Raw genomic sequence first — 72,089 nt, forward strand, 5'->3', positions numbered from 1 at the left:
GGCAATTTGCAGTGGGGAGGCGGTGTAGGCGAGCTGGGGAATCCACCGGGCTTGGAGAGGGGGCTGCCCCAGGTCTGCAGGGTGGAAAGGCCCGTGGACCCCTTAAGTACTAATGGTCCTGGTCCTCGGAGAGGCCGGGCTCTCCTGATTTGCAAACGTGAGGCCTGCTCATCAAGGTGCGTTTTACATTTCAACAGGAAGCACTTACCTTGTGACTGACCGGCTAGTTCACCGATGCCTAGGGTTTGAATTTCGTGGAGGGCTGGGGGAGTCTGAAAGTTCTGCCGTTTTTTGTCCTAAATTTGCACTCGATTCCATTAGAAGCAGAAAAGCAGGGAGACGTGCAACCCCATGGCCCCTGGCCCATGTCCCTGAGGAGGGAGGAACTTGAGGCCTCGCACACCCCCCAGCAGGTGTCATAGGACCCTTGCCCTGCTGTGGGTTAAATGGGTGGGGACATCCCCATGGAAAGGGCGGAGAATCTGGCACTTCTTCCCTCGTGGAAAACCCAGTCATGTGGGCTCTGAGAACACAAAGGGGCTGCGGGGAGTGGGGCAGGGCCCGGAATGGGGGATTCGTAGCAGGGGTTTGTGACACACACATTGATACACAGGGCATACATGTGTCTGTGCACCCACACGCTTGTACATACATGTGCACACACGAATGCTCTCCTGTACGTGCATCCACGCACCCATGCACACACCTTTAAACACATCCATACACTTATGCCCATCTGCACCCCCACGCATATGCACACACATTAATACGCTCATACACTTAAATCCTTATGCTTGTGCATGCATGTGTGCACATGAACACAGTACACTCACCACACACTGTAACCTATGCCTGTACATACATGTGTACATGTGAACATGCTATACATACATCCCCACACTTTTATGTATGTGCATGCACACGCATACACCCACCCACACACTCCCTGAGCACAATACCCAATGAGGATCTCACCCCTGAAGCCTGCCTACAGACGGGTGATCATTGTCCCCTGTGCCCTCTGACCAGCGGCACCCCCCCCAGGGCTGGCACTAGGCATCCAAGGCACCCCCCTCCCAGGGCTGGCTGGTTGCGTCCCTTGGCCCAGCCAGTCAATGCCTGGAGGTGGTGCTTGAGTGGTCAGACAGGGGTGCTACCCCTCTGACCATGTGTTGGGTCGGGTGGCCTGAATGGGCTTCTGAGTGCAGGTGAGAAGGGGCCTCTGAAGGGTGGTGGCCCCTGGCGGGCTGGGTCCCAGCTCCCGGAGCTGCTGCATCCCCCAGGCTGGGTCTCCTGGCTCCCCCCTACCCAGAGCTGTCTCCATTTTGCTCACGTTCCTGTGCAGATTCCGGCCAGGCCACCAGGTGCCCAAGGGGACCTCCACACAGCTCTCGTTGTTGCAGATTTGAGGCCCCCTTTGGTTGGTATGACTCAAACTCTGGTCCTCGGAATCCCCAGCAGGACTTCCTTCCCCAGAGGCAGCTGAGCCTGACCCCCAACTTGGGCCCAGGACTGGACTCCCGTCTCCACCCTCCAGATTTCAGCCAGGGTCACAGACGGGATGGGGGAGGCCCCCACCTACACTCACATAACCACCTGTGCTTCTGAGCGCCACCCTCCCAGGACACACACCAGGTCCTGGCAGGTCTGCATCCCTTACCTTCCTGGTTGGAGTCAGGTGGCCATAGGCAAGCAGGTGGACGCTGCCCTCGCCCACCAGCATCTGTGCCACCTCCAGCCAGTGGCGTCTCCCTCTCCTGGTCCCTGTGCAAATGTGCATCAGTGAGGGGCTCCACCACCCTGTGGCCTTCTGCAGACATGATCCTAGGAGTCAGGTCCCAGTCAGGTTTGGCCTTGTGTCCACCCTCATATAGGCTCTGCCCAGTGCCCACATCTCTGTGCCAGGCTGCATCTCCATGGCAGCCTGGTGTCCCCATCTCTGCGCCGGGCTGCATGTGCATGGCTGTCAGCTGAGTCCTGGATGGTGGCTCCCCTGCTTCCACCAGCTCAGAGCCGACAGGTCAGGGCCAGCGATGCTTGCTACGCAGTGAAGTCAGGGCGGTCGTTTCCTGGCGCACACCCTCCATGGCTTTCTGTGCCTTTCACAATAACTCGGAAACTCCTGGCATGGGCTGACGACTCCTGGTCCAGCCTGGCCGGCTCTCCCGCCTGCTGACTGCACCGCCCTCGGCCCCCAGCTTGCCCAGCTGCTCCAGTTTCCCTGGCTCCAGAGCGCCCATCCTTGTTTCCCCTTAGGGTCTTGTACTGGCTGGTCCATCTCCCTCACACTTGCACAGCCTCCCTGTTCACTGCAGGCTCCCAGGTCTCAGCTTACTGGGCATACCTCCTGGGGCTTTCTGCAATGTCAGCATGGGCAAGTCCTTGGGAGCCCCCCATGGCAGCCTCGGGGCCCCAGCACCCTCGGGGTGCCTGTCTTTCTGGCCCCTGGTTCCCACCCCAAATCACTTTGTCCATGTGGCTCAAAGCCCCCACCCTGGATCATACTGTCGTCATCTGCCTGGCTGTGGCCTCGGGTAAAGAAAGACATTCCTACTGGGCAGGGCTTTCCGAGGTCCTGGAGGTGCCCTTCCAGGAGCTAAGGGCAAAGGTCAGACCTGTTTTTGGGTGAGGCTGAGTTCTTTACCAGGTCCAACGTGGCCCCTACCTGCAGAACCTCCGTGGGGTGACCCTGAAGCCCTCTCCTTTGCAAAGGCTGCCTGCCCGCCCCCATCAGGTGGCTGATATCTGTGTACAGAGTCACCTGCCAGGCTTGCCATGTCCATCCTGACCTGTGCCTGTCCAATGGGCCTGCACCCTGGGTCCAGGCAGAACGGGATGTGACTCCATGCTGGCAGGTACCGCTGTCCCTGGTGTTTATTTCTCGGATCACAGGAAAACCTGTTCCTCCAACTGGTAATGTAATTTCCCCAATGTGATTAGCAACGTGCATATTGCATGTACGAGTCTCTTATCATATTTGCAGGGTCTGTCACCACTAATGTGGTCCAGCAGGGGCCCTGAGGGATGGGGGTGTGGCTAACATGATAATCCAAACACTTGGGGCCATCGGGGCCTCCCCGTACCCTCTGACACCTTAGCCAAGAGAACTCCTGAACACCAGAATGAGGACAGCAGAGAAACCTGATGGAATGTGGGGGACCCAGGACTCTGCTTGCTGAGCATGCTGGGTAGAAATGTGTCCCCATCCCATAAAAAAAAAATTAGTCCACATCCTAACCCCTGGAGCCTGGGAATGGGACCTTATTGGGAAACAGTGACTTTGCAGATGGGATGAAGTGCAGGGTCTGAAATGAGGTCGTCCTGGATGAGGGTGGTCCTAAACCCAGGGACAGGTGTCCTCGTAAGAGACAGGAGAGGAGACACAGACATGGGAGAGTCCATGTGGAGATGGAGGCAGAGACGGGAGGGACGTGGCCACATGCCCAGGGCTGCCTGTAGTCCCCAGAAGCTGGAAGAGGCAGGAAGGAGCCTCCCCTGAGGCTTGGAGGGAGTGTGATCCTGCCCTGCCTAGACCTCAGCGCCTGGTCTGCAGAGCTGAAGGAGGGTGATTCCTTTGGTTGTAAGTCACCCAGTTGGTGTGATTTATTACAGCAGCTCTAGGAAATGTATACACTTGGTTGACCTCTCATTCTATGCAAGAAATTCCCCGGGGAGACTCTTTGCTGAGCATCGTAAGCTGTGATCTCTGTTCTCTGCATCCCAGGAGGACAGAACCAGGCAGGCAGTGTCCACCTGCTGCCCATGGACATGTTGTTGCTGCCCCTCCTGGGGTGCACGGGGGCCATGGACGGTCTAGTAACTAAAGGCTTCTCTGTTTCCTTGTGTCCTCCTTGCAGAGCCTCAGGCCCCAGTGAGGCCTAGCATGGTGCCTTCAGTTCCACCCACTGCTGTGATGGAGAAGTGTCTCCTCCAATCAGCTGGGACATGGTTGCCTGGTAACCTAATTCCTGTGAGACCCTCCCAGGAATTCTGGCATCTTGGCCAAGCCATCCACGAATGAGTGAATGAATGCATTCATCTTCCATTTGCAAAATTGACTTTTCAGCTCCCCACAACCCAGGGAGCCTGCACCGTCTACTGGCCATGGTCGCCGGATGGCCTGATGGATGACCAAGGGGGTCTTGGAATGGTCTCCAGAGAGCTGAGGCTCAGCCCCTGGGCTGCCCGCCTCAGGCCCTTTCTCTGAGAGTGCCCTGGGTTCTCGATACCTGGATCCCGGCCCCCAGACCTTAGTTCCATCGCCTCCACCTTGCAGGGTCCCTTCTGTAGACCACAATCTTACAAACCAGAATCTTGCATCCTTAGGGTGCAGAGAGAGTGTTGATTCTTGTCACTTATCAACAAGCCTGGGGTCCCTCTTGGCTCTGAAATCTGGCCGCCCTTGTGTGCAGCCCAGCACAGCCCTGGGAATAGTCAGTGTGCCAGGACCTCCTCACTGATGCCGCAGCTTCTCCGAGTTGGGGGACTCATCTTGTGAATCCCTCCTAGACTGGGAGGGGGGTCTCTACCTGCGTTTCCTTTGTGGGAAGCTGCTTTGTCGCCATGAGAGTTCCCAGCAAGCAGGAAATGGTGGTTGATGTTAGGTGTTAATGCGGCAGGGCTGTGGGGTGCCCACATATGGGGTCAGACCTGATTCTGGGTGTTTCTCTGGGGGTGTTTGTAGATGAGTTCAGCATTGCAATGGAGAGACTGCATAGAGCAGGGGGCCCTCCCTAAGGTGGGTGGGCCTCGTCTACTCAGTTGAAGGTCTTTGAAAGGTCGATCCTCCTCTGAAGAAGGGGGATTCCTTGTGCCTTCCTGCCTTGGAGCTGGTATATTGCCTTTATTCTGCCTCTGGACTCTTGCTGCGTCTCAAGCCTGCAGGTGTTCAGACTGGAACGGACACCCTCTGTCTCCTGGGCTTCCAGCTTGCCAAGCACAGGTCTGGGGACCTGTCAGCCTTCATAATCAAATAAGCCAATTTCCTGCAATAAGTATGTATCTATGATCTGTCTGTCATATATCTGTGTTATCTATCACCTATATCTATCCTATCTATATCTATCTATCATCTATCTGTCTGTCTGTATCATCTATCCATCTTTCTATCATATTGGTTCTGTTACTCTGGGGAACCTTGACTAACACACAGGACATGAGGGTTTGAACCATTTCTAACTCCGTGATTACGCTGGGGAAGGTTCTAGACAGTGAGGACATGCTCTGTCCACTAGCACATGATGGCACATTCTATATGTGCTGAGTTTGATACGGACTTGAAATGGGACTTGTGCCACAGAGAAGTAGAGTTTCTGTTTTTTAGTCTACCACGTATGTGCTTATTTCTCTGACTCTGGTATTCATTTAGTTTCAGTGTTGTTCACTCTGTGCCTGAAAGGGACCAGTTGCAGACCAGAGTGCACTGTTTATATAGCTTTCCTTTCTATCTCTGTTCTCACACGTTCTATTCGAAACACCATTTCTCACAGTGAATGGGTCAGCACCCTGTTTCCCCACTCCCTTCAGTGAGGTTATGTCTGATGTTTGCAAAAGTTAGATTCATTTGCCACAGACCGCACTGTATCCTGGGATCCCCTGACATCCTAGCTGATTTTTTAAAAGATTTGCATCACTTAAAATGCGTTCCTTGTGATGTAAGGTCCTGTGAGATTTGACACATGCATAGAGTCACGTCTCCACCACCCGAGTACATACAGAGCAGCCCCATCCCTCCGGAGGGTCCTCATACCTTCCGTTGTTAGCCAAACACTCCTACCCCAGCACCTGCAAAGCACACATCTGTTTTCCATCCCTATCATCTTGCTTTTTTCCAGAAGGTCACAGAGTCCAACAATCTGTAGCCGTTTGAGTCTGGTTTCTTTCACTTACAAAAGTGTGTGTAATTTTGATCCGTGTTGTGGCACAGGTGAAGAACTCATTCCTTTTTGTCTCTGCAGGCTATTTCGTAGATATACCACAGGTCGTTTATCCACTCCCCTGCTGAAGGACACCTTTGTTCTTCCAGTTTTTGGCAATTATGAATAAAGCTGCTACAGACTTTTGTGCAAATAGAAGCTTTGGACTACCTTGGAGTGAATATATGCTTACAGTACCTGGGACTGGATTGGGTGGGTCATCTGGTAAGTCAATTTCTAACTTGATAAGAAACAGCCAGGCCGTCCTCCAAACTGAGCTGTGTGGCATTCACACCATCAATGAGAGTTTCTGTTGCTCACATATTCAGCAGCATTTGGTATTGTGGGTGTCTTGGATTTTAGCTATTTTAATAGATGCATCATGAGATCTGGTTGTCTTACAATTTGCTTTTGAGTATGTATCTGTTCATATGCCTGTCTGACATTTGTGCATCTTCTTTGGCAGTGTCCAGATATTTTGTTCCTTTTCAATGACATTTTTTTCTTATGGTTGAGTTTTAAGAGTTATATATATTTTTTGTAATATTCTAGATCCATACTCTACTAAACGTGTGATTTGCAGCTATGTTCTTCTAGTCTGTCTTGTGTTTTTATTCTCTTAACAATGGTGTTTTCAGAGAAGTTTTTAAATTTTGAGAAAGTTCGATGTACCAGTTTTTTTCTTTTAGTTCTTCATAGTGTATGTGAGTACTTACTGTCACCATAAGTTGGGTTGTTGTCTGTCCTATCTGGGGACTGACTCTGGTTCCAGTCCCTCCTTCATCTGTATTTAAGGACCTTTGTGAATATATTGGGCCCACCTGCATAATCTGAGATAATGTTAGGAATGCCCAGAGAGCTGGGAAACATGATTCCGGGTGTGTCTGTGAGGGTGTCTCCTGAGGGGATGGGCATCTGAATGGGTGGACTGAGTAGAAAAGATGACCCTCTCCGAATGTGGGTTAGCCTCGTCCTATCAGTTGAAGGTCCGCACAGCACAAAAGCAGAGGAAGGGTGATTTTGCCATCTTTCTGCTGGAGCTGGGGTGTGCCCACCTTTTCTGCCCTGAGACTTTGGTGACTCTGGATCTCAGAGCTCCAGGCTCCGACTGGAATTGGTCCCATGCTCTCCTGGGCTCCAAGTTGCAGATGCCGATCAGGGGATGTCTCAACCTGCTATTCTAGCCAATTCCTCCTAATCTCTTTCTGGAAGTCTACACATATTTTACCTATTTCTATGAAGAACCCTGACTAACACAGTCCACACTTACCATTGGATATGATTTCAGGAATGTTCTTTCCATGTGTACCAAAAATTCCCCTTAGCCGTGCAAGGTCACATATCCCCAGGTTCTGGCAATTAGGACATGGACGTGTCTGGGCAGCACTATTCTGTCTTCCACATCACCTCATGGGAGAATGAGATTTGGGTGGTGGGTGCCCATAGCTTGCTGACCAGGTACCACTCTATGGGCTGCGTCCCGTCAGGAACAAGGGAAGTTGTACAGATTGGCTTGTATGGAAGAGCTGAGTGTGCCCAGCTGATGTGCCGACCTCTCACCTGGGACTCAGACCCTGGCTGGGGGCTGCCCAAGGCCTCTCTGGTGGGTCTAGTCATCCACTGACCACAGGTTCCTGGGGGGAAGCAGCTCGGACTTTCAGGTGTGTTCATGGGAAGTGGAGAAGGCCAGAGGCAGGTTGTGGGTAAGAGGGTCCCCTTCCAAGTCCAGCCCCCAGCCAATGATGGCAAACGACTGTTTCTGCTAATCCCCCCAGAAGGGTGGCCTTTAACTGGTCCCTCTTGTCACTCCATGTCAGGGCGGTAACAAAAAGCAGCCATGGTGAGGCATGACCGTTGTATGGGGGTGCAGGAAGCCATGGTAAATGACCACAGCAGGGGTCATTCTCTAGCAGCTCTGGGGACCAGAGTTGAGGTCCAGGTGGGGCTCTGAGGTCCAGGCGGGGCAGGTCCACACTCCCACTCCCTCCCCAGGCCCCAGGGGAGGCTCCTTCCTGCCTCCTCCAGCTTCTGGGGACTCCAGGTGGCCCTGGCCATGTGGCTGGGTCCCTCCCATCTCTGTGTCTATTTCCATGTGGCTTCTCTTCTGTGTCTCTGCCTCTTCTCTTCTCTTCTGTCTCTTATGATTGGATTTTGTCTCTTCTGCCATTGGATTTAGGGCCACGCCCATCCAGGACAACCTCATCTCAGACCCTTCCATGAATCTCATCTGTAAAGACCCTGTTTCCAAATAAGTCCACATGCCCAGGTTCCCGGGGACATGAGTGTTTTGAAGACACCTTTCAACACAAAGAACCATGATTTCTAGGTTCCTCGGTCCCAGAAATACCTAACAGCTCAGCTGGTTCTTGACCGGGAGAATTTCATCCCATCTCATGAGTAAATCATATGACACGAAAAGCTCGGGCCACTTGATGTAAAACCTTAATATACATCCAATTCACAGAGTTCATTAAGCCAGGATTTAAATTTTACTTTAAAGAACTTACTGCCTGTTTTCAGGCACTTACAGCGGGTATTCAATATCGCACTGAATCTGTCTTTTAAAAGCGTGATAGTTTAGGCAAGAGCTCTCCAGGAAGCAGCCAAGTGAGCTCTGTGTTGTTGCTTTGAGGACCGGGTGGGTGTCCTCATAAGAGGAGGGGTGACATAGATACAGAAGGGAAGCCACGTGGAGACAGAGGCAGAGACGGGAGGGACGTCGCCACATGCCCAGGGCTACCTGCAGCCCCCAGACGCTGGAAGAAGAGGAAGGAGCCTCCCCTGGAGCCTGTCTGTGGAGGGAGCACCGCCCCTGCCCCGCCTGGACCTCAGACGTCTGGTCTCCAGGGCTGGGAGAGGATTGAGGTTCATTTACTGCAGCCACCCTAGGACACTCACATAACAGGGCTGAGTGGGTGATGTCCCTGGAAATGCTGAATCTGGACCCTCGTGCAGGAAAACAGGGCTTTACTGGGCACCTCTGAGGGGCCCCCACATGCCCAGTTCCTTCTGGGTCAGGATGGCCTGCACGTGGACGGCAGCCACCCTGAGCAGAAAACCAGCAAGGGTCAGTCACCGGGCTGCCCAGACTTGTCCACAAGAGAAGCCCCGTCTCCCCCACCCAGGGGTCACAGTGAACGCGCTTTGTTAACGTAAGCGAATCCACGCGTCTCCACCCAGCCTTGTGGGAACAGGGTCATTTCAGTTCAATGCCGACCCATTTCCTCTCTTTTCCAGGGTCTGGGAACAAGCCCAGCATGAGGCTCCCAGCTCTGGGACACAAATGGTCTGGTCCCCCCTGGAAAAAAAAAAGAAAAAAAAGCCTGAACTGCTTTTTTTGTGTTAGATAAAAAAAAGTGCTTATTCACATCGATGTGGGGGAACATGGTGATTATCACACCTATATTTTGGGCCCAGAGTAAGCTGAGAACGTCTCCTCAGAATCAATAAATCCCAGCCAGGAGGATGAATTCCTCAAAAATGAAATTGGGGACTCAGCTGCTTTTCATTACGGGTTTTCAAAAAATAAATAGTGTTTCCATTGGTTATTTATGCGCTCTTGGAGTGTAATGGTTGTAATGATTAATACTGAATTTCTGAATTTATTCTAAAAAGGCACTTCATAAATATTGAACAGTGCTATTATCTGCAGGTATATCCACTTATTTTATTAAAATGGAAATTCAGAAATCATCCATAAAACGATATTGTGCGCTTCGAGATGGACCCGGAGGGGGAGAAGGAACTTCATTTTTTTTAACCCAACCTCCCCAACGGATGTCTGTCCATCAGCTGGATTTGACCCAGCCCCGTGCGGCTGTTGGGGTCTGGGGAGTGCCTGCCTCTAACCTGTGGTGTGTGTGGACCAGTGAGCCGTCAGTTAGCACGTGGATTCCCACAGTCACCTTCAGACTGGGTCCTGTCTGGGCTCCGGTTTTGCACGGGGCAGGCAGATGCGCAAGTATTGATAACAGACCTTCCCAATCAGACCTGATTTGTAGGTGATCATTTTGAGAACATCCCCAGAAGGAGGTCGGAGGCCCTGACACATGAAGTCCTGCTAATCTTCTGAGCAGCGCAGAGAAGTGGGCCGAGTGCCTGGAGGAACGTTCCGGAAGGCTGGGGGCGCAAGCGGTTTTCAGGGTAGACGCGGTGGGGAGGTGGAGGGTCTGACCTGGTTGACGTGCGGGGTGTCTGAGGACAGCCCCCAGGCTGCTGCCCTGCAGACCCAGACCCCATGGATTTTGAAGGAGAAGCGGACAGCACAAGTCTGGGCTCTGGGAAGGTTCTCACTTATGCAGATATTGACCACCAACTGGTACCCCTCTCTCGAGGTTAGACCTGGGGTTTCAGTGAAAGCCGTTGGCCACCCTCTGGGAACTGAACTTCGTCTTGTCAAGAAAAGAAGCTGATAACAGACTCTTTAGGGGGGTCTTTCTGTCCCTTCCTGATCCTTCAGCCCAAGATAGGGGAGATGCAATGGGGTGGGGGCCCTGTCCTTCAGCTCAACATTCAAGGTCCCTCCCGGATGGTCCCAGGACACGGAGGCCAGTCTGGAGTCCATCCCACGTGGTTATTCACAGCGACACCAGACAAAAGGCCATGGTGTGGAGGTTTCCGGGAAGCAGGTAGGACTGGAGTGCTACGGCTCCAGGCAGGTCGGGACTGGGAAGGAAGAAGCTAGCAGAACACAGAGACTTCAGTGAAGTGCATCCTTGCAGCAGTCAACCTGGGACGACGCTGGCCGACAAGGGCATCCATCCATGCAGTGCTGGGCACCTGGCCAAGGGGAGAAAGCAGAGAGTGGCTCCAGGGGCAGGTGGGAATGTTCAGTGCCATGTATGTGAAGTCAGTCAACACTGCATAGAAACAGCACAGTCAGAAGAAGTAAAGGATTTCTCACATGGGCGGAATTGGGGGGCCTCTTCCTGCCCACTGTGGGCACCACAGCCTGGGAGGCACCGGGGAAAGTCATGGATTAGTAACAGGCACAGACACATTTTATCTTCTGCCTGTCTTGTAACTGTAACAGCAAGAATCCAGCTTTAAGGTTTGTGAAAAATTGAAACAGAATCTCCATAAGTGGGAATATTACTCAGCCCTGAAGAGGATGGGGAGCCCTGACATGCACATAGTGTGGATGGGCCTGAACCCACAGTGCTCAGGGAGAGACACAGACACACAGGGACACACGGGGTGGGATCTGTCCACAGGAAATGCCCAGAACAGGTAGATCCACAGACATAATGTGGATTTGTGGCTGTCAGGGTCTGGGAGGGGTGGGGAGGCCTGCTCATAGGGACACGTCTCCTTTGTGAAGTGGAATGTTCTGGAACCAAACAGAGAGGTTTGTTGCATGACCTTGTGAATGCACTAAAGAACCCCTGAATTTTTACTCAAAATAGCTGATTTTGTTATGTGACTTTCACGGCAGTAATTTTTAAAAGTATATTGGGAAAAAAGTGCATGTGAAAAAACAGCTTTCTCTCTATTTAAAAAAGATTCTCTCTATAAGAAGAGGGGTTGGGGTCCTCTAGCAGCATACAACCTTGAGGAAGAAGTTAATAACCGTGACTGTTCAGGAAGCAGAGGTGCAGGGCCACCTGCATACGTGACCTTCTGTGCACACCCCCAGAGGGCAGACGAGACACCAGTGTCCAGGGGGCCACTCGGTTACAATCCCATTTCTGAATCTGGGAGGCTATGCACAGATCACCTCCATGGTATTCTAGTAACTCATCCAGGCTCCAGCCCAGACCCCTCAGGGATTGATTTTCTGACACCATCCCCACCCTCATATCTGTGACCATGACTAATTCTCCCCATGTCCCCCACGATATGTTTTTAAAAAGTAAGTCACTTTTGGCTGGAACATTAAAACTGTTGTTACCTGCTGTCATGCGTGGAAAAACTTATTTTCAAGGGAACAATGTCTTCTCTCCAGTTTCTCGCCAATGCCCGCTGGCCCCGTCCCACATGACGCGGGGGCTTCATTCCTAAGTTATGTCGAGTGCCTGCTGTGTATCCCGGCCATACTTTGCAAAGGTCGCCCTGAGAGGTAACTTGTGCTCTGGGCACAGAACCTTCCCCTTCTCTGACTTTCTGTGTAAAATCAGAAGGCAAAGTATTTAGGTGTATTAGACCGTCCTCGGCCCCATTCAGCTGCCATGCACAGTCCCTTCTGTCTGCTGCGATTTCCGCCTGCTTGGCCCGCACATGTGCCCTTTGTCCCCTGGGATCTGCAGCCACCAAGTTCAGATCTCATCATTGCTTTTAGAACCACACAGGCATAATTCTAAGCCCATGGGCTCTGGAAACCCTCCATCTGCCATGAAGATGCACCCCTGCATTGTTTTAAATCAGAATGGATTCACTGGGAGCCCCTGGCTCCCTCTGTAGGTCCCGGCTTCCAGACCCAGAGGATGGGTGCCAGCACCTGCCTCCACGGTGGCGGGGACATTGCGATCATGAGTCAGAGCATCTGGTCACAGGGAGAAGCTCCACGTCTAAACTGAAGTGGCCTCATAGAAGCTCTCTGCCTCTGAAAGTCATGCCTCTATGTTGATACACAATATGATGCAGTGGGTCAGAGTTTACGTTGGCTCCATTTTGTTGTTTAATGGAATATATGTTTGCAACGCCTCTTATTGGTTCAAACAACATCACCGCAGAGAACAGTGCCCGGGAAGGGGTATCTCCACAGACCTGACAAGGACTGGCCTATGATTACCATCCTGTCATGCCTGGAATTTATGATGCACCGTGAGTTGCTGGTGATGCATATTTCCTTATGACCATCTTTCCACATTAAACATCTAAAAGACCACTGTTCACACATGTGAGCACATTGGGGCCACCACCTCTCATGGGAATGCTATGAAATTGCTTACCCGCCGTGACGCAAGCTTAGATTCCATAGCTGTGGCTTTCTGTCATGCTGCCTACCACCAGCATCCGAGGACGCAGCCCCACCTGTCACACTGCCCCTATCACGCCTGCGAGGGCTTCTGCTTAAAGCTCGAAAGAATCGTGTCAATGAGCTCTGAGGTCGACTCACGCCTACAAGGCCGTGTTAATCAACGGATTTGTCTCCTTGAGCCCAGACAAGACCAGGAAAGGAGTGGAGGCGCAGAGTGGAAATGTGGTTTTCAAGTGTGTTCTTTTCCTGAGCTGCCAATTAAACGTGCCAGCCTCACGGCCAGGAAAGGAACTTTCAGAGAAGAAAACTGGGAAGGCGCTGTCTTTCGCTGATGGTGGTGTATCAGAACGTGAGACCAATGGAAACAAATCATGCTGTCATGCTCTCTCAGAACGAGTTTTATGGGGGGACATTCAGGCCTCTTGTGATCCAGATAATACTGCATTCAGAGTACACTGAACACCATGTTTCTGGAGCCCCAAACAAAGAAAACCTTTTACAAACCCCCTGTGTCTAATTTCGTTTTAGAAAATTAGATACTCAGAATTTTGCATAAGATAACTGTATTACCGGGATGCAATTTGGTCCGGGTTCCTGGCGTTAGTGCATGCGGCTCCTTAATAAAAAGTGTCAGTTAAAATGAAAATACAGCTTGGGTAATTAAATTTAATTGGATCTTGTCACTTTAAATCCTCTTGTTTTCGTGGGTTTGTACAGAATTACAGCTTCTGGTTTGCTAATTTCTTTATTGCAAGCTGATGGCGAACCTGACCCCCCCGCTAATAAACTGAGACCTTCTTTTTCCGGGGTCTCTGAACTGCAATGGCAAGAGTGAACACAGGACCCTGGCTGACTTGGCTGGGAGGGAGGGGAGGGAGGGCCGGTGCGAGGCAGACAGAGTTACCTGCAGGTTGTGGACTTTCACTCCCAAGTGTGTGTGTGGGGGGGTGTAGTGGCTCCTACTAGAGTGTGAATCTCTGTTCTGCCAATAGGCACTGTGGTTTTAGAATAGGAGTGATTTCCGTGCTGCAGGCAACATAATATCCACAGAGGTACACACTGTAGACCCCTGGAGAAGAGACACATGCTCGGAGCTACGTACACGGCCGTGTATGAGCTTCCTAAAGCTGCTATAACAAGTAACCACAAAGTGGGCAGCTAGAAACAATGTGGATTTATTATGTTATGGTGCTGGAGACCAGAACGCCCCAATCAGTGTCCCTGGGCTAAGCAGGTGTGGGCAAGGCTGTTTCCTTCTGTAGGCTCCAGGGAGAATCTGCTCCTTGCCTTTTCCAGGGTCTAGAGCTACCTGCTTTTAGCCCTGAATTGCTTCAGTCTCTGCCTCTGATGCCACACCTCTTAGTTTTGCCGCCCTCTTATAAGGACCTTTGTGATGACACTGGGCCACGTGGATAATATGGGATAATCTCCTCACTGTGAGATCTTCAAAGCCCCCTTCTGCCACATATTTACGGGCTCTGGGGATTGGAACCTGGATATCTTTGGGGGCTGCTATTCAATTGACCATATGCAGTATAGACAGACATTACAGCAAATACAGGTAAACTGGTAAGTGCTGTGAGCAAGGGGCTGCACACTGAAGTCTACATCCAGCGCAGCCAGACAAGCGCAGCTTCCGCTTTGCACCCATGTGTGATGTCAGTTATTTGAGGACTGGGATTTTAGTAAATCCCTTCTGTCCCCCTTTACTTCTGTTTGCTTTATGTAGAGTTCAGAGTAGGCAGCTGCTCATCACATGGGTTTGAAGAAATTTTTATGTATGTCATGAAAGTTTGGCAGATTCCCAAAATGCCCGTTTCCATTTCCATTGGTGCTGCTATTTCCATTGCAAGGGTGGATTCAGGGTGACTCAAGGCACAGGATTTGAGGTCAGTGTTTAGATGCAGGGCTTATATGCTGGGCAAGCAGAAGATCTTCAACCAAGTGCTTTTGTGGGGCTCAGGGAGACCCCAGCCAAGGATGAGCAGGCAGACCGCCGCATGCATACCTTGGGCTAGAGGCGGGCTGGAGTGGCCCTGAGGTATGTCTAGTCTGAAGACACATTGGGGTGGGATAACCCCGAGTTATTTCTTATCTGAAGATGAGGGCACGGTGGCCCCGAGTTATTTCTTGTCTGGGGGTCATGTTGAAGTGACCCCAAGTTATCTCTGGTGTGAGGATAGGGTATGGTGGCCCTGAGTTATCTCTGCTTTAGGGTCATTGTAGGGTGTCTCTGGTCTCTAGTTTGAGGGTCAGTGCAGGGGGTTCTATTTCCCCTAGTGTTATGAGTCGTCATGAGCATTTTCCAGACTTCATCTCAATGAACTGCAGTGGTCTCCACCGACGGGGAGCTCTAGCACGTGTTGGAAACCCCACCTCTCTTGCTGAGGGTCTGTCTCGGCAGAAGAGACAGAGAGCTGGAAGATGGAGAAATCCCTCCGAGGAGCATCGTGCCTTTGTGGCCACGGTGTTCCTTGAATCAGGAGCCCAGAGGGACCTCTGGAGAGTGCCATGAGTGGGAGCTTCGTGAGCAGAGGCAGTGGCGTGACTTTTTGGTGGGTACCTGCACTTAGCTCTCCTAGAGACGAAAAAGAAGTTAGATCTGGATTGAAACTCCTTCTGGACCTGTGATGAAGACAGAGGGTCTCATCCCGGTGCGCTCCTGGCCCTTTCTGAGAGTCACCATTTGTGAAGACACAGCGATATGTCATTGCTAGTGATGGCGACCCCTGGTTTACTGCTCACATTTTGCCTGCCCACCCTGTCTCCCTTTTCCAGTAGGTTCCCAGCGGTGCAGGGAGGTGTTTTTGACAGCCTTACACAGTGTGGTCCATGGAAACCCCTCTAATTTATAGAGGGTCTCAGGTTTAATCTTGCATGTTCTCCTCCTGTGTGCCCAACTATCAATCATTTTAATGACACATAGAAAAAATAATGAGCAAATCTTATATGACATTCTTATCACCTATGTTAATACAATTTCCTAAATCAAACACCTGATGAAAGCCCATAAAAAACATATGCCTAGTAAGAAATTAAGGAAATATTCTCAGGATAGTGAATGTGATACAGGTAAGCTTATCACATCTTTAATTTTGTACAAATGACTTTCTCTCCCTGTTAAAACATGTAGCTGGCTTTTGAATCTGGGTCCATGTAATTGGAGATGTCTTTGGAACTGGAAATGATACTCACAACGCCGTTGCATTAAATTTCAGGACCGGAGTTGCTGTTTCCTTGGGTCTTTTGTCTTTTTATGGGGTTCAACACGCTGACCCTCCTGAGTTGATCCCTTGTTGAAAGAGGTGTTATGTATAGACCTGTGTCCCCTTACAATATGTGCTTCAGTCTTAACTCTGGGTTCTTCCTGGAGCAGATGCTGGCTGCTGAGTAGGTGCGGGCAGCAGAAAGAACCTTGGTTTCAGCCATTGGGATAGAATCTGTTGGTTACAGCAGTTAACCCACAGCGGACCAGGATCCAGGGTCTACCAACAACTGTGAATTAATGAGAGGGAGGGAGAGAGGAGAAGGGGTCAGAGTAGAAGAGATGGAGACATCACTGATTGCCTGGATCTCATCTTCTGTATAACACACCCTTTTACAGATGAGAGGCTTCCTGGGGACAGACCTTAAGAGGCCCCATTAGGATTTCACCTGTTGGAGATACTGGGGCCTAAGCAAGGACCCGGGTCATCAATCAAGCAGTGAGTGTTTTCCTGGGAGGGTTGTGTCTGCAGATAATGGGGAGGAAAGAATGAATTTTATCCCCCCTCCACCACTGTGGAGGCCTCTGCAAAATGTTCTTGGAGAAGAAAGTTTTGTTCTTTATCTTTGGTTAATATCTTCATCCCAAGGAAATATGTGTGTCAATAATGAGCCTCCCTTGGATGACAATTCTCAAAGAGGGCATTTCTGTCACATTTGGTCACTGGGGATAGACACGAAGGCTGGAGATGCAGGTGGGGAATAAGGCCCCCAGGGGAATGTGACCGCAGGGCACAGCCAGCATTGAAGTATGGTCCTGGTTTGCTAATGGAGCATTTAGCAATTCAACATGGTAGGCTGAAGAATACTGACTCTATTTCAATGAGCTGTCTTGGATTTAGGGCCCCTTCTACAGATCCTTGCAAATCGTGAGACCCGGATGCAGCAAATATAAGTGGTAGAAAGTGACCAAGAAGGGAAACACAGCAAAAAAATCCATTGGGTTGAACCTAGATGGAAACAAAATGCACTTTAATACTTCCTTGCTGATCTTGATAAGAACATTAGTTCTGACCATGACAGAAATCCACGGGAATTTGTGAAGGCTGCAGATGATTGGTGCATGCACGCACTTCTTACTAGGTCAATGTTCAAGCATCTACAGTGCTTATGACTCAACCAACAGCTCTTCTGGGTCAAGCTGCTCAAGAAAGGAGACTGGTGACAAGATGAAAATATGTTGAAGTTGTGATATTCAGTAAGTGAAATGCTTTAGATTCGTGCACCTGAAATTTCTCTTGTGTCCAGTTAATTGTTGTTTTATAAGAAACCCCCGGCCCCACCTTCCGCTTTGTTGAGACAGCAGAAGGCCAACTGGATTCACCTTCTGGTTTTTGCTGGCGCCATGAATGATGACGTTCTCATGCTGGAGCGAGGGAGTCTCTCACTGTATGGCTGTGACCCGGCTCTCAGAGCTGAGATGCACCCTGAGATGTCTTAGAGGCCAGATGGATGGGTAAACAAAGGAGCAGGGGGAGGATCTGTTTTGTTACATCAAATAATAAACATTTTCTGTGGAAACACTGCCCTGCTTCAGAGGTGCCTCCCTCCATGCTCTTCTCCTTCCACAGGGTCACTGATTCCAGGTTAATCATGTATTTCATATAAAACAGATACTAAAAACCAAGTTCTAAGACTTGGGAACACTGACATACCATCTTCTGGGGGAACCTAGAAAAAAAAATGGCAAGAAAATTAATCAAAGGGGTCCCTGTTTTACTTTGGATGTTTGTTTCAGGCATTGTCTACCTTTTTGCCAGCCCAGGAAGGGTCTTGGGAGAGTTCAGAGTCCAAGGAGATTGGGCCAAAGGGGGGGCTAGTACTCAACAGTCCAGGGAGAGAAGGTTTTGGTTGCTTTAGGGATGATAATAAATATGTTTGTAAAGGTGTGAGTTTCCAGTGAAAACAGAAAGCAGTGGAGATTTCGGTTAAGGTGAGGACCATGCCGTCCAGTCTGAAGGCTACTAAACAGATGCCCGGGTTAGTCAGTCACCGTTTGGGGGTCTCAGGTTCCCCCTCTGTGAAATGGGGCAATGCAGATGAGGGTGCTGTGAGGTGGAAATTAAACCAGGCATCTGGCAAGACTGAGGCCAGTGTCAGCCACAGGTGAAGGCACAAGAAGTGTGCATGAGTTTGCCAGGGGTGGCTGTCACAAATGACCCCAAACTGGGGGCTTAAGCCTCAGGAATCACTCTCTCCAGCTCCGAAGACCAGACGCCTGAGATGCAGGTGGGGCAGGGCTGCACTGCCTCCACAGGCTCCAGTAGATGGGAGGCTCCTTCCTGCCTCCTCCTGCGTCTTCTGGAGGCTCCCTCCCATCTCTGATCTTGTGGTCCATCCATCCCATCTCTGCGTCCATCCTCACCTGGCTGTTCCACATCTATGTCTCTCCTCTTCTGTCTCTTATGAGGACACTGCCTCTTGGAGGCCAGGAGAACCTCATCTCATATCCTGCACTCATTCACATCTGCAAAAAAGACACTGTTTCCAAGTAATGTCCCATTGTGAGATTTTGTAAGGATGTGAATTTTGGGGACACTTTGCAGCCCAGGAGGGCCATGCATGCTGCCTCTTGTTGCACAGAGGGGATTGTGTATTTGCTTTATGAGGGCAAACACGTGTCCTTCTGCACTGACGGTGTGTGTGTGGCTCTGTGGCCACCCAGGATGGGTTGTGGTGCCTTCAGGGGTTTAGTGTCCTGAAATGGGGGAGTTTGGCACAAACCTCCAAGGTACTTCCAGCCCTAGAATTCTATGAACTTCCCAGAGCTTTTCCCTTTTTGATACAGACTGAAGAGTCTAAGGTAAAAGAAACACAGTCTTCCATGAACTAAGAGAATTACTTTAAAAGGTCAAAGCTAAGCTTTTAAAAGGTCTGTTGTAAAGTCAATGACAAGAAGACAAACACCCCAATTAAAACATGGGCAGAGACCTTGAATAGATGTTTCTCTGCTGGAGATACATAAATGGCCAAAACACACACAAAAAGCCGCTCCCCATCAGTAGCCATTAGGGAAAAGCAAATGAAAACCACACTGAGATAGTTCACGTCCACTAGAATAATGATGAAATAATTAATACTAATGACAATGATAAGTGTAGGCGAGGATGTAGAGAGATGAGGCCCCTCTTGCATAACTGGCAGGGATGTAAAGTGCTGAAGCTGCTGTGGATATGGGATGGCGGTTCTTCAAAAAGTTGAACAGAATTCCCACATGACTCAGAAACTTTTCTCCTAGGTATTCACCCAAAGTAATTGAAAAACCCAGACTCAAAGAGATACTCGTCTATCAGTGTTCACAGCAGCCTTATTCACAAAAGACAAAATATGAAAGTAACCCAGCAACCCAGCACACAGTGTGGTCCATGTGCACAGGGGAATATTACATGGCCCTGAAGAGGAGGGGGGCCCTGACATGCACACAGCATGGATGGGCCTGACCGCACAGTGCTCAGGGAGAGACGCAGACACGCAGGGTCATGTGGGGTGGGATCCATTCGCAGGAAACGCCCAGAACAGGCAGGTCCACAGGCAGATGTGGATTCATGGCTGTCAGGGGCTGGGAGGGTTGGGGACGCCTGCTTGTGGGGACAGGGTCTCCTTTGTGGGGGGTGAAATATTCTGGAACCAGACAGAATTGACAGTTGCAAAGTATTGTGAATACACTAAATGTCACTTGTGGTAAATGGTATGTTATGCAAATTTTACCACCATAAACCAAAGGCCAAGTTAGGAAGCCTGCACAACAGTGGGAACACCGAAAATCCCCCAGGAGGAGGAGTCGGAGGCAGGAGCTCACAGCCATTCTCACACACAGTCAGGGTCTCCAAGATCTGCTGGGTCTGACTTCCCCTCCTTCTGCAGGCACATTCATCCGGCTGCAGGCTGCTGGGAGGTCCCTGTCCCTCTGCTGAGCTTCCCCAGCAGAACAGTGCATGGTGCCTAGCCCGCCACAGTCAGCGTCTCACACCTCTCGGCTTGGGGTGACTCCTACATACTTTGGGGAGACTTTGGGCTCTGTGACTTGGCATTTTGGGGAGACTTTGGGCTCTGTGACTTGGCTGCAGAATGTTTTTGAAAGGTGTCATATTTCATCTTTGATCACTGCTGAATTATATTCACAAGGCGGTGTGTGTGTTTTGCTGGATGCAATCGCAGTGCCTGTGTGGACGGATGGAATACAAGGTCCTCTCCCCACAGTGTGGGGTGGGCACAGGGGCTTGGCCTGGGGACAGTATCACTGTGCCTACCTCTCTACACTGTGGAGGTTGCCTGTCCCCTGGGCTGGATGCCGTTGTGTGCGTTGGGTTTCCTTATCTAAAACACGGTGGCATGTCCAAAACCTTTCAGGACAGATGTCATGGGACATGCATTGGTCTTTGCCCTTTTAAATGGCCCCACAAGACTTTTGATTGTGCATTTGTGTTTGGTGCCATTATCCCGGCTGTTGGCTGGGTGTGGAGGTGAGGCATGACAGTTTTACTTTAAAATGCAATCAAATGTACCCCCATCCCTTTTTAAATACCTAGAGGGAGGGGTTTGTCCCTTCTTGATCTAAATGCATAAATCACCCCGGTGCAGATTTCCTACCGTATTTTATGCCATGCCTGGACGCAGCGCATACACGCATGCATTTTGGATGCTGGTGGCCGCCCGTGTTCCTTACATGTGGAATGGAAGCCCCCCGCCCCCGTCTGAACTCCGTGGTGATCTAGGTGCAGGAAATCTGCTGCTCCACCACATTCCCATTCAATCCATTATACTGCTGGCTTCTACGCGTCCCATCACGCTGACTTCTAATTTCACAATGACAAAGAGCTCCTCGGCGATTTTAAATTTCATAATTTTAATCTGTCAAACCTGACATTTAATTAGTGCCCTTTCTAACCTGTAGCCACGGGCACGGAGGGCTGCCGTTGGTTTTCCTTCAGAAAATTCCCCCCCCACTCCCCCTCCTCCGTGGAACAGTGGATTAATAAGTATGTGCATAACTGTCAGGTGTAAGACAATGTGCTCACGATGGGTCTATTAGCTCCGAATCCGGACAGATGAGGTTAATAATATTTTAAACTGCGGCTTTATCGTATTAGGAGTGATTAAGCTTGGGTGCGGCCCCCAAGTGCTGTGTTTATCAGAAACATGAAATAGGAGGTCTGGGGCACAGAATCTCGTGTGAATGGTTATCTAAACAAACATCTTGGTTGCAGGCACCCTCCAGGCTCCGGTGACTTTGGGTTATCGTTTCTGGGGTTTGCGAACAAGGCAGGTGAGGAACCTTAAGTGGCCAGCTGACAATGGGCAGTCAGCAGGGTAGCTGGGGGTTTGCTGGGCCATTGCTCCGGCATCCGGGGGGTGACTCAGGAGTCTGTGGGAGGCAAGTCCTTTCCCAGGGCTTCTGTGCTGGTGCCATCTCAGGAAGGGCTTGCTGGGCCTGACCCCATTCCTCGGACTGAGGGTGCCCCGTTGATTTCGGTCCAATTCCACTTCTGTTTTCTTCCAGGACTAAGCCATTTGTTTCTGGCACCTTTTAAGCAGGATGCATTTCTGGAATTACCACTCTACCTAATGCTCTTCTCAGTGTAGAAAAAGTAGGATCTTTTTGTTTTTTGCAAAGACTGTCCCATGACTATAGTCAATAGGATGTCTTTGGGGGGGGGGCCCGCTGGCTGAGACTCCATGGGGAACCTTTGCAGGGCTGGTGCAGGATCCTCATGTCGTTTGCGGACACTGTGTGGTGTATTCTCTTCACCCTCACTGTGCCCATACCCACAGGACTGCGTTTCAGAGGACGTGGCATCGGACCTTCCTTCCCAAAGGCAGTGGCTTTGAGATGTTTGTCCTCCACACATGGTCTGAGTGCAGCAGGCGGCAGAAGTCTGGAAGTTCTAGGGACTGGAATGGATCCTCCTAAACCTCAGCTTCTGTTCATTCATTCCACAAGTCGGGCAATTCCAGGGCCATTTTGGGAAGTGCAGGGGAGGGCAATCCACCTCCCTGCACTTCTTTGCAGACCTGGGACCAGGCAGGTAAGTGGTGAGCACAGCAAGGGCTTTAGTGCCAGGTCTGCATGAAGCTTGCAGGGAGCCCTGGGTGGTGTGGGGCCAAGGAAGGCAGCATCGGGGCTGAGGTGGGAGAGGCAGGGGCCGTCTGCCCGGGAAGAGGAAAGTGCAGGTATTTCCCAAGACGTGTCTTCCCAAAACATGAAGAACCGGGTCTTGGGAGCAGAAGCCAGTGTTTGGTTGGGGAAGGGGGCTAATGCCGGTGGCTGCTGCCTGTCCCCCAACCTATTCCCCACCCTTCCTTCCTCAGAGATTTTGGGAACGACTTTAATCAGAGGCTCGGCTGTGCCTCTGGGATGGCTGTGTTAGATCCCATTCCATCTGTTCATCCCTCCCCGTTCTTCCCAGGATTGGTTCAGAGAGGGGCACGCCGCCATCATTCTGGCTAATGAGACACCGGCGGAGGGTTCAGGAGAGTTTCCATTTGGGGGTGATGAGCACGTTCTGGAATTCAATACAGCTAGTGAATGGGTGAATGTCTCTGTGAATGAGCTAAATGCACCCGAATCGCACGCTTTAGATGCTTAAAAATGGTCATTTCTATGGCATGTGTATTTCACCATCATTTTAAAAAAGGGGACTCTTACTCTGATTCTCAGTAGCCCATATTAACTCATCAACCGTCTCCTCAACCCCCCTGACCTTATACACTCTGAGGTCGCAAGATTTGTGGGACCTCAAACGGTCATGTGGTCCACCCCAGTACCCCAGCTTTCAGCTTGGGGAAATGATCCCTCTTTTCAGGGCTGTCTTGCCTTCAGGGCTTCGGAGCGGTGTGATTCTGGGTGGACACCATGACTCTCTGGACACGAGCTCTTATGTAAAGATAGTTGGTTATCTTCATGGTTTCCACACTGTGCTTTGAGGCACCACACATCCTCTCTCTTGAGACAGAGAGGGCTGCACTTTGATCTGTTTATGGATGGATCCTTCAAGTTCATAAAGTTCATGTTAAGAGTTAAAAAAATATATATATATAGACCACTCCACAGGTTGATCTGTAAAGTCCTTCCCACCACTGAAAAGTTCTGTGGGGGTGGGGCCCACAGCAAGTCTACACCACGCCACTGAGCCCTCTCGAAGGAGAGGCTTTGTGCTGTGTCTAACCTAACGCCTCCTACTCAGGTCCACGGTTCCCATTTCCTCTCATTTCTTTTATATAGGTTGCCACGGGCCCATGGACTCTTGTGCGTAAATCCCTGCAGAAACAATTTGATTTGTAGCTAGAAAGAAAGATAGAAATGTGGTCGATACGTCAACTGTAACGTGGAACGATGCAGACATACCTGGGCATGAATTGGTTTGTTGAAGTTCACCTGACTAGTTCTACGACTTTGGGCATATCATGAACTGTGCTGAGCATCAGTTGTGAAATTGGAATGATCATATCCATCTAGGCTGCAAATACTATTTGAACGAGAAGATGAAGGTAAGCAGTTCAGGATGGGGCTTCGGCCAAGGTGGGCCTGCCATGCTGTAATTCTTGGATCTCTTTAACATTTGCTGGAGTGAAATGAAGCATCTTCATATACTGATAGATTTATGTAGCAGATCCCTCTAAGCCTTGATGATTGGTGTCTCTGCAACACAGAGCTAGCTACTGTAGGTGCAAAATGTGCATTTCAGAATGCCATTAAATACCATCAGGATGAGAACAGGTGTGCACCGGGAGACTGCAAAAGCAAATTCCTCAGTGTCCGCTACTGGGAAACATTCACAAAATCAGAAAACTGTGGAAACACACATAATAAGAGGAAATACATTACAAGAGTATCTCTCATGCGAACCACAACTATGACTTCCTCTTATTGAAATTATTTTACAATCTGCTCCCCTCTGCACCCCCATCGACCTCCCCGCTGTGTCGATGAACCCTAATAAGTTTGGATTTTGAACGAGTGGAGAGATTATCTTGGACCCTGAAGAATGGTACAGGGTGGCCCAGATGTCATTGTCAGATTTGTCTGTCACTTGTGAAAGGCACGGGCACCACCAAGTCCTGCTTTTTTGTTTAAGCCCATTGTGAAGCCACCGATGAAGCCCGGGGCTTTAACGGCACTGTAAAATGAAGATGGTTTTGCAAACTTTGGGATTTGTCCCAAAGTTTAATGCTGTGCGTGGAGAGGCATTTAGTAAATCTTATTTGATGGTGATGATTTTCTAAGGCAGGAGGTTCACTTCCCCAGTGATCGGTACAGGTGACTTAATTGCTACTTAGCAGGGACACATTATGCATATTGCATGGCCAGGCTCTGTGGCTCCAGGGTGCGCTGCCAATAGCAAACACACGCACTGTTCTGTGGCACGAATCCTCTGCAGGACTGCCCCCACATTAGGTACTCACAGCTGTTCCATTAGCAGAATCTCAACACATCCCTTATTTAATTTTTTAGGGTGAGTTATTCTAAGGCAAAGAAAACAGGAACAATGACACCATCATTTACAAAATCAGAAAACTTTTCTTTTGGTTGAAGGTAAATCATGTGTTTCCTGAAAAGGGTCATTTGCAAAAGTGAGGAGCAGGTGGCCCCCAAAAAGCTGTACCACCTCTTTCTTCTTGTTTCCAGAGATCTAAAGGGACTGTGATTCTAGACTGGCATAGTCACGATGACCACATGCACATTAAACAAAGTAATGGCTGTTAACCCGGGAATGGGTCACTTGTGTTATCTGTGGCTCAACCAAATTATCAAATCATTTTGGTCTCCTGTGACTTTTAAAAAGCATATATTTCAAAGTATAGGATGCCTCCCACAGAGTATACACCGTGTATCAAGAATTATGCCTGTTTCTCCATCAGGCCGTGTTTTCATCGATCTCCAGGAGTTCCTTCGTTTTGATGCAACTGTAGACCAGTTACAAATTTTGCAAATATCTTCTCCCTTTCTGGAACTTGCCTTTCATGCTTTTAAAAAATGTCTTTTGATAAACAGGCATTGCTCATTTTAATGTATCTATTTAACATGTCCATGTTCCTTTTTCGATGTCACAAAACCACAATCTGCCTCCTGCTTTAAAAATCCTTGTCTCTAAGTCCTCCACCAAATCAGGAAGATATCCTGCTATGTCATTATCTAAAAAAGAAGACTGTAAGTCTGCTCTAACTGTCCTAAGAAAGCACCATTGATCGGGTGGCACGAACAACAGAAATTTATCTTCTCACAGCTCTTGGGGCTGGAAATGCAGGATCGAAGTGCCAGCATGGGTGGCTTCTGGTGAGGACTTTCTTCATGGCCTGTGGATGACCTGGTGGAGGTGCTGTCTCACATGGTGGAGACAGCAAGGTGTCTGGTGTCTTTTCTTATAAGGGCACTAATCCCATCTTGGGGACCCCACCCTCACAACCTCATCTCAACCTAATTAACCCCCAAAGGCTCCGCCTCCCAAAACCATCTAAGTGGAGGTTAAGACTTCAACATAAGAATCTGGGGGGATGGACACAAACATTTAATCCATACACAGCACTTTCATACTTAGATTGATAAACCACCTGAAATTAATTGTGCATGGTCTAGATTGAGGTCAAGTTTGATTTGTCTTCTCCAAATGGGTAAGAAGCTTTCCAGCGTGATTAATTAAAATACCCTATCTTCCCTACTGTTCTTGAATGCACCTCTGTAGAAGAGAATAATCCACATGCATGTGGGTCTGTCCACCCTTGTGTCAATGCCAATTTAATGTAGTTACTGTGTTCTTATATCAATGCCTGGCACCTGATGCAGTAAGTCTTTCTGCCTTTTGCTCTTCTAAAGTATCTTAACTAGTCTCTGCCTTTGGACTATTCAGATCAACTTGAGAATCAACTGGTTAATTTTCAGAAAGGAAAGTTTGGAATTTTGTTTAGGAATGTGTTAAATCTATAGATCATTTGGGGGAGAATTGACATCTTTACAATACCAAACATTCCCATCCATGAATATAATAAATTCCCCACTTTTGTAGGCCCTCACTTATTCCTTTCAATAATGTCTTATGGTGTTCTGGGTGAAAGTCTTACAAATATTATTTTAGATTTGTTCCTAGTGTTTCACTTTTGTATGCTAAGGTGAATTGTATCTTTTACAGGTGTTTTTTGCTAACTGATTTTTGCTGATAGTAGAAATACAGTTGATTTTTTATATTGATTTAGTCCTAGAAAAATTGTTAAATTAGTAATTAATTCTAATAGTTTATCTGTAAATTAATTTGTTTTTTCCATGTATACAGTCATATTGTTTATAAATAATGATGATTTCCTTACTTCCTTCATTCCTTCCTAGTCTTTCTTCCTTCCATTCTTTTCTCTTGTCTTATTGCACTGGCTAGGAACTCCAGTACAAGACAAGATTGTGTGGAAGTAGTGACAGTGGGCATCCTTGTCTTCTCCTCAATAAGGATTTAAACATATTCCATTTCATATGATATTTGCTGAAAGGTGTGTGTGTGTGTGTGTGTGTGTGTAATCTTATCAGATTAGAGAAGTGGCATTAATTTCTAATATACTGCAACTGGTTTTCAAAATCACAAATTATTGCCAAGATTTGTCCCTTTTTTGTCATTTATTGAGGTGACCTTATTTTTTTTCTCTTTCTCTTTTTCATTCTGTTAACAATGAATTCCACTGATTTTTAAAAAAATAAAGGCTCAATAAAACTTACATTTTTGGAATAAACACACCTTGTCATTCCTTTACTTATCCTTTTTTAAAAGTTTGTAAATATTTCTGGCTTAATATTTTAATATTTTGTGCAAAAGTTTTTATCTTTGTCCATAAATGAGACTGACCTATAATTTTGATTTTTAAATAATTCTCTGCCCTGGTTTGACCTCAGAAAAATGAGTTCAGGAAATATTCCCTCGTGTTGTAGACTCTGGGAGGTTTTATACAAAGTTGGCATTTTTTCTTTCTTAGGTATTTATTTAATTTACTAGTAAAGAAACATGAACCTGGCAATTTCCTTGTGGGTAAATTTAAAATTATACAGTAAGTATATTTAGTGCATGTTTTTGTTTCTAAGAACTTGTCCATTTAATCTAAGTTTTTAATATTGGCATAAAATTTTTATGGCATAAAAAGTTTATAATATCCTTATTTAAAAAATATAGAATCTGCAAGCATATCCTTCTCCTGGTACAGCTTCTTAATGTTTCATATCTTTTATTTTTTTCTTGACAAATTTTGTTAGAGTATATCATTTTTATTAGTCTTTCACACAACCAGTGTTTATTCTCTTGATTTTCTCTGTGTTATGTTCAATATTTAATTCATTAACTTCTGTTATTTCTTTGGATTTAATTATTTTTCTAATTCCTTGGGATAGCTTCTTAATTCAATAATTTTTCAGCCTTTCTTCCTTTTTTATAAAATAGCTTAAAGCTGTAAATACCTCATACAACTCTGCTTAAACTGCTCATTAGCTTTGATAGGCCATCTTTTTATTATTATTCGATTAAAATACTTTCTAACATTTGTTTTGATTTCCTCTTTGACCCATGTGTTATTTGGAAGTGCAATAAGTACTTAGCTTTAAAATGTACAGGATTTGTGGTTACATTTTCATATTTGTTTCCAGCTTAATGGCACTGAAATTAGAGAGTATACTTTGAATGATTTCAGTCCCTGATGTTTAAAAATTTGCTTAATGGCCCAGCCACATGGTTAAGTCTTGTAAATGTTTCAAGGTGCTTGAAAAGGTTAACTATTTTGCAGTCATTTGGTATAAAGTTATAAATAATACTCACTGGCAAAAATCAGACTACAAGATTTGAACAAAATTAAAATCTTAGAATCTGAGTTTTGACATGCTTGTCCTATCTACTACCAAGAAAGTATGTTAAAATGTCCTCCCAAAATTGTGGAATTGTTTATTTTTATTTCTACCAAGTTTTGCTCTATATGTTTTGGATTTTTCTGATTTGGATACAAGTTCATAATTATTTTATATTCCTGGTGGATGGAACATTTTTTTATTACAAAATTTTTCTCTTTATCTTCCATATTGATTCATTTTCAAGTACTACATTATACTAATACAACTTCCCCAGTTTTCTTTTTGTTGTTGTTAAAATTGCATAGTTCAATTTGCACAGTCAATTCTCAAATTTTTGGTAGTTGTGTTCTGTAAGGTCCCCAAATGCAAGGATTAGGGATGGTAGAACCATTGCTTCTATAGGAAATACAGGGTTAGGTTCCTGAGAACCTTTGGTCACCACATTTTCATCAACTAATCAAAACCTAAACCTTATTTTATTTTATGTGTGTTTTCTCTTTAAAGGAACCTTACCGAACAAGCAGTGTTAATCATCAGCGCCCATCAGCGCTGTAACTCATGCCCGAACAAAGCTTAGCAACACATCCCCTTTCTCCTTAAGGCACATGGCAGCCTTTTTGTGCTTAGTGACGGGAGACAGCACTTTAGTACTAGGAGCCATTCTGAGCAGAAAAATCACCACCAAAGTGCACAGAAAGTGCAGAAAATCCTGACACCGAATAGCTCGAGGAGAGTTCTGACAGGTGAACCGAGAAGACAGAGTACAATTCTTCTTTGCCTCAGCTGGGAACATGGGTGTGGGGTGACTCATGTTTTCCTCTCACTGCTCACCTCTACAAATAAATGTGAAACTGTTGTGAGTGTTACAAATATGTTTGATCAAGTGGGTGAATTTGCAAATGGAGACTCTGCAAACAAGGAAGATGAATTATATAGTTTTGCCGCATCCAAGACCCCCTTTGTTATTTTAAATGTGTCTCTTTTTGGTGGCATAAAATTGTTTTACTTAAATCTAGCTTGAAGATCTTCTTTTTAATTGGAGCATTAAGCAATTTACATTTAGTATCATTATTGACGTTTTGGACTTAATATCCCTCATCTTGCTCGCTCGCAAAAACACACCAACACTGAAGGAGGGTGTGGAAGAAACGTGGCTTAGCAACAGGGCATATGAAGGACACTGGTTATTCTGATTGTGTGAGTGTGTTTGTGTGCATGTGTGTGCACATGTGTGAGAGGTATGTGTGCATGTGTGTACACACACATGTGTGGTATGCGGCAGTGACAGTCATGGTGACATGTCCAGAATCCTCTGTGTCTCGACGATGAAGGTTCTGGAGATATCCAGCCTAAGGAATCAAAACCTCTGGGGCAAGGAGCCATTTGGGAAGGATGTGATGTTTTCTTTCAAATATTTGAAAGTCTGCCATGTGGGAAAGCCATTTGATCAGCTTTTCCTGGTTCAACCACCGGAATCCTAGTCCCAGGAGACAGATTTCAGGTCCACACGGAGAAGGGATGTGTGAACCCCAGAGCTGTCTGAGGGTGGAAATAGCTTCTTAGGGAGTGGATGAGTTTCCTGTCAGAGCATGTATCCAAGCAGAGCCCGGGTTCCTGCTCAGAGAAAGCTGACGACAGTTTCCGAGCTGGGATCAGAGCTGGGCTTCAATCCCCTGCGGGTCCTGCTCTATCCTGGCGCCCTAGAGAAGTCAGTCCACGGTGGTGCACGCCAGCTTTCTCTCTGCACTTGCAGCAATGCCAAATGAATCACTTCAAAACTGAAAATTCTCCTTTGCATCCTTTGGAGCCACAGACCATCTCCAGTGGAAAGAACAGCCTCATCATTTGGGCACAGATTTAGCAAATGCCTTGCGAAATGAATGACTGTGCAACGTTGCCTTTGTCTGAAGACCCACATTATCCATAATTTGTCCCTGAAGGGAAATGAACAGTTTTCAACAATGCAGGAAACACGCATCTTTTCAGTCCAATAGGAAAAAAAAAAATCCTGAAAAATTGGATTTTCTCTTCTTAGGATAAATTCAGAAATTTAGTCCAGAATAATCAAGACATTTTTTTAAGTCCTCATTTATTTTGGGAGAATCCCAAGAGCCTTAAATTCCGAATACAAAGCGGAGGCTAGTTTGGAACTTGGCAGGATGTTCAGGGATGAGGAGCGGTCAAGAAAAGGAGTTTTTTCAGAAAATTTCCCACAGTAGACGGCTCAGTGTGGTTTAGACAAAGCAGGAGTACGGGGCCTCATAATCTTAATTATGATTAAGAAAAGATAACAGCAATTGCCAAGTGGGGGAAAATAATATCCTGTTTCTTTCTTTTCCCCTCAAGAATCTGTCAAGAGTGGTTTAGGAATGAGATGAGATTTTTAAAGGCTTTTGCTTTCTGGAGCCGGGCAGTGAAGTCACCCCCTGGCCATGGCCTGTGATTTTATAAGTTGGCACGGGGTGTGGCAGGGATGTGCTGTCTCACTGTGCCTTTTGCTTTCTGCAGTCTGATGCTTCCCCATCTGGAATCTCGCGGACCGTGGATGGACCTAGAATTAAATGCACACCACTGTGATGCGAGAAAACTGGAGAGGCGACCCACTCGTGCTTTGATCTGAATCACACTGTCCTTCAAGGTCGAACTGTCACGGTGCATGCTTCCTGAGGATTCTGTATGACCCTGTGTTGCCGTGAGCTAAGTGTGTTCCCTTTCTTTGTGAAGTCTTGAGTTGGAGATGTGAGGTCCTGATGTTTCCTTGGCGTTTGCGGAATATTGCCTTGGGTACGCCGTTCAAAACTGCAAGCTGGTTCGTCGGACATGGTGCCTCCAGTTCTCATCTTAAATAATTACATCTGCAAAGACCTCGTGTCCATAGAAGGTCACCCTCTGAGGTCCTGGTGGTTAGAATGCCAGCCTGTGAATTTGGGGAGGACACAGTCCATCCCATAATGGGCGGTGATACATGTAAATACAGCATGGTGACCCCCCCACTCCCGACCCGAAAATTAAACAATGACAATAAATGCATAGACACGTGCGCTCACGCAGGGAGAGGACTCGCATGGCACAGAATGACCGGTGTGCCTCTTAGAGGATAAAGGAGACAGTGTGGCAGAAAGTGAGATCTCACTGAAAATGTGCATATCTTTGCAGATAAGGATATACTGGGTGTGCGGGACCCAGGGCAGTCACCATCCACGGGGAGTGGGAATTTGGGTACTGCTGTGGTACCCAAATGTGGTTGGGAGCTGATGGAAGCATTCATTAAGCATTTGGGGCTTCAGTGTTGGGGAAAAGCAGCTGTGGCAGAAGCCAGGCTGCACCGGGAGCTGCTGGTGGGAACGGGGGTGGACAGTGAGGTTGTGTGCAGGGGTGGGAGGCACGGTCAGGCATGGTCGTGGTGTAGGAGCCCGGATTGCTGGGCTGCCTTTCATTCCCCTGCGTCTACGTGACAGCACTGGGTCCTCTCTGCGGCTGGGGGCCGGTTCAGACCTGCTGTTTCCTGTTTAAATTTCAGCTGTGCTAAGGTAGACCGGGCATGCAAAGGTGTAGAGCCCACAGAGCACAGCACGTTGGCTTTCTATTCTATACACGGGAAAGGGTCCCGCCCCTTCGTTTTGTACATGATCACACTTCCACCCACTTACCAATTCATCTTCTCTTCCTTTTTGGAGAGTCAATGTGAATGCTCCTGTTAGCGGGTTGCAACGGTACAAAACAGCGCCATCAGCTATAGCCTCTTGCGTCTCTCATTGGATCTGCGAACCTTATTTGTCTTAGAGCTGAATGCTTGTACCCTTTTGCCCACCTCTCCCTGTTTGCCCCATCCGGGACCTGATTCCTGATACTTTGTTTCAGCAGATTCTTTAATAACGCCCAGGAATGCATCATGGGCTTCCGGCTGATACGCAGTGGTGCGCACACAAGCGTATTAGGCGGTGCTGTATCCTTGCTGTTTAGGCAAACACGTTCGTGTGTCTAGCTCTACCTAGTACGAATATTTCCAGTTTATGTATCTGTTTACATCTGTTTTATTTAGATTTATAATCGATTAATGCAGATTTATTTGTACAGATTACACGTACACACAATTATTGAGATACATACATGCATATCTTTTGTAAGCATGTTTGTATATATACATATATTTATACACATACATGTATGTGCTTATGTATCTACGTCTATTATATAGTTTGTATGTATATAGGTGCATATGTGGGCATTTTTCATGTTATATATTTATATTTCGTTACCTATTTATATACATCACATAAGTATTTTTATGTATATAAGCATGTTATATATTTATATTTTGTTACTTACCTATTTATATACATTACATATGTATTTTTATGTATATAAGCATTTTTATGTATATTTATTTTTAATATTTATTTAGTTATATTATTTTTATATTTTATATTTGTTTTTATAAAGCTTTTATTTATATTTTTTATATTTTTATGTATATGTTTCTATGTATACCATGTATATAGGTGTGTGTGTGTATCTATGTCTATTTTATTTGGTTTTGAGATTTATTTATACAGATGATCTGTTTATGTGGGTTTCCATGCATATGGACATCTATCTTTTATATACATGTATGTATCTATGCACCTATATCATTATATAGATTCATGTATGTTTCTGTATATATTTATGTCTATTTGATATATATACTTTATGTATGTATATGACCATATCTACCTATATACTTTTTTTGTAACTTACATCTGTTAATATGGACTTATTTATAGATTATTTTTATAGATTTCATATGTATTGTATGTGAAAACTATATACACATGTACATCTTTGACATGCATATAGGTATACATATGCACCATATATTTCTATGTATGTGTATGTATATACATTTTTATACATACACACATCTGGAAATAGGTTTCACTTTAAAGCTAAGAGATAGATGCTACATGGAAGCTACTGGACTTCCTTTTTTTCCATTATTTTCACGTGGACTACGTGTGTTCAAATAACAGTGTGTCGTTAGATATTTTTGAAACGCTGTGGTTAGTATAACTTGCATTAAATGTTGAGTTTTGAGGGTCAGTGACATATTTTCCCTAGAATGCCTTATCCTCAGTAGATGCTTAATAAATATTACTGGAGAGAGAATGAGCGCCTTGGTAGTGAGATTATTACAGTGTGTTGTGCAGCTTACTAATTTTAAATAGCTGGAGAGCTCATTTATAACCGCCGTCCCCCGCGAGAAGAAGTGCGGATTTGTCATTCTGCACTGTTTCCATGGCGTGTCTGCATTTTTAAAATACAAGTCTAACCAAGATCTCCAAAAGGCATCTGAAAAATGTCTTACTGTGTATAAACCTTTAATTTCCCCATGGCTGGACAGCTCAAAAATAGATGAATGGATTCCCCCCAAAATCCCTCTTGGGCTAAAACTAACATTAGGCACAGAAAATAATGGGTAAGCATAAAATACTGAAAGAAGGGGTTTAGAGTAAAATTATAATTCCAGTCTGAAGAATAACCTTGTTATAATAACACGGAAGTCATATTTCAGGTGGCTTTTAGAAACCTAATCTGCTGATGTCAAATCTCAAAATGATTCTAGCGATTTCTGGCACGGATTTGGAGAGCACCGTCTTAGATTTCTAAGAAGCTGGGCCCCTATTTTTTGGCAACAAAATGGGATCATTCGTTTTGTTTTGTTTTTTTTCTCCCTAAATAAGCTTCCATTAAAGAAAGGTATACGAGCCTTTGAATTATCAAAAGAGTCATAGTTTTATACAAGGACGCCTTCCTTGCCTGGTTTTATCAAGAAAAATTAATATCGCCACCTCCCTTGACCTTCCAGCTGTCTGGCATGAAGTGACACTTTATTTCAGCTCCAAAAGAGGAAGATTTGGCAGTTCTTGGTCATCAGAAACCAAGAACGAGATTCCGAATGCAGAGAAAAATGTGACACAGGAAATATATTCATCTGTTACATGTATTTTGGGAGTTGAAAAATGAAGTGCTTTGGACAAAAAGAAATATCAGAGAGGCAAAATGGCAGGTTTTTCTTTTTCCTTACTGGAAATTTCTTCTTAGGTAGATTTAAAAACAAATCAAAAGAAACTAGGAGAACTTCAAAAAAAATAATAAGCTTACTTAGACTCTGTTTGGAACATGTAACTCAGCTGAACTGAGAAACAAATTGGGATCTATTTCGTTTCGATTTGGTTGATGATTCTCCTAGAACTCTTTTAGTGCTTAAAGAATTATGCTAGGTTACCGGTCTTCAGTTTCGATTAGATCATGCAAAATGCAGAAACCACATGTACTAATAGACCTTTTAAGGTTTAGTATTTCAAGCACGCAGAAGCACATGCCCCCGCCTTCCCTGGTGAAATGGGGTTTGTATCTGTCTCTCTGCACACCTCTTTCTTCTGTTAATCTTTTTTCCATCTCTACAATGCTGAAATAGTCTTTCTTGTTGACTCCTAGATTTGCTGTCTATTTTCCAAGTAATTCTGCATTTTAGACAGGTGAGGTTACAAATGGCAAGTTCATCCTGTGGCCGCAGAATACACCATCTACATGGTTCTCCTCTTCATTTCTTCTGGTCAAGTCTACTATTTCTCTGAAATATTTTTGTGATGATGAAACATGAGGCTTTAAATATTTAAACCACCCCCAAGAGGGTGTATGCTAATTTTGGAAACTATGGCTGTATTCCATCAATCTCTCCATTGTTTCTTATTTTTCCCCTTTCTGCTCACTGCTTGAACCCTCATCCCTGCGCTGATTGAGGAATCCCAATCTCTCACTCCCTCTGCAGCTTGAACTTGTGTCTTGAACTTCAGTCCTACAATTTTTAACTGTTCTGGATACATGCACCTGGTAACTAATGGCTTCCTTTGACAGCAAGCCTCAGTTCCCTGGGACTTCTCTTTCCCTCAGGTCACAAGGAGCCTTGGGCAGGCTGCACATGGCTGACCCAGAGGCTCAAAGCTATCAGACAGATGTCTCCAGAATTCTGTTTGCTTTCCCTTCTGGCTTGTCACAAAATGGCAACTCTAGCTCCTGCCATCACATCTACATTCCAGGTGGGAAAAGTAAGAAAGAGAAATAAAAAGGTCAAAAAAGGGGAAAGAAATCAAGGGAAGTTGTTCCCCCTTATAGAACTGGTCTTAAAGTCTCACCCAGCAACCTCTGCTTTTTCCTTCTGACCTGAATTACCTTTCTTGATTACCCTTGTGTGTGAGGGAAGCTGGAAAATAAAAGAAAACCCTGTAATGTGTGGCTGGGCATCGAGGTAAGGAAGAAGAGAAACAGGATGTAGAGGATGAGGTTTGCTCAATCTCCACACTCAAGTCAAAAATAGCTGCCTCCTTTTTCTCAAATGCACCTAATACTGGCACATATTTGATGCATGTCTTCTGAGCATCAACTATGCACCAAGCACCCCATGAACTGGGTAGATATCAGGGGAAATGAGACACAGTTACTGGCCTTTTTTGCTTTCTCTTCTGGCTTCTCACGTGTTCTAAGGAAAGGAGGAGAGAAAATAAATGAAAAGGTGAACACAATGCTCAGATGGTAATTCTCAGAAGGAAAATGGTAGATGTGAAGGAGGCTGATTCCTTTCGGGGGGCTGTAGAGTCCCTGGAGGAGGTGATACTTAAGCTAAATCTTGGATAAAAGAAAGAAGCATATCAAGTGAACATGGGGGGATCACCTTTCAGGCAAGAAACATCTGGGGCAAAGGCAGCATGTATAAGCATGCTGGCATGTCCCAGGAAGGATCACTGTGGCCATACCTCGCTGGCATGGTGTTGGGTGAGGATGGCTGTGGCTGGGAGCTGGGTTCTGTTCAGTGTCCAGGAGTGGCTGCTGGAATATTCCACCCTGTACAATTTCAAGGTGTGCCTTTTGGGGAATCAGGGTTGTCCTGGACCCTCTGTGGAGAAGTTGTGCCAGCAAACAGGTGGATGTGGGATTTCAGGGGAGCCCTGGGGTTACGGTTCCAGAGCTGGGCACGGTGGACAGACCAGAAATACTTTGGAAGTTGGTCCAGGTGCCCTTTCTGGGGTTTCTGAGGGAAGAGAGGAGACTTGGAGGGGGGGGCTTTTGCCTTGGGACTGAGTTGTACTGTGGTTGGCAGCATCCTTTCTGAGTTGGGAAGAGGGGAGCGAGTGTTGGGGTGCGGCTGGCTCTGCTGGCATGTGATTGAGTTTAGATGAGACATTAGACACCCATGGGAGATGCGTGGGTGGCAATGTAGGGCTTCTGGCACACACGGGGGCCATTGGGGATGGGACAAAGGACACTTTGAGCTGCATCTATTCACTCGCCCTTTGTGCACCTGCTTATTATGTCGTCCTTGGTTTGATGCATGTTTGTTAACCACTTCCTGGGCTGAGTGCTTGGTGGGGCACCAGCCACTCACACCACAACTACTGAGCAGACAGCATCCCTTTGACTGGCCAGGAACCTGAGGTCCCGGCCTCACTGCTGATCTGGAAGAGGGGCCGGCCTGCCCTTCACTGTGTGGTACAAGACCCACCTCCATGCTGGGTTGGGAGTTGGGAGACAGGGGCAGGAGAAGGGGACGTCCTGGTCGTTCTTCTCAGAGAACATCCACTCCAGTCCCAGGATGGTGGCAGCTGTGAACAGCAGTTACGACATCTGGGGGACAAGACCAGCCACGTCTGTGGTCGGCCATCTAGTTCCCCACCTGGGGTGGCAACTGCAAGACACGGCGGAGATCACCCCAGAGCCTGAAGGGCTCAGAGAGAAGGGGTGCCAATGGTACCCAGTTGGTGGCAGCCGCTGTGACAGAGGTCCTAGCTTTTGAGTCAGTGAGGACACAGGAGTGGGCAGCTTGCCCTGGTGCCTACTTCAGGGGTGCTGGAGATGTAGAAGATACACAGGCTTGGGTCCTTCTGGAGAACCTCAAACAGGCATCCAGAAACAGGATGATGCTAAGCCATGAGGCAGTGAGGCCGAGTCCCGTGGCAGGACATGGAGGCTTCACTGCCAGGCAGGCTGAGAGCTGCCCCCCAAACCCAGATGGCTGCCTGGGTGTCCCACCAACACCAGCTCCAATCCCGGCTTCAAGTCGGCCTGTGAGGGTGCCACTGCTGGGTGCCGAAAGCGCAGGGTCTGGTGTCACCCTCCTCGGCCACTCCTTGGACTCACTGCCTGCCAGGTGCACCTGAGCTTCCCCCACGTGGAGGGGGACATCTTTGGGGCCAGTGTGTTTTCAGGGCAGCTGTGAATTCCACCGGCTTCTGCTCCTGCTTTGGTGCGTTCAGTCCTCTCTGGCGTGTCTTTGATGTTATCCAGTCGATGTGTGGGGAGTTTTTGGCTAACTCTGCAGCACGTTTGGGGTAGGACCCCGTTATTTGTTACTAAGTTGTTGACTTGACCCGCGCGCTTCATGGTTCACATCAGAAGCACGGTAACTCAACAGCTCAAGCCGGTGGGGTCCCTCCACATCTTTCCTGAATGGAAACATATCATCACAGTCACCTCATTTTCTTCTTCATCTTCTTCTTTTTCTAATGCTAATTCTCCTCCTTCTTTTTAATTATTCGGCTGTGAGTTTCTATGAAACTAGAAGTTTTCATGAGCTATGGCTGGATTAATAACATAAAGACATTCTACTGGCACCTAAGATAAAATATTTCAAATAGTCCATTGAAGGATAATAGTCCACAATACAAGATGTTAAGTGTAGTTGTCAAAATCTTTTCAAGAGAAGAACAGTAAAAGAATGATCAAAATAGCACCAAATTTGGCTGATTTGGGGTCTTTCGGCTATGCACATCCAATCGTGTGGGAATATCGGCAGACACAGTGTTGAGAAATCAAGGCACTATTTTTAGGAATCACGGTATGGTAAAGAGGGAGGAGACACATTTCAGAGTTAGTTTGAAATTAAAATGGCACAAATTAAAGTATCACAATGGATCTTTAAAAGACTACTTTAAAAAATGAAGAGTGTTCTTTTGGGGAAAATCTTTGCTCTGTAAACACTTAACTAAATGTTCAGTATGTTCAATAATTTACAGAGGAATAAGTTCTATGTTCTGTAGACATTACAGGTCCCATGCATATTGTTCCCAAAGCTCCAATATGCAGGAGTCTGAGCAGAAAATAAACAGTTCTCCGTTTGAACAGGATGGAGAGCATTATAAAGGTTCACAGAACCTCTGCCTTTCATCATTTTTATAACAGTGAAGATTGCAATGACAACACAAGAATATAAAGGTATTAATTCAGTGCCACATTCATTGTTTGTTCCTGCTCAGATGTAGGAGTCGAGATAGGAACTCCATAACAATAATGAAGAAAAACTATTTTTATCAACATGGATCCTACTAGCAACAAACACTACAGAAAATGTGGCACCGTAAGTAACAGGAGGGACAAATCATTACACCCCCCCTAAGGAACATGACAGTGGAAAATGCCAACGCTTATTTCCACCACACCATTCACCCTGAAAGCACGGAAACACCTGTGGGGCTTCAAATCCACTTCTCTGTCATGATTCGCCAAACCGCAGATCATTAATGAATTGTGTAAGTCTTTTTCTCTCCCTCTCAGCATTTCTGGATGTCACTGGAAATCCTTAAAAGAGTTGAATCGTACACATTCTGGGTTAACCCACACAGACCCACTCAATTTTGTCATTTTGAGAATGTCATGTGAATGGAATCACATGCATGTGACCTTTCGGGATTAACTCTTTCGTTCGGCACAAGTCTCTGCAGATTCACCCATGTTGTATGGCGTGTACCTTTTTATTGATAAATAGGTTGATAGTGTGAATGGACCATGTTTTCTTTATCCATTCACCCATTGAGAGACATCTGGGTTGTTTCCAGTTTGGAGCTGTTTTGAAGAAGGCTACTAGAAACATATGTGTACAGGTTTTTGCGTGAACATAAGTCTTTATTTTTTCTGGGAAAATGCCCAGGAGTGCAATGGCTGGGTGATAAGATAGTTGCTTTTTTTTTTTTTTTTAAGAAACTGCCTGAGTGTTTTCTGGTTTTAACGTTTTCCACAACACTGCCAGCAGTGTGTAAGTGATCTGTTTCATTGCATCCTCATCAATGTTTCGCATTGTTGAGATGGGCGTGCAGTGATATCTCATTTTGATTTTAATTTGAATTTCTCTACTGGCTAATCATGTTGAGCATTTCTTTTTTACTGTTGGGGTTTTGTGTATTCTTTATATATTCTAGAGACTACTTCTTAGTCAATATGTGGCTTGCAAATATGTCCTTCTCTTCTGTAGCTTTCTTTTTATCCTTTTATGGTCTTTTGATGAGTCTAATTTATCATATTTTCCCTTCATGAGTCACGCTTTTGATGTCAAGTCTAAAAACCTTTTGCCTGACCCTACATCTTAGATAACTTGCACCATGTTTGCTTTATTTTTCCTAGAAGATTTAAAGTTTTATACTTAAGTCCATAATGCACTTAGAGTTAAATTTTGCATAAATTATGAGACACAGTTTGAGGTTGAATCTCTCCTGTTTTTCCCATGCAGTCCACTTGATCATCTCCAATTGTGTTGTTTCTCCACTGAATTGCTTTTTCACCTTTGTAAAAGATCACTTGGGACTATTTGTGTGGGTCCCTATTTCTGGGGTTTCTATCCAGTCCCATTGATCTGTGTATCTATCTCTCCACCAATATTACACAGTCTTGATTACTGTGGTTGTATGTCTGCAATTGCATAGACTGTTTCTTCCCACATGGCTTCAAGTCCACTGTCCATGGCCCACTTCCATTCTATCTCCTAGGGACAGTACTGTCCCATGAGTGTCCAGGGAGGATGGACGTTTCATATGACTTCTAATTCAGTCATCCATGGACACCCCCACCTCCACCTTTATTTCATTGCCCACGAACAACATCACTCCGTGGGTTTCCAGGGTGTCAGATCAGGGTGCCAGTATCACCACTTCCTGCTGAGATTCTGTCCCTGGTTTATAGGCGTCCACCTTCCTACAATGTCTTCACACGGTGGCAAGAGAGATGGAGTGCTGGGGTCTCTTTTATGAGGACACTAATCCCGCCATGGGGGCTCCATCCTCGTAACCTAATCACCTCCCAAGGCTGTCACCTCCTAACACCATCCCTTTGGGGGTTAGGAGTCCATATATGAATTTGGGGGATAGGAACATTCAGTCCATAGAAGTTGGGATGACCTTGAACTAAAGTCTCAGTGTTCCAAGTTAATCGGGGGATCTGAGCTGCGGTTTGTCAGCTCACAGATTTCCTCCCAGGCCCCATGCATGGTCTCCTGGAGGGATCTTGGGCAATTCATGCTTCCCACTAATGTAGGAATCCATTCCTCCGTCTTTGACCTGTGTCAGAAAACTTGGTTGGGAGGTGACATTTTGCTCAGTATTGGAGGACCACTTGGTGTCAGACAAAAGCCTGGAATGAAGCAGGTTTGCAAAGCTGGCAGAATGCTGCATTTCAATAAAGGCATCACGGGTGGGCCAGACCCTTGTTTTTCCAACTTCCCATCCTGCTGTGCCCAAAAGTGCTGTCAGTCATTTGGCAGCTCCTTCCAGGACAAAGAAAGTGGCTCATGGGAAGCAAGAGCCTGGAGAAGACTGTTTGCTTTTTAAAGTCTATTTTCCAGAGCAATATAAATGTCCCCCCAGGACAGGACAAAGAAAGAGCACGATCCTTCTTTACCTGCCCAGAGGCCAATGCACCTGTTCTGCAATTATGTTTGTATTAAGAAGTCAGCCCAAGGAGTGTGTGTAACATGGGCATCGGGCTGAAGGATTAATCAGCCTCCTTTGCAGCCTCTCAGCTGGGAAAGCCAACCTCCTCCTCAGATGCACGCAGGGGAAAATGCTGTAGTATTTATTTCTCCCACTTGTCATACATACACAGAAGGACTTAAAAATAGCGTTTGCATCTAAAACGCTACCATCTATCTTTCTGAAAGATTCCAAATTTCCCCCAACTGTTGCAGAGAGCTGGATTAAAACTCCAGCCATCAATTCTGCCCTTACCACCATAGCTCACCGATACGTCTTTCCCGGAAGGACTTGGCAGAAGTAATCAGCCATGGAAAAGTGCTCCTTAAAAACCATGGATGCATTTCCCTTGCAGATGTCTCCAGGGTCCCTTGCTGGCCCGCTGGGCATGTCTATAATTTTCCATAATTTTGCTTTAAGTCTCAATATGCTTCAATTGGATTAAGGAAAATAATCAATGTTCCTAACACAGTATTTACGTGTAATATTTTCAGTGGGCCGTGAGTTAGTTTCCTAGAGATGAAAGATGATTTTAAAAATTGCTAAAGGTAATGATTTTTTATAGCTTAATTTAGATTATATTGAAAATTATGAGAGGGAGGGGGTGAAATGCAGGAACCCCTGCCACCTTATTAAACATCTTCACGTTTTTGCAATTTAAATACTACACTCTGCCATCTATTTTGTGTATTCATATTTCAACAATAAGGATTAATAACATGGTAATATGTTTATTTCCATACGGTTGCTTTAATATACCATGGGGAGCTGGAAGCAACATTCACTCAATAATTATTTCCATTAGAACTAGCAGATTTTAGAGAAGGGCAGGAATTTCCTCCCAAGTAGGATAATTGCTCCTCCCCATAGCCTGCCTCCAGTGAACAAGTGGGAAATCCTGGTTCAAAGTAGCACAGATCCACTTGCTTTGCAGCCCACCTGTCCGACTTTTAATCGCCTTCAGAGGCTGCCTGTCTGCCTTTCTGGGATCCCGTTGTATCAGCAAGTTAGCTCTGGGCACAAGTGAGTTAAAAACCCTACTGGTGTGTCATCTGACATCCGCTGCATGGAAACCTTGTAAGAGAGCAGGTTGCTCATGACACCCTCAGCCAAGGAAGGTTCCTCAAAACCCCATTGGGTGGTTCCTCCAGGTGAGAGACCTTGGGGGCTCAGGCCAACCTGGGGGAAGCCAGTGTCCTGCAGCTTCCCCAAGGAAGGAGGGTGGTCTGCTTTGGGGTCCCCTCCCTGGAGGCCGCCTAGGCTGGATTATTTGAGACACCCTGTGCAAAATGAAAACAGGGGGTCCCTGGTCAAAAAAAATCCCAAGGGTTTCAGGATGGCAAGAATGGAAGTTTAATCTAAGGCCCTTCTGAGCCCTGGCCATGTATCCAGGGGTGGAGACACCGATGGGGACTGGTGGAAAGGTCTAGAAGCTTCAGGGAAGGAAGGCTTGAAAACTGAATGCAGATGCCCAGGGGTTAAGATTCCACAGCTCTGGAGGAGGCCCAGGTGTCAAGGTATTGTGGGTCTGATTCCGTGAGGTCCCTCCCACATTGTCAGGGAAACACGGGGCCTCTTCCTGAGGAGCTTAAGCTTTTTGGCTTTTACATCAGAGATCCTGATCCTTTAGAAAATGACTTTCTGACCCACCAGAAGGCTGCTCCATTTATCTGGAACCCAATAGGTTGAGGGGAGATGATTAGTATTAAAATTAATATTATTTCCGAACATGGGGTATTTTTGCAAAATGGAGAAATGGCCTTCCAAAATGCAAACGGAAGAGAAATGCGTCCCATTGCTCCAGCTCACTGATGGGAAAAATAAACAGGGAGACATCTGGGCTGGCTTGGAAGACAAAGGATTTACAGTCATGCATCCGTGACTGACGGCCTATGGTGCACAGTTTCATTCAGGGCAGCAAAGCCCCACCAGCCACTTCCTGCTGCCTGCTGGCGGTGTGAACTCCTACCCCTAACTTTCCACGAGTACCAGGTGCCAGCCTGACCCGCATGCCCTTACCTCAGAGGGACGGTGCGTCCGACAGCCTTCAGCCCAGTGAGACAGAGCACAGGACTCTCAGTCCCCAAAGACCCTGACTGTCTCTGCATAAGTGACAGGCCTGCTCCTTCTCATGGGGCAACTGGGTGAATTAGGGACAAGGGTTTCCAGCGAGCACTGGCCCAGGGCATGGGGTGGGGCAGAAGGGCCAAGGGGCAGCTTCTGAGGGAACAGGGCCAGTGTCAGGCAAATGGCCCCAGTGTGGGCTGGTGTCCAGCCTCACAGCTGGAATTCTGCGCTGTGGATGTCACCAATCATGTGGTGAGTTCACGTCTGTGATATCCCACGATTTATACCTCAAAGTGTCATTCTCACAGAGCTGTTTATGCCACACTATATCATTTATATCATGTATATAGATATAGATGATATTCATATCATTAATAGCATCTATATCTCCACGTATGTCATCTATATCACCATCTACACCCCCTATATCACCCATATGTATACCTATATCATTTATATTATCTATAGGTATATCATGTGTACCTGTATCATTTATACCATGTATATCTGCATCTATGTCATCTATGTCTATGTCATCCATATGTATACCTGTATTATGTATATCATCTGTATCTACAGCTAGATCTATATCATTTATATCTACATCACCTCTATCTATATCTTATCATCTAAGCCCATACCTATACATGAAATGTATGTATTTTTGTATTTATAAGCTATATATATCATTATATTTATTTCCAAGTTTAAAAATATGTATAGCAACACATGGTTTTTAAGAAAAAATTTGATCTGAAGACTATATATTAAAAAGAAAAGTAATTGCTCAAAGCAAGCCTCTGCTGGCAGAACAGATCATTCCTGCGGCTTCAGCGTCTCCCCCGTGTGTATAATATCTAGTCCTCAGAATGCTCGGGCCTGCAAGGCCCTCACCCGCTCTGTGGGGCTGTCTCCTCGCCGACCAGCATCCTGTCTCGCCCACAGGGCTGCAGGACCCGCCTGGAACACTGGTCCAGTTTCTCTTCTCTGAAGTTCAGGCAAGTTCACACACAGCTGTCCAGATGCAGCCAGGGTGTGCTCCGCTCCGGGGATGGGACCGAGGACCGCCATCCTGGGTCGTGACCCAGGCTCATAGCCGTGCCGAGTTTATTTTCCATGTTCAAATTCCAAATTGGCTTCTGCACTCAGTGTTGGGAACTTCCTACCGGAGGCCAGCCCCTCGTGGTCTGTGCACTGAGGAGGGGGCTTCTTGGAGAGAAGGACTTGGCACCTTCCAAGCTCCAGAAACACCCGGTGTGCCCTCTTGTCCCCGAAGACCAAGGGTACAGCCGTGACCACATATTTCAGTCACATATTTTTCCCCCATTGCATTCTCTTCCTTGATTTTGTTTTTCTTCCCATTTGTTTGTTTATCGAGTTCCATTCTTCTACAGTTCCAAGTTACTTGTCTTAATTTTGATGCCTTCATAGATCTGCGTGTCAAGACAATGCTAAAATCAGTTTATTTGTTAGCAAAGACTCTGAGCTTCCCATAGCCTGGATAGACATTATTACAACCATAGACGTTCTTTCCTTTCGGACCAAAAGACGAAGTAAATACATGTTTCCTGGACCCTCTCCGGCTGATATCTATGGCTGTCCATTCTGTAGGCAGGAAGCAGTCCAGCTCAGAGAAGGAAAGAGTGGTCAGAACACACTGGATCTTGTTTCTATGGGCTGCCATCTCTCCATGTCACAGGAGACCCTGGCTTTCTAGAGGTCCAAGCACACGCGAATGTAAATGCAGACAAACCCCAGAGTGAGTCGTGCAGTGGTCAAGGAGGTGAGCTCAGCAGTCCAGCTCCAAGCAATCCGAGATGCTGCTCAGCCCGGGCCCTTGTCAGACACACCGAAAGCTCTCTGGGCTTGCTCAGGTCCCTGTGTTCATCCAGCTGGTTCCCTCCCTCTACACTAGGAAAGTAGAAACTGTACTCCTCAATTCTCCATACCTGTGTAACTTCAGCCAAATACCCAAAGATGCAGAAAAATAAGACCCCGTTTCCAAAACTGTTTCTCCCCACAATACTTCCCAACCTGAGCTGGAGCTCTCTCTGCAGCCTCTGATTTGCAGCCTTGTGGGGATTGAAAGAGACATTTGATAGGGATGAGCAGCACGAGAATGCTCCCCACTTGCTTAGAGCTTCAGCCCCCCAAAAGGATCTTTTTGTGTGTGTGGTGGGCGGTGAGTGTCAGAGTCTTGAGTGCCTGTTTGCATTGTGCGTGACTTCCTGAGAACTCCCCGGCTTGCAGACATACACATTCCCCTCCCTGTGCAGCCGAATGTTCGATAATTGATGGAGGTTTTCACTTTCTTAAGAAAAATAAAAAAAGAACTGGTGCATCCTGGGCGCCCCCTGAGCAGCAGGCCTGGGGTCAGGAGCCAGCTTTGATGCTTGTGTTGGCCAGTTGGATTCCTAGAACTCAGAACACTATTAACAGGACAGCTATGAATGGGTTTGTGCATGCTGCCAATGGATCTCATATTTTCCTGTGGCTGGGGCAGGACTCTTTCTCTGCAGGAAGAGGGGAAAAAAAAAAACAAAACTAATAACCTCTGTTCAGCCAGTAAAGGTTGGCGGCAGTGGTTGCGCAGGAAGGCTGTGTGGTAATTACAATGCAGCAGGGGCCGATTTCCATACCAGGTTTGATGTTTCTTCAACTCCAGTGATGCCAAGGGGCACGGGGAGTGGCAGACGAGGCAGGCTGAGGGGAGGCGTCACGCCTGTCTCTGCAGGAGTGGGAAGGTGAATTTAGACGCAGCATTCTCCCCAGGGGCCCGGCCGCTGAATTGTCCCCCAGACCTTGTGAGGAGGAGGCACCCCCTCAGCACCTCAGTTCTCATTGGAATGCACTTCCCGCGTGCCGCTGTGTTGGAGACAACTTGCCCAGCACCCTTGGGCTCCCTCCACTGCAGAGCCCCTCCGAATTTGCATCTATCTCCATCCTCATCCTGAATTCGTCTAACGCGATTCAATCTTATTCTCCCGGCGGTACCATTAATATTTTAATTTAATCAGAATTTCTTGAACTTGCTTGCCATCCTGAGTAACCTAGTTACCTGTCAGCCTCCATCAGCTTGTCATATTAGAAGGGATTGTCCCCTGTATCTACTCTACTTTTAAACGATTTCATGGGGTGGTGGTCCATAAATCATTTCAGAATCGGCCTGACACGTGAAGGCTTCTGTGGATAAACAGATCACGGGCTGCTTTTACGTTCTGCAGCCGTGAACTTGGCTTTATCAACTTCTCATTGATTTCTGGGCTCTCAGGGGTCAAAAAAAAAAAAAGTTCTCCTTTACATAGAAAACCATTATTAATAGACGCGCCGTGCGCGAGCAGCTCTAATGAGGATACGTTCTGACCTTCCACGGTGAGCTTGGCTTAGAAACAAGGCATGTGCTTCCACAAGCCCCTGATGGAATTTGAAATGATTCGTTCATTTCCAAAAGCTTAGCTCCTTTCCCCCTCTCCAATCAAAACAAAGATTAGGTGACTGTTAGGAAGTTTGGAGTCCGTGCAAAGGCCAAAGCAGGTTCCTGAAAGGGCCGGTGGATAAGATGGTAAAGGAGGGTTGGCAGTACCAACACCTCTGTGCCTTTCTTTAAGGGATTCAGAGGAGCCCAGGGGACACATGTGTGCACATAATTGAGCACATGCACACACATGTCCACACACACGCACAGTCACCTTTGGAGGCTCAGAAGATGTAGACAGGACCCGCACGACCTTAGCGTGGGTCTACACATTTGCAGCTGACACAATCAATAATTTTCAGCAGGAAAGTTACAACCAGCAGGTCCCCAGGTCCAAAGACACGGTACAACCTGTCTGCAATCTTCCTTGACTTCCTAATTCAAAGCAGGGCTGGTATGCCGGGAGCAGATAGCTCCTTGCAGATGTGCAAAGAGACTAGGATTTCTCCCCAAGAAGCGTCCTTCTTCTGCTTGGAGGGGGAGGATGCAAAAATGACTCACAAATTATCAAAGAAATGCAAAGTTCCCGTGTTGGAATTCCTCCATTCTCAGTTCCAGAAGGCGTGTGTGAAGCTGTAAAAACATATGAATGACAGAGCAGAAGGGAATTCCCAGGGAGCATACTTTTATATAAAATACTGAATTATAATGCTCACCTTCAGAGGTGTCTCCCTAAGGGGCCCGTGCCCACCTTTCTCTAAATCCCATTCCTGCTTTGGTCTCGACATGATCTTTACACTTTTGAAAATGTAACAAAGCCATGATTATTGTCATCAAATGCCAGGCATATGGTCAGCGGAGAGCTGGATAGATTCTGTTCCCGAGGTGACATAAAAAAGGACACAAATGTGTGTGGTTGTATTTATTTAACTGCTTAAAAATGTAACGTGCATACAGCAATTGGGCCATGCAGAAACACTGTCAAGACAGAGGTGCTGGCTACCTGGACACAGAGGCTCACCACGTGGAAATGTCTTCAGAGCATGCACTTCCTGTTTTAGGGGGAGCAGGATGGGGTAAGATTTAATTTCAGTGACTGTGAAATGAAGGCACTCTGCTTTTTATAGTGTTTTGTGAAATTAGGCAGAAGGGTGGATGCGGGCTTGGTAAGGGAACCCTCATTTGAATTTGGTTGTATCTGGACTTCTTTGTTAACAATCATCTGCACCTGTTTCTTCATATTTAGGTTCAAGTTTTCTTTCGTTGTCACTTACTGTCATTTCTGGATACCAAGATATGAAAGCTTGGGCAGGGGTCAGATCCGGGAGTGCAAACAAGGGAGAATTAAATGTGAATTAGGAATTGGCACTTAATTCCTGATGAAGGGTTGACATCCTTTGGGGTGGCACATTAAATGAAGGAAAAAGGAGTTTAACAAAATATCCACGTGGGTTTTCTGAAGGCAAAGAGCCTGTTGTCAGGTTTTCCGAAGGGTCATTGGAACCTTGACTGTAAATTATATCAACCATTGGGTAACTGGGCTGGAATAAAATGTGCTCCTAAGGACCACTTGGCTGGGTTTCCACTTACAAAACTTCCAAGCGTTGCCTGTGACTCATTTATAAACAGACTCCAAGACCTAGAATCATATTTTTACCACAGTGACTCAAGATCTAGTGACGGCCCTGTGCAAGCAGTCGTTTTATTTGGGGAGGAAAAACAAGATAATGCTATATTTCACCAAAGAATCTTAAACACCTCTTTTAAAAATATGCAGTTAGAAAACACAAACATTTGAGTGACACGAACCCAGGCGTTCCTCCGACGTTTTAAAAGCCTTCATTTCTCAGTGTCTCTGTGGCATTTTGAAAGGGGCCTCACATGGAAGTGCTTAATTCTTTCTGCTGGTTTATAAAGATAGGTGTTGGCATCCCTTATGTAAAGTCACTTTCAGAAATGATACCCCAAGCTTTTTGAATGGAAACAAATACATTATGAATGTTATTGATGAGAAATGGAAACGTTGCCTTTCTTTCTGTGGCTTGTTTGCAGAATGCCAAGCTTGAAATGTTCTGTACTTTGTATTTATGCTGTTGGATCATTCTTGTGGCTTTTAGGAGGGTGTGCAGAGGGGCCCCAATTTGGAGGATGGGGGCCGAGGCCCTGCAGACATTGGGGAGGGTCTGATCTCACCTGGATCCTCTGTTGGACAATAATTACCATCCCTTTGAACCAACACTTGCATCAGATAATCTAGATGGATCTGCCTTCTGACCATGAAAATAAAACTATTGGAAGATAAAATCTATTAATTTACAAGTGGGGATGGAAGGCCTTTAGGAGTACAGAGGTTGGGTTATTTACTGATTCACAATACTGATTTTTATTTCATGTTTATTCCCAGACAAACCTGAATTTCTCAGACAAAACCTGAAACCTCAATCACTGATTCTTCATAAAATAATTATTCCGTGTAAGTCTTGGGCCATATTTACATTTGAAATATAATTTTGAGGTGAGGCAGTACATGCATGGTAATGACTAGCCATTTCTAGAATGCAAACTGGTAACTTTTAATGATGAAATGGCTGATTTCTACACAGATAAGTGGGAGATAATTTAATTAGCCTCTATGTGTCTATGCAGGGCCATGAAGGGCCTCCTCGAAAGTGGGGATGAGCGCCAGAAAACAGACCCCAGAGTGTTTATGGCAGGCACTGGTGTCGACCGGATTCCTGGCACTTGCTGTGAGCTGTTACCTTCTTTCGTCTTGAAAATAAAAGTGGCATTAAGTGTTCTCTAAGACATACGGAGGGAATAATGAGGTACAGTCTCATTGTACCCCAGGTAACGGGGGTGCTGCCCTTCTGACACATCCTATTTTCAATTCCTCCCTTTTTTATGCATTTCTCATAAACAGTGAAAGCATTTAGTATACACAGGCCCCTGGGATGTCCAGTGAAGGTAACATTTCAAATTAAAAAGAAATTAAGCATACATATATCCTAAATATTGCCTGGAATGTAATTATACTAAAAATGTTTACATGAAATTCAAACTTACCTGGACATGATGCAGTTGATGCTAAACTGGAAGCTGAACCTCAGAGTCCCTGGAAAGGATGGATATTCTTGTCACTGCAATAAAAGGGTGTCCAGAGATGGCTGAGGCAACCCCAAAACACATGTCTGATCACACGTTCTGGCTTTGTGAACTGTCTCCTGACCTGTGGGGTTTCTTATGTACTTGCTCTGACCTTGAGCAATTTTCCTCCCTGACATTAATCAACTTAGGCGTTGGCTCCTGGGGCTATTCCATCCCCTGGGAGGGTCCCAGTCACTGGTTTTATGGGGTCACCTGTTAGTGTGAAATTTTCCTGAGAAATTCACCCACTGCTGGCGAAAAGGTTAAGGGTATAGGCTATTCCTTATTCTTCATCTCTTCTCTTATGAGCATGTATTCCCTACCCACCTAATTTTACGTTTGGAATTTAACGTGTTTTTTTTTTCCTAAATCAACTCCCCCACATGCAAAATGTTCAGTCCCATCACTAGCAACTTCCCCAGACCTAATATGTGAAGGGTATGGTCAGAACATGGAAAACAGCTATCCCTATAAACAGTGAGGGATGCTGCTTATTGAAGGCCAGCCACGCTCTGAGATGCCATGGAACATGCCAGAACCATGCTGGTAAACCCAATGGCCATGCGGAGAACCCTATCATAAAAGAAGAGACATTGGGGTGGGAAGGGATGGATTGATTTCCTCACTGGAACAACAGACCAGAACCCTAAAAACTCCATTTTAACAAATCCTATCCTCTAATTCCCACCTTTTCTACCCAGCTCCGTTTGGTATTCCTCAGGAATCTAAACACCATTTCATCAGGTTCATCTAGGGTTGCCAGATACTCAGGAGCTGCCACACAGAGGAAAATTGGCTAAGATCAACACCGCCAGATGCCAGGCTTTTTGGAGTGAGTGGAAAGTGAGCCCTCAGAGAGCCATTGGTGGCAGAAAGCACATGGCTGACAGAGGCTCAACACACCACAGCCGTAACCACTCACAGAAGGGAGGGCGAGCTGCCAGGGAACCAGGGTCCTGAGGGGCACGGGATGGAGAAGGGGAGCGTAAGACCCTCCACAGTCAATGGTCAACACCTTGAACCCCAGAGAGCATTTCCTTTCTGCTCACTGCCTGCAAAAGGCAGTTTTTAAGTAAGGTAGTTTTGCAGCATCTTGGAAACAGGCGTGGAAGCTCAGAATCCACGTTTCCTGAGCTTTGGGGTGAAACACACTATCTCCTGTTTCGTCAAAGACCCTCTCTGGTTTCGGAAAAGTCCCTGGGGGTCTCTTTGTGTGGTTGAGGTCACGTTGTAAGAAAGACTGTCGATTTACACCAGGAGCCCTCCTTCCTCAACAGCAAAATCGAAATGTGCTGCTGTCACGGAGGACAGAGCAGCACACACAGCTCAGTTCTAAAGTCTCGTCTGTCAGCGGTTGGTGCCCACCTGTCAGGAACGGTTTCAGTTGGCAGCAGAAGCAGCTAGCAGATACCATGCCTTATCTCTATTTTCCTGCAAACTACAGTGGAAGATAATGGCCTCTCGTGTTTTGCAATATTTGTTGCAGGATATTTTGCTGATTTTACATCGAATTAGCCCCCTCATTATGATGCCCGTCTTTGGCAATTATTTATTAAATTGTGACTGAAGTTTCCACCTTCAGAAGGTTTCTTTCTCTCATTCTGAGGGTCAAGCAATGTTCCTGGGCAGTTTTTTGAGTTCCAGCCTATGCTGAGCAGACACATGTCTCCAGCTGAAATGAAAAACGTCAGCAGTAAATCTACATTTCATATTTTTGCCTTAATGATTTTTTGAGGCAGTGAACAGCATGAATAAAGCCAGGTAAATGATGGAACCGTTTTTTTTCCCTTCTTGAGTTTACTGTTCATATGCGTGGCCCCAAACCAAAGGAAGTGAAGCACAACAAACAGGAAAATGCATTATGCAGAGTCAGTATGTTTACATTTCAATTTATACCCAGCTAGATGTTCACGCCATCTCACCTGTGATAGTGTCAGTGACGTAACCTGGTGAAGTTGGAGAAAAGAGGGGAAAATAAGTCTGAAATGGGCTGCTGTTGACTGCAGATGCAAAGATGAATGGGGTCTTCTAAGTTCTTCTGCTATGGTCCACACGACATGGCTCGGTCATCATTCCTAGAATCCATTGTCACCTGATGCTTCTCCAGGACGATGGAAGTCAAGTTATGGGACAGCTTTTCTTTCTGGGGTATCTACAAGCACCCAAGGGTAGTGTCTGCACCCTGATCTCACCCATGGCCCTGTGGTGGCAGGCGTCTGTCCCTGTCCTTCCTGGGAAGGGCAATTGACTTCTCAACCTCTACTGAAGGTGTGTTTTGTGCAGCTCCAGCAAAGGAGCCAGGATTTGGAGCCCAGAGGCGGCATGAGCTCCCTCCCAAAAGTTGACAGGTGAAGACGAGTGCCCAGCCACGTTTCAAATGTGCAGATTAAACAGGACCCTCACTGGGTTCCTTAAAAACTCATATCATCAAAAATGCATGAATCCAACCCTGTGCAAGGCTTCTTGGGGGTGAGTAATGTGCACTGTGTCCCCAGCCCGCTCCGTCACCCGCTGGTTAAAGACAGCATCTCAGGAACAGCGTCTGACCCTTCGCAGGGACTCGAGCAATCACACAGATCGATGTTCCTCTTCTGGGGGCAGGACTCTGCTCTCCTTGAATGCTGAGACGTTGTGGGTCCCCACCCCCCAACACCGTGGAAGCTGGAGCGATATTGCATGAGGGAAACGTCTGGGAGAGAAAATTGTTTTCAGCAGTGCTCGGCACCATTTGAATATTAAACAGGGAGTTGGCAATCTTCCTCTGGGAGCTTGCAAGGGGGGCCCTTCCATGCACAGACCCTGCTGTACGGGTTCAGGATGATGAGTTTTGGGGGTCAGGGAGAACCCCTCCTCTCCCCCCCACACACATGCACACCTTGCATCGCCTCCACCCGACAGTGTTCCTTATTTTAGTGTGAGTTTTCTGTTCTCTTAGAACTGAAAAGCCAGAATGAGGAATGAGGGCTCCCTGCACATGTCTGTCCCTCAGCTCTAAGTTTTCAAGGAAAAGAAGGATGGTTCTTGAGGAGAAGAAGCATTCTGGGCCATGGTGTTCATTCCCTTTTCATTGTTTCATTCCCACCTCCCCCCAGGGAAAAATCACTTGAATTGTTCTTGTTATTCTAGTATTTTTAGGCCCCTTTCCCACTTGGTGGGTCCATGGTACAAAAGGACAGTTATTTTGGAATGCTATTGGGTTTTTGAGCAACATGTAGGAGCAGAAAAGGTGTGCGTGTATGTGTGTGTGGTGGGGCTTGTGTGTGTGTGTGGCAGGGCTGTCTGAACATACACACTGACTGGCTGTCGTCAGCTCACCCCAGAATGTAGGGGCTCAGCGCTCCAGTGCCTAATTAACATGGGTTTTATTGCCCACCATTGAAGAGCTGGGTCAACACATGTACATGTCATAAAACAGTCATGTACCCACAAGGCCCTGGACCTTGCAGAAGTGTGAATACCAGGCAGTGTTGTGGACCCACTCTGCATATCTGGGCACTCCTGGGAAATGTATGCTGATGTCTGAGCAGGCGTCTCTGTGGACTGCATTGAAAAGGTGTCTTTTCCCTCTAGACACTGTGGAAGATCTCAGCAAAATTAACTTTGCCTTCCTGAGGTCTCCCCACATTTATTATTCAATGCAGATGGCAAGAATCAGAAAATGTACCAAATTGGGGGAGATATGTTTATCATTAGATGCTGTTTGGACCAAGAAGCAGTTTATTGGGTTGTAAACTCGCAAGGTGGCATCTTGGAGGGCCATTTGCTTTCTCACACAGGGACGGAAATTGGTATCTGGTGGCCGATGGCCGGGTATTGGGACTCTGCTGTGATTTCGAAGGACTCTCTTCTGCAAAAAAATCTGTGTGTGTGGATAGGTGGTCAGCTCAGCAGGGGAAGGTGAGGACTCTGAGACAAATGGTATGTATACTTTATTTGTGAGCTCAAGTAACAGCACTTTGACTTTTTATGAGCCTGTAACAATGTCCCCAGAGATGAGTGTGCAAATTTCTGGAGATCCCTGCATTTTCATGCCAACACTGGAAGAGGCCACTTCAGAGTTCCGATTTCTCCCCTCACAAATAAGAGCTGTTTTGTGCCTTTTTTTTAAAATGTCTGAGTTTTGCATGAAATAAGTATGTTCTAACCCTCCCTGAGACATCTTCCAGGAATGAGCACAGAGGCTTTTGGGCGTGAAATTTAGATTTTCACTCTCAGACACCGTACGTCTTGGGTGCCAGAGTTGTGAGCACTTCTATCAAAGGTTGGGGCTTCTGTCTGCTGATCCCCAACTACGATGGGCTTGGAGAAGTGAGGGGCTCAAGAGGTGAGGGCCGTTTATTCTGGAAGAAAAGGGCTGAGCCAGGGCCCTTGGCTGCCAGTGTCCCTTCTCCAGCTGCACACAAGAACCCTGGGCTGGGCAGATGGCCACCACTACAGCCTAGAACTTTGTTTTCTGCCTTCACAGAGAAGTCACCTTTCCAGTGCAACCGAACATGTGGGGGTTTTGCCTGCTTGGGGAACGTGTACGGAGGCACTGGACATTGACTTTGAAATATTGGGTATGTGCTCCAGGCTGTGAAGGTGAAGCTTGCCAAGCCTTTCAGTATGAGGAAGGAGATGAGGTTGGAAGGCCATGGTGCCAGGCTTAGAACTTGGAAGGATCTCAACACTCAGATGTCGTACTGGTTTCCTGAAGCTGCCATAACAAGGTATCACAAACTAGGGGGATTACCACGAACCATCCTCTCTGGATCTAGAAACCAGACATCTGAGGTCCAGGCAGGGCTGAGTTCCCTCCCAGGCTGCAGGGGAGGCTCCTTCCTGCCTCTTCCAGCGTCTGGGGGCTCCAGGTGGCCCTGGGCTCGCAGCCACAATCCGTCCTGCCTGCCTCCAGATCCACGTGGCTTCTCTTCTGTATCTGGGTCTTCCCTTCTGTCTCTTATGAGGACACGCGGTCATTGTATTCAGGGCCACTCTAATCCAGGATGACTTCATCACAATCCTTAAATAATCACACCTGCAAAGTCCCTGTTTCCAGATAAGCTCCTGTTCACAGATACTTGGATTTAGGACATGGACATATTTTTTGGATGATACAAGTCAACCCACAACAGATGTGTGTGTGTGTGTGTGTGTGTGTGTGTGTGTGTGTGTGTGTGTGTATGCATTTAGCTAAAACCCCTCGGGGTGTTTGGAACCCTGGTGCATTGCAAGGGGCCAGCAACGGTCAATTATTTTGGTAAAAGAGCGAAATAGTGAGTCTGGAAAATCTAACCTTCAAATCCTAAGCTTTCCTGTAATTTTCTGAGCAATGCAACTAATATACAGTATCTGGGCTTTGCTTCCGTTAAGTGGATAAGCATGCAGGTCCAGGGCAGAATTCCACTGGGAATATCCTGCTGTGTCTGTGAGGTAAAGGCAATGAGTTTTGCACATGAAAAGCTCAGAAGAGACCCTGGCAGTTGTGTTTACCCATCCCGTGGCAGTTGAGTTGGTTTGGATGCTATTTTTTGCTTTTATTCACAACTTTTCAACATGACTTACATTATAAGCCAATTTATTAGATGCCGTTAAAACACTCGCAGGCAAGGCAACATGCTTTTTCTTGTAAACTCTATTAGTAAATGGAAGCCCCAGTGGGCTGGCCAGAGGGGTCACCAGTGTGTTTCACTATTTTGCTTCTTCTGCGTTCCAAATTCCATCATTTGCTTCACTTTTCACCCCTTTTGACCACCATTTTCTGATGTTTCATTTTTGAAAACAAATTGGCCAGACAGACCCCCAAGGCTAATTGCTCAGGATTTCCCCAGACCCTTCAGTCCCCAGAATTATTGGTCTGAAAATCAAAACTGGTGCAATAGGAACACACCCTCGTCCTTGTGGGAGACCATGGATAAGGGTTCAACATAGTTTCACTGTGTTTTTATGAAATCTAGTTATGTGAATGAATATGTACACCATGTGTTCAATGACAAGAACTCGTGTTGTTGACCAACATTTGTGGTAAAATTATGGAAGGCAAGGGGATGAAATGGATGCACATTTATATTTTCATTGGTCACAAAGTAAGTGCCCCCTTCATTTTGGGGACACTGAATGCTTGGAGGGTTAAGGCGATGAGCAGGGAGGGAGTGTCAACTCTGAGAAATGGTTCAAAGAACCATGGCTGGACAAGGAATAATCTCTAAATCTTTGTAGTTTGGAGGAAAAGAATTCGGTGAATGGTTTGGTTTGGTTTTCCTCTCTCTGTCCCTAAAGTGGCACGGAAGTGGCATCAGTGGGAGAAGTGGACACAATCATGATTTTAGACCATAGCGTAGAGAGCTTTGCAAAGATGCTTCCCATGCAGAGAATTCCACGGCTCTGAGAATCGTGCTGTTCTTACTTTCATCAGACACTTGGACTTGATTACAGCTGTGCATGTAGTTCATATTAAACTGAGAAGAGTCTAGAAATTTGAGTGTTCAATTCACCCCTCTACCACCAAACGCACACCTGGAAAGCGACAGCCCCTACCACCGGGCAGATCCAGAGGACACAAGAGAAAGGTAATGAGCAACCTCCATCCCCACGGACCTCACTTGTTCCGAGAATGGTAATGTGCTCTTGGTCGATTTGAGCCCTAAAAGCAAGTGCTGGACACTCTCTCTGAATGGTTTACGACAAACACACCCCTCTCTCTGCTCTCGGCATAGAGTTCTGTGTTTCCAAAATGCCCCTCATGCCCCTCAGAATGGCCAAGTTGGGCACATCTCCTCGACACACCTTTGGGGAACATACTTTTGACCAATGGCAGCATGATGGTGAGTCGCCAGAAAATGGGAGGGACAGGACTGTGTTTGTTACCAGTTAGCTTTGGGGGATAGAAAGACACACAGGTGAGAAGAAACAGGCTTCCATCTGAACTAACGTGAGCTGGATTTAGCACGTAGGGAGGCAGTGGCCGTGGCATATCAGCAGATTTACAGCAGCCTGGAGTCACATCTTTGTAACTCCCTGGCCACTCAAAGAAAACGACTTCTCTGTCACCAGCTTTTCGCAGAGTTTAAGTCACTCGCTTGCTAGCTGGGGAGGTTTTCTCATAAACTTACACTTACCCCCCTTCCACCATCCTTTTCCTCCTGACTGTCATTAGCTGGAGCCTCAAAGGGCAATAACTCTAATTGTCGTTCCTTTGGGGTGCGCACAGCCCTGACCTCGGTCCCCGTGCCAAAGAAAATGGTGGATTACATTGCGTTTTCTTCATTTTCATTTTCCTGCCCACTTAACAAAATTATATTCAATGAGCTGTGGGAGAAATTCACATCAACGGGGCATGTAATGCAATTTCTGGTATTTATTCAGGAAGGGGGTAAGAAATCCTACATTTTCTTTCATTTGTGTCAAAATCAATCAAATTGTATGAAATTGAACATAATCTCTTAGAAGGAAAATGAGGCATTTCCAGCGAAATAAGCCTCCTCTCTACATGGTAACATGCACATATTTAAGAGGTCTCTGTTTTACTTTTTTTTAATCATGCCTAATTAGTTTTCTTTTTTAATCACCCACACAACTAAGGCACTCGCCTGCATAATTTATGACATAGAGGGGCCGGTGTCAGAAATCAAATGTTGTAAATTAAAAATAACAAGTTTGAGACTAGTGATTCAATTAAAACCCTAGAAAACATTGGATTATACATAATTGAGAGCATGTACGCAGAGATGCACGGCATGCTTGTCAGTTGGCATGGGTGGATGATTGGATTGGAGCTGTCAGGGGTATTTAAATCAAGTCAGTAAAAAAATTAGAAAACAAAGATGATATTTATTATTAACTTCCAGTGTTCAAAAGTAACACCAAGGGGTCATTACACTGAATGCTGAGATGACAAGGTTTTATTTTGAGGGCACATTCCACACTGCAGAGACCAAGGCTGGCCAAGCAGGAAGGTCCCACCATGGTTGACTGAGGACCACCCCATAAGAGCAGTGCCCTCTTGGACACCCCAAAAGGAACCCATCTGGGTCCCCCATCACCCATGCAATCCAACCCTAGAAATTTCTCTCAACGATGATGAAGGTGTCTCTACATGCTACGTTTTCCAAAAGCACACAGGAAGGGTTGTGGTTTCTGTAGGAATGTCTGAATTTTCACGTGTCCCGTCCTGGCACCGAGTACTGGCAATATGAGTGGTGGTGTCACTTCCCAACCTGGAAGCCGTAACTGGAATGCAACTGTCAAAGCAAGAAAGGCACAGAATCCTCCAGGAGAAGACATTCTTGGTCTGGAGGGGTGTTGGGGGTGTCTCCATGAGTAGGTAGGTCATGGTGCCCCAAGGCAGAGGGGAAGGTGGGAACACTTGGGATTAATGCAAACCAGTGCAGTCCCGTTCTGGAAGGTGAAGATTCATTCTTCCTTATTCTGGGGCCAAGGGTGGTGGAAATACCGTGGATGGGACATGGAGGATTCCTGGTGCATCGCTCAGCTCTGTTTCCTGGCTTCCTGGTTCCAGAAGGGGACCTTCTGATGAGCTGTTTCCATTCCCTAAGCTGCTCTAGGGGTACTTTCTAAGGAGGGCATGCAGGGGGTAACTCAATAAAGGCCACTGAAATGGAGGCAGGAGCCGGGGCACAGTTCCTGCCAACAGCACCGGAGTCAGCAAGGAGCCACCTCACAGCTAAAGGGGCAGAAGCCCTGTCCTGCCATTCACAGCTGGGTGCCCCCATTTCCATGCTTTGGTTTCCCCTTCAGTGAGCTGGCTAACCAGTGCCTAATGCACCTGAGTTCATGCAAGCGGGGCTTGAAAGTAAGCCCAGACCATCTTCTACCATTGAGGTCACACTGTGAGCATTTGGGGTGGGTGCACAGGGCCTTCCAAGTGGGTCGATGATGTCATGTTTCTATAAGTGCTCACATCTTGAAGATGCAGCCAGAGGGCGCCCCCCCATCCCCCCACTCACCTGCTCCTGGCCTCATGCCTCACTTCCTTGTTGGTGGGGGACACCATTTGCAGGGGATGGACCTCAGACGAATGCTCAGTTTCCCACATTTGGGCAAGGGGATGCCTTTTGTAATTATGCTCATAGTTACTGGGCACCTAGATATCAGAGGTGCTGGACAAAACCAGTGGTATAAACCTAGCTTTCAGAGGAGCCCTATAAATAAGCAAGGATATATATATTAAACAAGTGGTTGCTGGTAGAGGTAAATTGGGGGTAGGGAATGAAGTGTGTCAATATCACCTGAGCATGGTACGTACCCCCATTAATTTATATATTTTATTTATCTCAATAATAGTTTGTAGTTATCTGACTGGACATCTGATGACTTTGTTAGATTTTTTTTTTCAACGATTCGATTTTTATGCTATGACAAATGGTATGTGTTTGCAAAACCAGCGCTTGGTGGACAGGGTGTACGTCAGCAATGAATATTTTTATATTGATTTCTGTATCCAATGATTTGCTAAGCTTGCTTATGAATTCTAATCATTTAATGTGTAATAGTTAAATGTTTGTATCTACATTCACAAGATGTGTAAGTAATGACAGTTTTATTCCTTCTCTTCTAGTGTATTTAAAAAATAGTTTTACATATATGTATGTAATTTTTCCAATATGAGATTAAATAGAACTGGGGACAGTGACATCTTTGTCTGTCTACCAATCTCAAACGGAAAGAAAGCTGTCAGTCTTTCCAACATGAAGTGCAGTGATTATTGTAAATCTTTCGTAAATATTGGTTTAAGGAAAGTCTCATATTTCTAGTTTGTTCAAGTATTGATTGGCTTGTTTACATCATGACCTACATATTGACTTATCAGCATTCTTCTGCAACCATAGAGATCATTATAGGCTTTTTCACTTTTATTCTGTCAAATTGACAATTTACATTGTTAAACAGATCTTCATTCGTAGAATGAACCTGCCTTAGTATGATCTATTATCTTTTTTAACATCACTAATATTTTATTTTATTTATTTATTCTTGTGTCTATGTTCACAAGAGATATTGGCCAGAGATTTTTCTTCATAGGATTTTTCTTCATAGGATTTTCTTCATAGGGTGACATAACATGAGTTGTCACTATTATCTTTATTTTAATCTTTGGAATATTTTGAATTGTATTGGCATTATTTGTTTCTTAAATATTTGGTAGAATGTATAGGTAAAGCCTTTGGGACTCTAGATTTTTTATATAAATGGTTTAGTTACAGATCCAGTCTCTTTTGTAGTTATATGGCTTTACATTTTCTATTTCTTTCGGTGTCAGTTTTGATAAAATTGTATATTTAAAAATGTTTTTTCATTCTATCTATAGTTTCAAGTTTTTAGGCATAAGTTCTTCATTATATTCTCTTATAAAATTTTAAATGTTTATAGGATCTGTAGTAATTTCTTATTTTTTATCCCTGATATTACTTCATTTTACATTCTCTGATTTTTTTGATCAATATCACCAGCTTTTTTTTTCCCCATGTTACTGGTCTTTTGACTGCACAGTGTTCTATATTAATTCACTTTCTTCTTGATTAATTATGATCTCATTTTTATGAATTAATTCCTACTAATTTACATGAGGTTTGCTGTTCTCTTTCTAATTTCGTAAGAAGGTTGCTTTGCATCCTGATATTTTTCAAGTATTTTCTAGTGTCTTTAAATTATACATTTTTCACTCAGTGTGGCTTTGAATTGCATCCCCCAAATTTGATTTGTTTCATTTTCATTTTCTTTCAGTTTACAATGTTTTCCAATGTCTATTATGACCCATGGCTTATATAAAAACTTAATTTCCAAGCACATGGACATTTTTTAGTAATTACATATAGACAAGTATAGCTCTCTCTCTACGCAGACACACATACAGACACTACTGTACTGTGCATTTTATACTTGTCCTTAAAAACTTTATGTTTTTAATTTCTTTTCGTCTTTTGTAATATTTGAGGTTTTAAATCTTTTATTACAATCATTCTATCACCGCCACCTTAACTTGGAAATTAAGTATTCTTTTACTATTCTTGCAAAGGTTATCCCAAAATTATAGCACATACCCATGTGTTTTCAAGGTCTAATACGAATTACTTCTACTCTTTTTCCAGACAATGGGAAAATACTTTGGAATATTTAACTCCATTTACTTCCCCCTGATTTATATACCATCATTGTCATGCATTTAATTTTTTATTGATTTTAATCCCCTGAAGACATTAGTATTTTATAAGTCTATATTTATTTACAACTGCCCACATTATGTGTCATTTTCATCAAAACTCACTTCATTTCTTTATGAATTATAATGTTCTCTTTGAGTCATTTATCTTCTTAGAAAGTTCTCTATAATGCTCCTTCTGTTGGTAGCATATTTTCTCTACTTTTGTTTCCTGAAAATTGTCTTGCTTCAACCCTTTGGGAGGTCTATATTAGGATTTTGTGTATTAATAAATATTGCCCACATTTCATTCAAAAGAAACACTGTGAATTAAAGGCAGTCTTAGTACTGAAGGTATAGACCTTACAGAGAAAAACTGAACAGCATTGAGACGGTGTCCTGGAAGTAGCTGTGTTTTTTTATGTCCTAAAGGTGCTGGCCAAGGAATAAGCCATCAGTGACTCCACCTGCCAGCTGAGTACCCCAGATCCCAGGGTCTCTCTGTAATGAGGGGAGGGGGAGAGAAACACAGGGAGAGACAGAGACAGAGGCAGGAGGCGAACAGAGGGAGAGATACAAATAGACGTAGGTGGAGATAGAGATGGGCATGGACATGGGGAAAGATGCACCTGGAGACAGAGACAGACGAGAGAGCTATAGACAGAGATGGAGATGGGGAGGGGAGGGAGGTCAAGACAGAGAAGGAGATGGACACAGAAGAGAAGGCAGAAGAGCCGGTGAGAGGACACCGTCTCTGGGATATAGACGGTGCCTCCCCGTGAGTAGCCCCTGGCCACAGGTTGCAGGTGTGGTGCTGTTAGACCTCAAGGTGTGCTGTTGTCAGCCAAGCCCATGGCCACCCAGGCAACCTCCTGTGGATGAAGCATGTGACCTCAGTGGGTGTGAGGAGCCGAATGGGCTTGACGTTGCTAATTTACATGTGTGTTTTTGGAATTTTTCCAGCAGTGGGCCCTTGGGGGCTGGGTTCCTGAGGTCTCAGAATGGCCATGAGCACCTTCTGCCATTTCTTATCTACAGTGATCCCTGCACTGTGCATGGGATCCCCAGGCTTCTCAATCCTGCAACAACATTTTTGTTACTTAGCTCCTCCTCCTTGCCATGAACACTAATGAGATTAGAGTGGGTGACTCTGTGTCCCCCTTGGAGAACTGACAAAAGCGTTTCAGCCAGTCATTCTGTGTTGTGGAAACTCTTCCCAGCCCTTGCAAATCTCAACTTTGCTGAAAGATTTCCTATCAACTCACCACGCCGTAAGGGCATCCATCAGCCCACATGCCCTTTCCCCCATTTCTCTTTCATGTTTCTTTGATGTCTTTTTATTCACAAGGTTTATTCTCAGAAATCCTCATGTTCTCTCTCTTAGAAAAATCGAATTATTAAATGTGTTAAAATGTAAACAAATCTCCAATTTCCTTTCAGAAGGGAGCATTTCAGAGCATTTCATCAGGAATGCCAGCGAGGGGAATCAAAGTGGAATGGACAAGGAAAGTGTCTGTAATTTGTGCTGTCCATGAAATCCGGTGCTCTGGCAGAAAGGTTAGAGGGAAAAACACTACACTGCCTTCAAATTAAAAGCAGTTTCAAGGGTCTGAAAGTTACACACACATTGCAGCTACAAGCAGGTTCATTTGCTCACTGGGATGAAAGAAGGCTGAGATGCCTATTGAGTCCACTAAGGGGGACAGATAAAGATTAGGAAAGGTCAGAATTTAAGCAATGGGTAATTAAGATTTATGCATTCCCCAAAGACTCAGGTTTGAGTACCTTACACCATGCCCAGCAAGGGGTTTTCCAGGGTCCCAAGGAAACCCAGAGGTTTTAATGCTTCAGGGAAAAATCTGTACTTTCTACAATATCTAAGGAGCCTTTGAGACCCTTTTAAGAAGGAGAAAATATTAAGAAAGGGTGTCATATACCTGGCAGTGTAGGTACCCATTTGGGTCTCTATTTTCTTTCTGTGGATTCAATCAGTGTACTTTACCTTTACAACACATTTGATGTTGGGTGTTTTGTGCACCACCAACATCAGTATGTTGAAGTCCTCACCCTTGGGTGCTGCAGAATGGGATGCTGTTTGAAAACAAAAGTCATCACGGAAGTAATTTGCTAAGTTACGATGAGGGCACTAGGGCGGACCCACATTCAATGACTGGTGTCCTTAGAAAGGGAAATTTGGACACAGACATGTGCCTCTAGGGAAAGCCATGTGAAGAGACACACACAGGGTGAAGGATGGCCATGCACACATCGAGGAGAAGGGTCCGGGGCACATCCTCCCTTCGTGGTGTGCAGCAGGAACCAGTCCTGCCCACACCTTGATCTTGGACTTCTGTTTCCAGAACTGGGAGGGAATACATTTCTGTTGTCTTCAGACTCCGTTTGTGGTACTTTGTTAGAGCCGCTTCAGGAAAAGGGAAGGGGTACGGTTTGTCTTTGAGGGATCCCTGCAAGTGAAGCGAACTCAGAAGTTGGGTTGATTAATCTATGGATTTTTATGTGTTTATAACCGATGATGTTCATGTGACAAGACATGCTTGGTCTCCAGACCTCTCACCCCTGCTTTCCCAGGGAGAGTGTTCCTGTTTGAAGCTGGCCTGTGATGTGAGCACACTGTTACCCTGAGATGTATGTGTGTGTGTGTGTGTGTGTGTGTGTGTGTGTGTGTGTGTGTGTGTTGGGGGTGGTGTCCTAAAGGAACAGGAAGCCCCACCGTGCAAGGTCACTGGCTTCCCACCACTTGGGAGAACTTCTGTAAGGCCCAGAGGATTGGGGGACTGGGTTAGAGGAATGTTTCTGCATCTCTAAGACCTGGTCATGGGACCAGTGGTGGCCTCATCCATGCACATTCTATGGCCTCCTGACATGAATCAGGACCAACCTTGTCAATCATGAGTTAACTGGAGATGCAAATGTGATGCAAATGTGTGCGTTCTTCCACCTTAATTGTCCCAGTGTGCACGCACACACACACACACCCTGGAAATTTTTGAGAGGCAGTGCCCTCTTTTAGTTACCAAACAAGATTGATGAGGACTCAGAATGTGGTAGACACGCAGCCAAGTGACTCTGCACAGAGCTCTGGGCTATTCTTTGTGTCACCATATTGATTTCCAGCAGCGGGTATCTGAGTCATCGGGATGCATAGTCGTCTTTTCATATAAGACCCAGGATGAAGTTCCCCAAAGGTGTCTGGAGGCCTCTCCTTCCATCTGAAGCAGGCTGACATTGCAGGTGTCCTTTCTGTTGGGGTCATGCGTGTGTCCATGGGCATGCATAGGTGTGCATATGCAGTATGCAATGGAGGGTAAAAGTGCATGAATAAATTCATGGGGATCCTGTTCATTTAAAGAACTTTCCTTTCCTGGAAAATAGTAACTTTTCACACCGCCTTCTTTTCTGGAGTCTAAACAAACACAATCCATGTGATTTTGTTTTTTGAAGAATCAAATGTCTAAACCCAATCCTTTCTAACAGCCCTTAAAGTGTCTGTGGCCACTTGAATGCATTTCTGAATGTGTGTGCCGTGGCCCAGCTAGGTGTGCAGAGGGCGCTGTGTGACTCGGGCAGTTCCATCACCACCGGGTCAGGCAGGCTGAATGCTCCCATCTCCTCATGAAGAAATCAGCTAGGGTCCAGACCAGGCGTTCTAATGTGGCAGAAAGAACACATTGCTGTAATTTCTTGTGACTGTTGTGCAAAGAACACAGATGAACTGGCTTCAGACTATAAGGATTCATTTGCCCCAAGCTCTGGAGACCAGACATCTAAGATACAGGCGGGACAGGGCTGAGCTCTCTCCACAGGCTCCAAGGGAGGCTGCTTCTTGACCCTTTCAGCTTCTGCGGGTTCCAGGCAGCCCTGGATTTATGGACACGACCCTCCCGTCTCTCCCTCCATATTCAAAGGGCTTCTTCTCTGTGTGTGTGACTCTCCTCTTCTGTCTCTTACAAGGACACTTGTCATTGGATTTAGGGACACCCGTATTCAGAAGGACCTCATGTCAGATAGTTCACTTGATCATATCTGCAAGGATCCTGTTTCCAAATAATTCCCTATTCCCAGGTTCCAGGTGGACGTGAATATTTGAGGGAACCTTATTTAACCTGTACATGTCATCTACATTTTATAGCATCAGGATAACACATCTGATGTATGAAAAGAGATGTGTGGGTGTGTGTGTGTCCCTGTCATGATGCCCACCTGAGCTAGTAAGCTAAGAAGCCACTGGCCCTTTAGGGGGCTTTTCTGGAGCTTTCTGAGTAAAGTGCTCCTGGGGTGGTCCTGTACAAGGTCGTTCACCCCTTTGCCATGAAAGGGCTTAATACGAACGATGGATTGTCGTGTGGACTTTCAACCACGAAGGATCACAAGATTTAGTGTCAGAAAACTATTTCTACTGGCATCAAAAGGAATTCTCAGGAAATCATACAATTAGGATGTCTGAAGATAACGGACACAGAAAACATGAAATAATCCCTTAGTGGTGCAGCTTCCCAAATCCAAACCGTGCCGAACAGCAGGGTATGGAATTCCCAAAATACAACATCAGAAAAATTTCAAAGCAAACAATTCTACTCACCGACAACTAGAACAGTGTTAATTAGCAACAATGCTCTTTAATCTATAAATAATAAAGTGATAACAGGGCTCTCCAGAGAGGTGCCAAAAAAAAAATTAACCCCCACACACATCACTTCACAGACAAAGGTCAGTGTTTGAACCAAAGCTAGCCATTCCCTTGGAAAGCATTCAACAAAGAAACACCCTTTCAAAAGTGGAAGAAAATTCCTCAAATTAAAGCACCTTTCTAAGAGATCACCTTATCCTCTGAATACACCATGGACGGTGAAACCCCAGTAGGTTGTCTGGCTCTTGGGCCATGCGACCTTGGGAGGTCCAAGGCCCCCTCAGACTAGTCACTACTCAGACTAACAACAGGAAACAACTACAAATTCGTGAAACACCTGGAAAGGACATTTTTAAGCAAAGTCGTTTTAAGCAGATATACCCATTTAAACTTATAATTAGTAAATATTTACTGGGGAGAATTTCTGTAAAAGACATGACAGAAAGCATGTATAATTATCGTATCCATTCTCAGTGCCTTTTATCTCTTCGAACTGCAAATTGTTTTCTTCTGAATGTCTGTGCCTTGATTCAGCGGGGGAAATGTCTTGCGCCTTTCCAAAGAGCAAAAGGCAAATTCAATCCAGCCCTTACTGAACCATCCCCAAATCTGCATGCAAGGTCTTAAATTTGGTGGCATTCACATTTTCTGAAAAGAACCCTCCTGGAGGTGATATATGGGATACCTAGGGCCATTTTTATGGAAAGGCAGGAGTTTCTAAGCTGCAGACCGATTTTTGTCATTGATTTATATGCTCTCGTGCCTGTCACAATCACACAGTTTAGGCATTTTAGAATACTGTTTCCGCATTCTTATAATCTGTTGGACAAAGAGAACAGAAGACAGATCACTTCCTATGGTGATTTACTACCATGCTTGCTTATCAATCCGCAACATAAGCTGATATCAACTCTTTTACCTTCAGATTCTTTGCATCCTCTGGGTCAAAGAGGATGTCTTCTCCACAGTGAGTAGTTTTTTTTTTTTTAGTGCAAGAAATGACATGGTTACTGAGAACTTTTCCGTTAGGAAATCTTGCCAGCTGCAGCCCACAGTCAATGCGTTTCTCATGAAGTCTCTTATCCCACCCATGCACTGGGATTCTGGGGAGCCGTTCTCCTTCTGTGTGAGGTTCCCTCGGGGGATGTGCCTGTTACAGCAGCCACAGCTGCTCTCAGAAGTGACTGCTACACACCCTTCTGTTCTGGCATTTGTGGACTCTCTTTCCTCCTCAGGTTGTCCCAGAACCTTGACCGTCAGCCTGGCCTGGGTCTCCCTTCCTCTGTTTGACCCCTGAAATTCTAAACCCAAGAAAGGGCTCTCAAGAGAGAGTCAAGGATAGCACGCCTCCACCATACCACTGTGCCAAGCCTTTGCTGCCAACCGGAAGGAGCAAAGAGGTATAAGTTGTTCACCCTTAAGCTAGACCGGGTATGACTGTGTTCCTGAGGGATGCTTGGCAAGCAGTTTGATAGTGACAACACAGGAAGGTGTCTATTGGCGTCTGTTGGGTAGAGACCATGGGGGCTGTTCAACATCATACAACATATAGGCATTCCCTGTGGTAAAGAACTATCCCACCTTATTATAGACTGAACGTTTGTGTTCCCCCAAATCATATGTGAAAGCCATAGCCCCCAGCGGGACGGTATTAGGTGAAGCCTTTGGGAAGTGATTCATTTTAGATGAGGTCTGCCCTTGGACCAAAGTCTTTTCTCTGTTCTCTGTGTCAGGACACAGCAAAAGGGCAGCTGTCTTCAACCCAAGAAGAGAGGTCTCACCAGAACTCAACCATGGTGGCACCCTGACCTCAGATTTCCAGCCTCTGGAACTATGACAAACAAAAGTCTGTTGGAAAACCTCTCAGTTTATGGCATTTTATTACATAGCACAACATGATCAATATGTAGCTCATATATAAGTAGTGCTTAAGTTAAGAAACCATGAACTAGACTCCCATACAGGGTCTCTTGGGGTAACAGGGCCTTAGGATACAGACAGAGCAAAGCTACAGACTTAGAAATATTTGCCTTGAAAAAACTCAAAGAAATTCAATAGGATAGGGCCAGAGGCTTATGGGTTGAAAATGGAGAATCCCTGAGGCACAATAGCCCTAGATAGGGGTTAATGGATAAATAGAGGGACTCAGGGTCAAGAATGGGGGGTTGGCACCATTCAGAAGGTAAAAATTCCAACCAACTCAATGAGTTTGAAGCTTGGGATACCTGGACTGGGTATAAAAGTAAGTGGTGGGGCACGTCATGAACACCAGCCACAGCTGCGTGGCTAACAAAGAACAAAGAGGTTTATCTACTTGAGTTCCTTTCCTGTGGATAGAGTGTAGTAACTAGACTCAGTCTCTCATCCTTTAAAATATTAATAATGATAATAATAATAGTGTGGAGTTAACTTCACTATTAGGAGTTAAATGTAACTGAAGATCTCAGGTTCACAGGCTGGAGTTAAAATGAGGCCAGGAAAAGAATAGAGTCGTGGGACTCAGACCCCATGACATCATTTCTTTTAATTTATGAGCCTGTGTGCCTAATTTTGAAAGCTTACCATTGTGCATCATGTTACATGTCATTCTAGGGCCTCTGAAGCCACTTTTTAAAATAACAGGGAAGGCTCCCTGTTCAAACTACAGTGGGCATTCTATCCTAGGGTTGGTGGGTTCTTGAAGGGCACTATGTTGCCTGGTGGGGCAACTGACCCTCTGCATGTCACACCTCTCATCTGGACCTCCATTGCAAATGCCCCAAGTGGTCACTCCTAAGAGCGAGTAACGAGGGGGGTGGGGGTGGGATGAGAGGAATTTGTGGGGCCTTAAGCCTCCAGTCACCAGAGAGCTCTTCACTGTAAGACTTTCAGTCTCTTGGAGCAGGTTTCAAGGACAAATACATGCACTTGGGGAAATAAATCATATCACCATAATCACACACCCAGTTTGGGTCACAAGACAGTAGTTTACATAAGAAATGATTGATAATGGCCTGAAAGCTTCCCTGATTAATAAGCATCTTCATTTGTGTGCTTCAATGAGAAAATCTTTAAATTAATTAAAGAGAATTGAGACTAGGGAAGAGCCTTTGCCAGCTTTAGAATGCTCTGATTTTCTATCAATATTCTCTATAAGACATATTATTGCTCATTTGTTTTTTTAAACACCCACTCCTGTACACCATAAATATTAAACCCTCGTTAATGTAGATGCATCTGGCAGTAGCGGGGGCCCGAGGCACACCCTCCCTTCATCACTGAACTGGAGTGGGAGCCATCTGTCACTGTCCCAGGTGGGAAGACCCTGGAATGAATCCTGCCTTCCTGAGGAACCTGCTAGAATGCTAGAAAATGCAAGCAAGCAGCACACAAGGAAATGTGAAGGGTGGCATGGCTAGACCCATGGGTGCTTGTGTTTCCACGTAGGCAAAATACTGCGTCCGATGAAAAACACATCCCTTCCAGGCACGGGATCTGACTGTTGCCTTTCTGACCATCTTGGCATTGTGCAGATCGGCTGTGAGGTAGGATGGCTTCATGGATGAATGAGAGTTGAGGAAAAAGACTTGGGTAGATGGGGAGAGATGGAGATGCTCATCATGTGAGCTCAGGGGGAGGGGTATGACCAAATGCACACAGAGCAAAGCTGCCAATCATCCCGCAGCGTCCCCACACTTTCCTGCTTTCTTTTTCTGCATGCATTCTGCCACCATGTAGGAAAACCCTGTTTTACTTACTCACGTGGTTCATCGCCAAAACGTAAGATCAATAACAGCAGGACTTCTGTGAATTTTTTCACAATGTCATCTCCCTCTACTGCCAAGAACAGTGCCTGGTACTCAGCAGGTACTCAATCACTGTTTCTGAATTCAATAAAAGAACAGATAAAAATGCAAAGCTTGCTGAGGGTTTAAGCCCAGGGTGTCTGAAGGAGAGGGTTCTGTAAAGTTCTCAGAAGGGATATTGTTGCAAAGGCAAGCCTGGGTCACCCCACAGAGGCCCTGGAATGCCATCCGAAAAATTTTTGGGATTTATATTTGAGACTAGGTTGGAAAATCTGTTTTGCATTTTGGGTAAGCTCTGGGCAGTTGCCAGCTATAGCAATGAGAGTAATGGGAAAAAGTGCTGTGAGGTCCCATCTAGTCTCACAGGTCTAAGGGCTGTTTGGAGTTAAAGATGCTTAAAGTTATTTCCTTTGTCCCCACCCCCCCTCCAAATTTTGCCATCTTTACTGTAAGTTAAGGAGAAACATGGGAGATTTTGGAGTAAGGTGTGGGGAGATGAAAGCAATGTCATGTGGAGATTATTCCAAGGAGAGAAGGCTGAAGGGTGAGCTACAGAGAAGGAAACCTTCAGAGAAATGAAGGCTTTAACCCAGCCAGGAAGTGCTTAGGGCCAGGAAATGGTGTTTGGCTTGAGTCGCCATGACTGATGTAAGAAAAACGAACCCCAAGGGTCTTGTGAAAGCCTCACTCACTCCAGTCCAAGAAATAAGAGTGTTTATTTTACAAACGCAAAGGGTTAAGAACATTAATTGGGAGGGAATTTTGCAAAGCATTTTAGTAGCCCTGGCAGGGAAATGGCAATTCAGTTAAAAAGTTCCTATGTACCAGGCACATGATTGGATGCTGGGTGGCCTAGGAACAAATCAGACTCAAGACGGTGGCATATCTCTGTGCTAGAATTGGGGTTTGTTTTAACAGAATAGGATAGAAACAAGTAATAAGAAGTTCAGTGAGATGGGAGTTATTCCTCTTTGTCATGATAGGGGGTCAGAGAGAGGAGTCCAGGGCTGTCACTCAACTGCTCTGTTGTGCCTCCACCAACGTCAGTGGGAGACTTTCTACTCATGGCCCAATCTGGTTGTGTGGGCTCCAGCCCTCACCTCTGCATCCCACCAAACAGGAAAGGGGAGAGAAGTTCTCACCCTTGCTCTTTAGGAAGTTAAAGAGACTTTTACCGGCTTAAGGCATTCCTATTACTTCCCCAAATTTAGCCACGCCTAGCAGCAAGGGGACCCAGGAAAGGTCATCACAACAGGTGGGGCTGGATGGTGGATCAGGGTGCTCCCGAGAGGTCCCATCACCTTCTCACCTCTCTTCTCCTCTCTCTGTGTTCCAGGTGGACTTCCTTACTGGAGACACACTTCCTCTAGGAGGCATGGAGGTGGGATCAGCAGCTTTGGAACCCAGACTCAGAGGGTCTGGGCTTCTCCCTCATTCTTTTGGTGTTTGCTGATTAAATTCCAGGGAAGGGCTGACTAGCCGGATGGGTAACATATGTGTATGTATCCCCAAAAATCTCAGTTTCAAACAGGTGTTTAAGGTAGGCTTCCTGGGAGAAATGGCATATTCTGATAAACTTTAGTGAAAAGGAAACCTCCAGAAAGGCAAAGAATATTTGCAAAGCAACATCTGATAAGGGATTAATGTCCAAAATTCATAAGGAACACATATGCTCAATAGCGTAAAAACAAACAATTCAATTAAAAAATGGACAAAGGACCTGAATTGACATTTTTGCAAAGAAGACATATAGATGGGAAACAGGCACATGAAAAGGTGCTCCACATCCCTAGTCATCAGGGAAATGCAAGTCAAAACCACAATGAGATATCCCCTCACACCAGTCAGAACAGCTCATATCAAAAAGATGAGAGGTTATAAGAAGTAGTGGTGAGAATGTGGAGAAAAGTAGACTCTCCTACACAGTTGGTGTCCATCAACAGATGAACGGATAAAAAGCTGTGGTACTACATACAATGGAGTATTACTCAGCTGTAAAAAAGAGCAAAATTCTGCCATTTGCAAAACATGGATGGACCTAGAGGGTATTATTATGCTCAGTGAAATAAGCCAGGTGGAGAAAGACAAGTCCATAGGATTTCACTCATCTGTGGAATTTAAAAACAACTAAAAGCAGGAACATGGAACAGATTGATGGTTTGGTTGCCAGAGGTGGGGAAATTGGAAAGCTGGTCCAAATGTACAAAAACTTCCAGTTATTAGATAAATAAGTCCTGGCAATGCCATGCAGAGTGTGAGCAGCCTAGGTATCAGTACTGTATTACGTATTTGAAAATTGCCAAGAGAGGAGATCTTAAATATTCCCATCACCATGTTCTATGGTAATTATATCCCAATAAAACTGGAATAAAAAAGGAAAATTAAACATTTAAGACATTTAAAAATAAAAAAATTTTAATACAGAGAAAGGATGAGTCAGATGTGGCAATAACTCACGGCTGGGTGGGCAAATGCAGCAAACGAAACAGTGATGACAGTATCACCGGTTGACTGTTGGATGCAACGGAAAATCTCAAACGCCTCGGAAATGGGCCTGGACTGATTTCAGCAGACAGTGCAGAATCTCCAACATGTGGTGACTTGTTATATCCACACTTTATAGCAGTTGCCTTGGGACCATGTGCAAGCTGAAGGAGAAGGGATGGACCTGCAGGTGGGGACTTAGGGACGTGGCATGGGGTGGCTGTGGTAATGGGGCCACAGAGCCTGGACACGGAGCAGCCATTATTCAGTCCATACATGGAGGTGAGGACGTGGGTGCTTTTGGGGGACATTATTCTGTCCACACATAGAAGTGAAGATGCGACCTCTTTGGGGGCATTTTTCTGTCCACACACAGGGGTAAGGATGCGGGCATCTTAGGGGACATTATTCTGCTCCTTCCTGGGCTCCAGGACCCCTACCAGGCAGCCCCCTGACCACATTGCCACCCTCTATGCCTTTTCATTATCCATATTTCTCAGCAGATGGAAGCTCCAGGGCATGTGTCTCTGCTATTCTTATTTGTTATTATTTATTCCTATTTATTGGCATACCTCCACTTGCCAGACAGGTCCTCACACGTGACCTCTCCATCAGCAATTAAGTTCACATAGGAAGGATTGTTTTCTTTTATTTAAACCTCCTTTTTTATACATTTCAAAATTAACATATCTTACTACAAATGCACAAAGTATATCCCCATGACACATG

Source organism: Manis javanica, chromosome X (assembly GCF_040802235.1).
Source record: "Manis javanica isolate MJ-LG chromosome X, MJ_LKY, whole genome shotgun sequence".
Lineage (NCBI taxonomy): Eukaryota > Metazoa > Chordata > Mammalia > Pholidota > Manidae > Manis > Manis javanica.